This window comes from Pinus tabuliformis, chromosome 8 (assembly GCF_031772625.1).
Source record: "Pinus tabuliformis cultivar Carrire ecotype Pingquan chromosome 8, CPIR1, whole genome shotgun sequence".
Taxonomy (NCBI): Eukaryota; Viridiplantae; Streptophyta; class Pinopsida; order Pinales; family Pinaceae; genus Pinus; species Pinus tabuliformis.
Window position 1 is genome coordinate 1,774,221,243 of NC_142294.1, and position 72,089 is coordinate 1,774,293,331.

General features: G+C 37.9%; 1 pseudogene; it reads right to left on the reverse strand.

The window, feature by feature from the left end:
- Nucleotides 1-13,956: 13,956 nt before the first annotated feature.
- Nucleotides 13,957-21,771, reverse strand: LOC149243271 (CBL-interacting protein kinase 2-like; annotated as a pseudogene).
- Between the last annotated feature and the right edge of the window lie 50,318 nt (nucleotides 21,772-72,089).

The following is a 72,089-nucleotide window of genomic DNA, read 5'->3' on the forward strand; positions in this document are numbered from 1 at the left end:
AAAATTCCCTATATCCTCAATTAGGTTCTTAAATGATGAAGTGAAAATGAAAGGGGAAATAGGACTTCATGATTTAACCATCACAAACATGTGATCAAGTGTGACTAGGAGTGTATATATTCATATGTTTTCCAAAGAGGGTGTGAATACATGAGTTACCATTCATTGGGCCTTATTTTTCTTTCTTTTGATTTTTCTTATATATAGGACTTAGGGAATAAGGTTTTGATAAGTTTTAAACAACTCATAGATATAATATTTACATAAATTTTCACTTTAACCTTAGAGTTTAGACTTAGATAAATCATTATGGTGTATCTTTACTGACTTTGGCTTTCACTTTTTGATTTTCTTTCATCACAAATGACAAAAGGGGAAATATTTTGCCACAAATCTATGAATGCTTAATCATAAAGGCATCATGTGATGAAAACAAATTAATGATGTTATTCACTATGAAAATGATGGGTATTCTTGAGAAACACTTATTCTTGTGGATGTCTCCTCCCTGGTTGAGAGTGAGTGAGCATTGACACCATATTATCCATTTTTCATGTACTATGGCTGAGACTAACAGTCATAGGCCTACTAAAGACACCAGTAACGAGAATGGTGGATTAGATAAACATATGGGACCAATATTCTTTGAGAATTTGTGCTTTAACTAGGACTAACTGCCATAAATCGAGTACATTAATCCAAGATAAGAATAGTCATGAGGATCGGGATTTCCTGGTGTCAAATATTATGACAGTGGATTAGGAAATGATCATGCGAGGACATGCCTAATGAACACCATAGTGCGGTAAGTACCTAAAGAGGTAGTGGTGTCCAAATCTATGCCTCCCAACATTGTGCTATGATCTAATGGAGAGATATAGCTTGTTAGTCAAGGCCTTTCTATTTTGAGAATGTTGGCTATGATGATGTAAATCATCGTTGATGCTTGTCAATCCAGATCCCTTCTTATATGAATATTTCAACTTCAGAGTACTTTTTTGTCTCATTATGAGTATATCCCTAGATTAGTGGGAGTGTCGTCATCTTCATTATCATCATCATCACCACCATCAATCTCATCATTGCATTATCATCATAATCACCATTCATGTCGTCATCATCATCATCATCATCATCATCATGATTATGGACATTGTTGTCAATTGTTCATAATTATAGGTGTCGTAAGAAATATCATCAACCCAAAAAATATTATGAGTGCTCAAAAAGGGTTGTTAGGACACATGATATATGCAAGAGAAATGAAAACTTTATTTTTTAGAGATGATCGATGATCATCATCATCACTACCATTATCATCGTCATTATAATTTTCATCATCTCCATCATCATAATTAATGTAATTTCTATCATCATTGTTTCCAACTTCGTCATGAACATCATAAGCATCATTCATGCCATTATTGTTGTTGATGATGACCGAGATGAAAATAATGATAATGATGATCAAATGATGATGACTCTAAAGATAATGATTATCATTATGACCATGGCAACATTTAAAAATTGGGAAGATTGTCCAAGGTCATTAGCATCACCATCATGATTGTCATCATCATCATTGTCATTATAAACCCCATCATCTTTATCATTATTTTGATTATCATAATAATCACAATTCATGTCATCATCATCATCGTCATAATTATTGACATTGTCATAAGTTGTTCATAATTTTTAATGTCATAAGAAATATCATCGATGAAAAAAAAATATGAGTGTTGGAAAATGGATGCAAAAGTAAAAAAAAAATGGGGGCAACAATAGACGTAAAATTGGATGAAGAGTGGACACAACATAAGTAGATGCAAAACAAGACAAAAAAATTGACACAATAGTGGATGAAAAAGTAGATGCAATAGTTCATTCAAACTTGGACACAAAATAGGATGCAAACATGGATGAAAAAGTGGAAGAAAACATGGGTGTAATAGTAGGCATAAAAATTAGCATGAATTGTTATGAAATAAATGTGGATACAACAATGAACAAAAAAGAAAAGACACAAAATTGGATGCAAAAACGAGGAAAAACTGGATTAAAAAATGGATGTAAACATGGACCAAACATGGGTGCAATAGTGGACACAAAATTAGATTCAAAATTGGACACATCAAAAGTGGATGTAAAAGTAGATGCAAAATGGGATGCAAAAAACATAAAAAATATTTGATGCAAACTTGGAGAAAAAAGAGGATGCAAATGTGGATGCAAAATTGGAAGAAAATGTGGGTTTCAATGATAGGCACAAGATATGGCACAACAAAATTGGATGAGAAAGTGGATGTAATAAAAAACACAAAAAAAGATGCAAACTTGGATGCAATAAGGGATGCAAAAGTGGATGCAAACATGGATGCAATAGCAGAAACAAAATTGGATGAAAAATATGGATGCAATGGAAGTAGATACATAAGAAGATACAAAATGAGATGCAAAACCCAACACAAAAGTGGATGCAAAAATAGATGCAATATTTTGATGCAAAAGTGGATGCAAAATTGGAAGCAAACGTGGGTACAACAGTAAGTACAAAACATGGTACAAATAGTGTCACAACAAAAGTGGATGTAATGATAAATGCAAAAAAAGAAGCAAATGAAGATGAAAAATAAGATGCAAAAAGGGATGCAAAAGCGGACGTAAACATGGGTGCAACAATGGATGAAAAATATGATGCAAAAGTTGATGCAACAAAATTCCATGCAAAAGTAGATGCAATATGAGACACAAAACCTGATGCAAATCTTGACAAAAAGGGGATGCAAAAAATGATGTAAAAATGGATGCAAAAAATGATTTAAAAAATGATGGAAAAGAGGATGCAAGAGATGATGAAAAAGTTGATGAAAGTGTAGACGCAAAAAGTGGATGCAATAAATGATACAAAAGTTGGCGCAACAAAATTAGGTGCCAAATTTGATGCAAAACATGGTGCAAAGGATGGCACAAAACTTGGCATAAAACCTGGCGTAAAACCTGGTGTATAACCTGATGCAAAACCTATTACAATACCTGGTGCTAAACTAGGTGTAAGACTTGGTGAAAAACTCGGTGCAAACTTTGCATCAATTTTTGCACCATATTTGATAAATGGACACAAATAGCACCAAAAATGGGCTGTAGATGCAAAAAACAAAGAAAAAAGGGATGCTAATCACAGGGTTTTGTTGTAGTGTTAAATTTTGGTTATAGGCATGATACATTCTCGTTGTATAGTGTGCTCTTGTTATCAATCTGGCTTATGGATTTTTAAGTTATTGAATGGTATATGAATTCATGGGCTAATACATGTTGTTGCAGCTAGTTTGAGAGGGCACTGGTCCTTTTTTATGGTTCTTTGATGAAATTAAGAAGAAAATGAACAAATATGTATTCATGACTTGTATTTACTATGTTTACCATGTGATTTACAAAATGTTTAGCATGTGTTTGACCATTTCTAAGTAGGAACTAGCCTTATTATTCAATATACTGTCTTATTATGATATTAGATTGAGTTATCGAAAGTCATGGGTAGCTGGCCTGTAGATAGCCCTGAAAATTTGGAAGTGGGTTGCTAGTCGCACCCTCTGAACTAAGAGAATTTGGCTACAACATAGAGGAAGTCCTGTACATGCGTCTGGAGCTTTCCAACCGCATTCACAACTTGGCATGCATGCGATTGGGATGTGGGGTGAAGAAAAAGTTAGTTCTAGCCCAGGGTAAGGTCATCAATAGACATTTTCTAGTATCTTGGTGATGCGGTGCTCCTAGGAGGTTGCAATATGTTTCCAATTTGTAGACTCCACTTCCATAACTTGAACTTGGATGTTGGGTCATTTCATAGTAACTCTCAGCTCATTTTTACCTTGGAGAGATTGTAAAATTAAGTAAATGCGTGGTGGGGTGTTACATCCACATACATCAATATGAATTAATTCAAGTATTTCCTCTGTCTTTTTTCTTTACGTATAAGAAATTCATCTCTATGTTTCTTTCCAAGTACACATGCTTGACATTCAACATGATCATTCTCCATTACAAGAAGAGCTTCAAGCATTGTGTTCTTCTAAAGTAACATTAAATTATTATCATTTAAATTCCCATACCTTTGATTCCATAAATCTACTATTGACATTGTTGTATATGCGAATTCTTGATGACTTATCCTAGTCACATCCAACTTATAAAACCCTCCAACTTTAGTACTTGTGGAAAAACTTTATAGTGATATTGAATGTCTTTAACAACACACTCTAATTTAACAAATTCCACCTTCAAACCTTAGTCATAAATAATAGAAACAAAAATTAATTTCTTTTTAATACTAGGAACATACATCACATTACGGATTTGTCTCTCTTGTACATTAGGAAAATTTCCGCCTATTACTCCATAACCTTGAACTTTAAGTGGTCTATTATCTCCTAGATAAACATATGTTCCATCAATGTTTTCATAATATTAATCAAACAAATACTTTTTACAATCCATATGTAGTGATGCACTAGAATCGATGTACCAAGCATTCACATCATCAGTTTCCATAGACAGTGCAACATCAAAAACAAATAATCTAATATTTTTAAACCCGTCACTGATTGAGGTGTCTTTGTCCATAAAATTTCCATTATGCCTTATGTTTCTTTGTTTAGACTCATTATATTTTCTTTTATAGCAATCTTTAGAGTGATGCCTAGGTTCACCACAATAATAACAATCATCATTTCTATTATCATGAGTTGGAAATTTAGATTGTGCCATACCTTTATGTTTTTCTTGAAACTTGCCTAATTTGTTATTGTCCCATGGCTTTCCTCTATAGGGGTTTTTACCCTTGGCTACCAATGTCAAATCTAAACTATTAGAGCCAAAATTAAAGTCTTTCATCCTCTCTTCCTATTGTAGAAGAATTCATGTCAATTCATCAATTGTAGGGGGCTTCTCTCTAGCCAAAAGAATTGAAACAAAAATTTGATAATATTGCACTAAGCCATTTAATGTGATGGTTACTAAGTTAGTATTAGACACATTTTCACCAATATATCCTAACATATCACTTAAATATTTGACACAGGACATGAAATTACTTATATTTTCATTTGCTTCAATTTTTATAGACAATATCTTAGTCTTCAAAAATAAGATCCATTTTGTATTTGATGTTTCATATAAAACTTTGAGCACATCCCACATTTGTTTCTATGTCTTTCAATATTTGATGTGAGGAATAATGTTATCGTTTATGGACATTCAAAAAAACACATTTGATTTCATCTCCCATATCTTCCAATCTGGAACAGATGCTGCAACAGTGGGTTTGGGCTCATCCCCACTCACAATTGACCAAAAATTATAACCCTCTAGTATTGTCAATAATTTGATTTCCAATTCACCTAATTTTTACCATCTAGTTTAGTGGATTCATTCAAAGAAGAATCAACCAAAAGATTTGACATAATGACAAATATCTCTTTCTCCAAAAAAGAAATTCTAAAAAGAAATTATAACTGTTGAACCAATAAAATCATTAAAACAAATTTACCAATTTAATTCTCTACATTTTGAAACCATTCACAAATATCTCTTTTTTCTTTTAATTTTTTTTAACCATTAAAAGACAAACACCCCACACAATAATGGTCACACCTCAAATACCTTTTAAATATTTTTCACCATTAAAGAAAACACCCCACCTAATAATCATCATACCTCAAATAATATCATCACCACACCTTCTAAAAAAAGTGTTATAATAATCATCATACCTCAAATAATATCATCACCACACCTACCCAAAACAGTGTTATAATAATCATCATACCTCCAATAATATCATTGTACCTTCTAAAAAAACGTGTTTTGACTTCACCTTTCCAATTTGATTTATTTATTTATTTATTTTTATTTTATTTTTATCTTATTTTTATTTTATGTTTTGAGACAGAAGTTAGAATACCTTTTTTCAAATTATTCGCTCACAATGTGAGATAATCTCTGTCACAACGTGACATTTTACCATGGTTGACAATGATTTACCATGGTTTATGATGGTTCATAATGGTTGATTTTTATATTGAGAAAATCTTTGCCATAATGTGACATTGAGCTATGGTTGACCATGCTTGACCATGATTATAAACCCAAGTGATGTATATTAAACCCTAGGATTATTATTGTAAACCTTATGAATAATATTATACCTTAAGAATATGAATCATTGGATTAATAAACCCAAGGGATTAATACTAAGACCCCAAGGGAAAAATATTAAATCCAAGGGATTAATATTATCAACCCAAGGTATTTAAAACCTAATATAAATATTATGAACCCTAAAATAAACATGGTTGGCCATGGTTGATTTTCATATTGACACAATCCTTGCCACAATGTGACGTTGGACAATGATTAACCCTGCTTGACCACGATTGATTTTCATATCGAGACAATCTTTGTCACAATGCGATGTTGGACCATGGTTGACCATGTTTGATTTTCATATTGAGACAATCTTTGTCACAATGCAATGTTGGACCATGGTTGACCATTGTTGACTATGGTTAACCATGATTGACCATGATTGATATTATAAACCTAAGGGATTGATACTAAAAACCCAAGGGGTTATAAAACCAAGGGAATAATATAAACCCAAGGTATATAAACCCTAAGATAAATATTATAAACCCTAAAATAAGCATGGTTGACCATGATTTATTTTCATATTGAGACAATCTTTGTCACAATGCAACGTTCGACCATGCTCAACCATGGTTGACCATGATTGATTTTCATATCAAGATAATCCTTGTCACAATCAGATGTTGGTCCATGGTGGACCATGGTTGATTTTCATATTGAGATAATCTTTATCAAAATACAATGTTGGAGCATGGTTGATCATGATTGTCACAATGTAATGTTGGACCATGGTTGTCCATGATTGATTTTGAAAGTGAGACAAGGTATTAATAGACCCAAAGGATTAATATACCCAAGGGATTAATATTAAAAACCCAAAAGATTAATATTGAGAACCTAAGAGATTAATATTAGAAACCCTTTGGATTAATATTATAAATGTAAGCGATTATTAATATTATAAATCCAAGGGATTAATAAACTCAAGGAATTTATATTATAAACTTAATGAACTATAAACCCAAGGGATTTATGTTAAACCGTGGGATTAATATTATAAACCCTATCAATATTATTATACCATGGGAATATGAACCCTTATATTAATAAACCCAAGGATTGATATTACAAACCCAAGGCGCTAATAAACCCAAGGGATTAATACTAAAAACTCAAGAGAATAATATGAAACCCAAGGAATTAATATTGCAAACCCAAGGTATTAATATTATAAATCCAAGGTATATAAACCCAGAGATAAATATTATAAACCCTAAAATAAACAAGGTTGACCTTGATTGATTTTCATATTGACACAATCTTTGTCACAATGAAACGTTGGAACATGGTTGACCATGATTGGTTTTCATTTGAGACAGTCTTTGTCACAATGTGACGTTGGACGATGGTTGACCAAGGTTGATTTTCATATTGAGAAAATACTATGATAAACCCTCAGAAAAATATTATAAACCAAGATATATAAACCCTATGATAAATATTATAAATGGTAAAATAAACATGGTTGACCATGGTTGATTGAGTCGAGAGGCTCATTCTACTACCCAATATGATGTGTAAGCCTACCCTTCCATCATAAAAATAAAAATTAAAAATAATTTAAAAATAATCTAAAAATAAAAATAAAAAAATAACTATACAAAACATGCAATAATGTCGGCTCATAAAAAAATTTGCATGTGAAGAAATTGGACCCCTCTCAGCTCATGTTAGTTCTGTATTTAAAGTGGATCTATGCTACTTTTCATATTGAGACAATCTTTATCACAATGCAACGTTGGATCATGGTTGAACATGATTTCTTTTCATATTGAGATAATCTTTGTCACAATGTGACGTTGCACTAAGGCTGATCATGGTTGATTTTCATATTGAGATAATCTTTGTCAGAATGCGACATTGGATGTCAGTTGACCATGATTGAGCATAATTGACAATAACTGGGAATGGTTGATTTACATATTGAGACAATCTTTATCACTATGTGACGTTGGACCGTGGTTGACCATGGTTAACCATGATTATAAACCAAAGGAATTTATATTAAACCCTAGGATTAATATTATAAACTCGATGAATTATCTTATACCCTAGGAATATGAACCTTTAGATTAATAAGCCCAAGGGATTGATATTATAAACCCAAGGGATTAATACTAAATCCCTAAGGGATTATGAACCCAATTGAATAATATGAAACCCAAGGGATTAATATTATAAACCAAAGATATATAAACCCTAAGATAAATATTATAAACCCTAAAATAAACATGGTTGACCATGGTTGATTTTCATATTGAGACAATCATTGTCACAATGCAACATTGAACCATGATTAGCCATGCTTGACCATGATTGATTTTCATATCGAAACAATCTTTGTCACAATGCGATGTACGACCATGGTTGACAATGGTTGATGAGGATCGGTTTTATAAGACATGGTTGACCATTGTTGACAATGGTTAATCATGATTGACCATGGTAGACCATGATTGACCATGATTGATATCATAAACCTAAGGGAATAATAATCACAAGAGATTATAAGCCCAAGGGAATAATATTAGACCAAAGGGAATAATATAAACCAAAGGTATATAAAACCTAAGATAAATATTATAAACCCTAAAATAACATGGTTGACCATGGTAAATTTTCATATTGAGACAATCTTTGTGGAAATGCGATGTTGGACCGTGCTCAACGATGGTTGAGCATGATTGATTTTCATATAAAGACAATCGTTGTCACAATCAAACATTGGACAATGGTTAATCATGGTTGATTTTCATATTGGGGCAATATTTGTCAAAAATGCGATGTTGGACCATGGTAGGTTATGATTGTCACAATGTGACACTGGACCATGGTTATTGACCATATTTGACCATGGTTTACTGTGGTTGACCATGAATGATTTTCATGTTGAGACAATCTTCTCATAGTGTGATGTTGGATCATGGTTGACCATGGTTGATTTTCATATTGAGACAATCGTTCTCACAATGTGGCGTTGGTAGATGGTTGGCCATAATTGGTCATGGTCGACCATGTTTGACAAATGTTGACCATGATTGACCATGATTGACAATGGTTGACAATGGTTGAGTATGGTTGATTTTCATATTGACACAATCTTTGTCACAATGTGGTGTTGGGCCATGGTTGACCATGATTATAAACCTAATGGATTTATAATAAACCATAGGATTAATATTATAAACCTTGTGAATAATATTATACTTTATGACTATAAACCCTTAGATTGATAAACCCAAGGGATTGATATTATAAACCCAAGGGAATAATAAACCCAAGGGATTAATACTAAAAGGCCAAGGGATTATAAACCCAGGGGAAAAATATTAAACCCAAAGGATTAATATTATAAACCCAATGTATATAAACCCTAAGATAAATATTATAAACTCTAAAATAAACATGATTGACTGTGGTTGATGATGGTTGATTTTCATATTGAGACTATCCTTATCATAATGTGACATTACACCATGGTTGACCATGGTTGATCATGGTTTATTTTCATATTGAGACTATCCTTATCATAATGCGACATTACACCATGGTTGACCATGATTGACTTTTATATCGATACAATCTTTGTCATAATGTGGTGTTGGACCATGGTTGACTTCATATTGAGACAATATTTGTCACAATGCGGCGCTGGAGCATAATTGACCATGATTGACGGTGATTTATTTTATAAAACATGGTTGACCATGATTGATCTTATAAACCCAAGGGATTAATACTAAAAACCCAAGGGATTATAAATGCATGGGAATAATATTAAACACAAGGGAACAATATAAACCCAAAGTATATAAGCCCTAAGATAAATAGTATAAGCCTTAAAATAAACATGGTTGACCATGTTTGATTTTCAAATTGAGACAATATTTGTCAGAATGCGACGTTGGACCATGCTTGACCATGATTGATTTTCATATCAATACAGTCGTTGTCATAATTAGACGTTGGACCATGGTTAACCATGGTTGATTTCCATATTGAGATAATCTTTGTTGCAATGTGACGTTGGATCATGGTTGACCATGGTTGTCACAATGTGATGTTGGACCATGGTTGACCATGGTTGACCATGGTTAATTTTCATATTGAGACAATCTTTCTCATAATGTGACATTGAACCATCGTTGATCATGGTTGATTTTCATAATGAGACAATCTTTGTCACAATGCAATGTTTGAGAATGGTTGACCATGATTGACCATGGTTGACCATGATTGACCATGGTTGACCATGATCAATATTATAAACCCAAGAGAATAATAAACCGAAGGGCTTAATACTAAAAACCTAAGATATTATAAAAACAAGAGAATAATATTAAACCTAGGGGAATAATATAAACCCTACAACAAATATTATAAACCCTAAAAAAAAATGGTTGACCATTATGGGTTTTCATATTGAGACAATCTTTGTTAGAATGTGACGTTGGACCATGCTTTACCATGGTTGACTGTGATTGATTTTCATATCAAGACAATCATTGTCACAATTATACATTGGACCATTATTGATTTTCATATTGAGACAACCTTTGTCGTGATGCGAGGTTGGACCATGGTTAACCATGATTGTCACAATGTGATGTTGGACCATGGTTGACCATGATTTCCCATGGTTGACCATGATTAATTTTCATATTGAGACAATCTTTATCACAATGCAAAATTGGACCATGGTTAACCATAGTTGATTTTCGTATTGAGACAATCTTTGTCACAATGTGGCGTTGGATCATGGTTGACAATGACTGACCATGGTTGACCAATGTTGATCATGATTGACCATGATTATAAACCCAAGGGATTTATATTGAACCCTAGCATTAATATTATAAGCCCTATGAATAATATTATACCCTAGGAATATGAACCCTTACATTAATAAACCCAAGGGAATGATATTATAAATCCAAGGGATTAATACTAAAATACCAAGGAATTATAAAGCCAAGGGAATAATATTAAAGCCAAGGGATTAATATTAAAGCCAATCTATATACACCCTAAGATAAATATTATAAACCCGAAAACAAACATGGTTGACCTTGGTTTATTTTAATATTGAGAAAATCCTTGTCACAACGTGATGTTGGACCACGGTTGACTATGATTGATTTTCATATTGAGATAATATTTGTCATAATGCGATGTTGGACCATGATTGACCATTGTTGATTTTCAAATTGAGACAATCTTTGTCATAATGTGACGTTGGACCATGATTAACCATTGTTGACCATGATTGATTTTATAAACCATGGTTGGCCATGGTTGACCATGGTTGATTTTATAAACCCTAAAATAGACAAGGTTGGCCATGGTTGACCATGATTGATTCTATAAACCCTAAAATAGACAAGGTTGACCATGGTTGACCATGATTGATTTTAATAGTGAGATGGCCTTTTTCACAATGCGACCTTGGACTATGGTTGATTTTCATATTGAGACAATCTTTGTTACATTGCGACATTGGACCATGTTTGACCATGGATGACCATGGTTGTCACAATATAATGAAAGGAGTATACAATTTGAAATTACATAATAAAACATTTATATAATTATTATTTTTGAGAATATTTTTATGGGCAATATATGCTATATATGTTTAGTGATTTATTATTATATGAATAATATTTATTTGAGGGTTGTACAAGAGTTAATTGATATAATGATTTTAATAAATATATTATAGAAATTTAGTAACTTATACCTATGTTATATTTAACTTAAAATTTAAATTTTAGAATTTTATTTTCTTAAGCCATTATGTATTTTATTTATCCGTCAAAGTCACCCGAGGATCGTACCCAACCTCAGCCACACTAGCCCTAAAACTCACTGGATTTTTAGCATGTCTCCTCCTCCTAGCATGGGCTCAACAACCTCTAAGAGATTTGATCCTAGGTCACCTTGCAAACAAGGTCCATCCTTGACACGAACATAGCAAGGTATTTCAATCAAATTAAAACAGGTTCATTTGTTAGATCTCTCTCCTGAAGTTAGGGATGCTTAATTAGGTCCGACCAATGGCCATTTTTGTCTAGCATATAGTATGCAGTTAGACCCGTTGAAACCATGAATATCCCAATCTGTTAGCTAAAACAAGTTTTGATTGAGATAAGAAGAATGGCCTAATGTTGTATGTTACATTGAATTATGGAAATACTGAATTAAAATACATGTGATCAACACTAAGAGGAACCAGGGATCTAGTATATTGAATTCAACTTTTGAAATATTGAATTAAACCAAACAAGACTGAAATCAAAGGAGGAGTGGGGGCTTAATTAAATAATTACCCACAAGTCTCTGGTTTCCTATCTCCAGTTGTCAATCAATTTTTTCATGACACGGATCATAATTATCATCTTCTACTGGAGGGTGAGCATGAACACATTACATATGCCTATTAAGTATCAAGCATGTTATTAATTAGCATAGATTTTGACATTACTGGTTTAATATTTATCGTGTTACCGTTTGTGGGAGTTTCAAAGGCCCTTAGAAATTTAAGATTTGAATTTATTGGGTTCAAATATCTATATTTTTTCAATTGAAACAACACCAAATCACCCTCCATCCTTTTTTACACTGGGATATATTTTTTCAAAATTTTCAATTGAAACAACATCAAATCATCATCCATCTGTTTTTTCATTTGGATATCCTTACAAAAGGCCTCCCCTTCCAAAACACAATAATCTATTACAAAGTACAAACCCGTTAGATTCATTGTAACAAAAACAAAAAAGTAACTCACAATACTATACTATAACCACACTGCTCAATTTAGTCAATGGAAGGTGGGAAGAAGATGACGTCTTACAAAATGATCATAATACCAACCACTTGGAATTTGATTGAATAAAGTTTTAAGATAATATGGAGGTGATTTTTGGTTTTGCCAAAACATGGTTATAGAATATGGTCAGAGACACATTCTCTAATATGAATTTCCATTATAAAGATGTGGACATCTTAGGATTAGAGTCACATTCTTGAATATGACTTTCTACTATAAGATGTGGACATCTTATAATGATGCATCATTTGGAAATGTGTCTATAGCTATGATCTTTTTGAGATTTAAATAAGATATATATAGCACTCTAATAAATATAAGAAAAAAATAATAATATTATTTTGGTTTTTAATTTTTATTATAATTGGAAAAAATTATTATATTAAAAGATATTAACTACATTAATATGGAAAAGAACTTATAATGTTATATTAAATATATGAAAAATAAAAATAAAATTATATCATACTATATAATATTTTCAAAATTATATTATATTTATGTGCTACCATGATCATGAAATTTTTGAAATCTAACTTTTAATTAACTATCTGTCTTTCCATTAATAATTTTGAATAATCAAGTAATACCATCCTCTTGAAATTTAATTAATTTTTAATTAACTGACTTTTTGTGTTGACATTAATAATTTTCAATAATTAAGTAATGGTATGCAATTCAAACCTTTTCACTTTTTCGGTGAATGGTAGATGTATACAATGCTATTTACATGGCGCAATATGCAAGGACCAGAGAGTATCTCTCTGTGATACCACTACTATGTATAAGGAATCAACGCATGTTAACATTTGCAGAATAAATCCATCCTTAGAGATTCCGAAGTGGCCCGGCGTGATCGATCTGCTGGAACTGCTGTTAATGAATAATCAATTTCAGAAGATATGATTCAGCTCCAGAAAGATGTGGAAGGCAATGTCCTTAAAGGAAACGCTTTTTAAGAGAATCCGCCTTTCAAGAGATGAAAGATTCGAAAATTCAGACAATTTAAGCTTCAACTTTGTTTGTCCCAAGGACCTCCACCACACGGGAATCTCTCTGATGGGAAGATTCGAAAAATTCAAACAATTTAAGGTTCAACTTTGTCTGTGCGAAGGACTTGCCCCACTCGGGGATCTCTCCGAATTAATTAAGTTAATGAACAATGAGTTTTGAACCATGTCATTCGGAAAATTCCCAAGGCAATGTCCAAGGCACCATCCCTGTGTAATAAGAACTGCCACAGATGAACTGCTAGACCATAGCTCAGACGATATACGTTATTCTCTATTGACTATTTCCATCCCAAATCCAGACAATGTCTTTGAGAGCCGGTCTCAGCTCTTGGCTGCAGAAGTTACTGTACTCCAACATATCTCCCTCGGTCTTGTGAAGCTGCACCATAAGGAGTGAGGGCGTGATTTCGAAAATCTCGGCATCGATAGACAACTGACCCTTCAGCCCCAGCTCCGAACCCTGGAGCTCGATCTTACAATCCTCGTTCTTCTTGATGCTGAATCTCAACGCTTTGGTGATTTCCTCAAGTTTTGATGTTATGGTCGATGTTGGTTGAATTGATGTGAACCACAACTCCTGCTTCACGATCTTCTCCTCAAACAACCCTAACAGATTGAACGCCGATGACAAGGAGATTATGTCGAAGGCATTGAAGTGGGCCGGCTTCGGAACAAAGAATGCAAACTCGACATCGTTGAGGCCGACATCGACATTGTGAGCTTGTCGAGGTTTGAAGCCCAACCTGAACCAGGGGACCTCCATGAGCTGAGGAACGGTGATCCTCGTTTGGGGATTGTGGTCTAGCAGTCGGAAGAAGAGCCGCCAGAGGTCGGAGGAGAACAAGGGCAGGCACTTGAAGTCGCCCTTGTAGATTTTCTTATACAGTGCCATCAGATTCACATCCTGGAATGGCAAGTAACCCACCCTGAGCATGAAGAGTATGATCCCACACGACCAGATGTCGGCCTTGGCGCCGTCGTAGCCCTTCATCGTTATGACCTCCGGCGCCACGTACACTGGCATGCCGTAGGCCTATTGGGAATTTTCTAGTAAATTCCAAAACAAAATCACTGAACAGAGAGTAATACTCTATTTTTGCCACAAGATCTTTAACACAAGGAAGCATAAAAAAGATTGCTGGAGAAGCTCAGAGTTTTTCACACACATAAAAACTTTATATTCATTAAGAAACAACTGCTGTTACAAAAATATTCTTCCTCTGCCTCAGGGATTACACCAAGAACATTTCAACAAAAAAAATTACTTTGTCTCCTCCTGAGATTTTACACTGCTGTGTCTAAAAATCTCTTACATTTACTGCTGAAAAAAATCCTCTTGTTTCATTCATGCTGCTGCATTACAAAATAAAAAAAGCTCGTCTCTGCTGGAGAGATCAACACACTGCTGTGTGGAAATTACACATAGATTTTTTTCTCACGCTGCTGCGTGTTCTTTTTTTTTCATATTCAAAACTACACATACGCACTGTTGTGCCTTTTTTTTTCAATACATGGTCAACATGAAAAAAAACAACCAAAAAACATTTTATATATTACGTATGTCATTACATATATTTTTAACAAAAAAATGAATGACCATACTTCCGTGAGCAAATAAAAAACATTAAAATTAAAATTTCACCTACAATTACTATCCGCAGTAAATTCTATTAATTACTTCACTGGTAAACTGGCAGTCAAACAAAAACGTTTACGGCACGTCAAATTCATTTGTTGCAGGCCTGTACGTAGCTTGGTTGCAATCAACGATGGACAGCCTTCCTTTCAATCAAATGGCTATCGCTTGCCCAATCCAAACGAACGTTACGTCCCGATGAAAAGTTGTTTTGCAAAACATACTGAGGACACACATCAACACAGGGTTTTATCGTGTCCGTTTGCAGGAAAACCACCTTCCAACAAAAGTGGTGCGATAAGGTTCAGCGGTTTTCTGTATTAAATGCGCACGACAGTTTGAAATTAATATTTCAACACTCCCCTTTAATTTCAACTGTTGGGTTATCAGTCATACCCAGCCATTTTCTCAAAAACTCAAAACTTTTCTAGTCCAATGGCTTGGTCAGAATGCCTGCAACCTGCTCCTGAGTCCTACAATGTTTTAAAATGATTTCTCCATTGTTCACCAATTCCCTGATATAATGAAACCTTGTGTCAATGTGTTTCGTTCTCTTATTAAACACATAATTCTTGGATAATGCAATAGCTGAGCTATTGTCACAAAAAATCACTGTTTCTTTTGCCTGCTCTTGGCCTAAGCTCCTTAACATTCTTCTCATCCAAACTGCTTGACATGTTGCTGCTGTAGTTGCCACGTATTTTGCCTCTGCTATAGACAATGCTACAATAGGTTGTTTCTTAGAAGCCCATGAAATGGCTCCTGAACCCATGTGAAAGACATAATTAGATGTGGTTTTCCGATCATCTACACTTCCAGCCCAATCACTATCAGTGTATCCAATTAAATCTAAACATTATGAGACAGTATATAAAATGCAAAACCTTTTAGTACCTTTAACATACCTCAGAATTCTTTTTGTTGCCTGCCAATGTGCTTCTTTTGGCCTCTCCATGAATCTGGAAATTAAACTAACAACAAACATTATATCTAGCCTAGTTTCAATCAAATACATGAGGCTGCCAACTATGCTCTTGTACAAACTAGGATCAAAATCCTTGCTACTGTCCTCTTTGCTGAGTTTTAATCCCATCACTGTGGGAGTGATTGCTGCCTTGCTGTCCTGCATAGTGAATCTCTCCAATACTTCCTTAACAGATTTTGCTTGTGAAATAAAAATTCCATTTTCATTTTGATCTACTTCTATTCCTAAGAAGTATCTCAGCAAACCCATGTCAGTCATTTGAAATTCCTCTTTCATGACTGCTTTGAAATTTTCAATGAGATATCCATCATTACCTGTGAAAATAACATCATCAACATATAACACAACAACTAGTATTTTACCATCCTTTTCTTTGATGTAGAGGGTGGGTTCTCCCTCACACTTTGCAAATTCATTTTCCAGTAGATAGGAATCTATCCTACTGTACCATGCTCTTGGTGCTTGCCTAAGCCCATAAAGATCTCTCTTCAATCTGCACACTTTGTGTTCTTGTCATTTTTTTTCATAGCCTAGAGGTTGTTCAATGTAGACCTTTTCCTTTAACACTCTATTTAGGAATGCTGACTTCACGTCCATTTGGTAAACTTTCCACTTGTTTTGTGCTGCTATGGACAACGCTGCTCTCATTGTTTCCATTCTAGCAACTAGTGTGAATGTTTCCTCATAGTCTCTCCCATACTGCTGCTTATATCCTTTGACAACCAGCCTTGCCTTATGTCTTTCTATTTTTCCTTCAGCATTACTCTTGGTCTTGTAGACCCATTTGACTCCAATGAATTCTTTTCCTTTTGGTAGTTCAACCAAATCCCATGACTTGTTTCTTCCTATGGCATTGATCTCCTCATCCATAGCTTCTATCCATTTCCTATCCTTAATTGCATCTTCGAAATGAATAGGGTCATCAACATGACAATATAAAGAAAACAAAGAATTCATACCTTCATCATAAATGTCACTTAAATTTCTGAACTTCTTACCTCTTTCATTTGGTGTACAAGTGCTTGAAGAAGCACTTGAATTTCCTCCTTGTGGTGTGATTGGAGAAGCACTTTCATTTCTCCTCAAGGGTGTCTCTTGCTGTCCTTGTGTTGGCACTGCTGTTTGGGGATGTATTTCAGCCATCTCCTCATCATCTTCATCATGAGACAAATAGTTTTTAACATTCACTGTTTTCTCTATGCTTCCATCCCAAGCTTCCTTCTTAATGAATTGAACATCTCTACTCACAAAAAACTCCTTGGTAGATGGGATATACAATCTGTAAGCTTTGGATTCCTCACTGTATCCAATGAAAATACATTTCTCCCCTTTGATGTCCAACTTCTTCCTTAGCTGATCTGAAATGTGTGCATAAGCCACACAACCAAAAACTTTCAAGTGGGTGACTCCTTGCTTTCTCCCACTCCATGCTTCTTCCGGAACTTTGTTCATGACTCCTTTTGTTGGGAATCTATTCAAAATATATACTACACAGTGTACAGCTTTAGCCCAATAATCATTTGGCAAATGCTTTGCCTTTAACATACTCCTCGCCATATCCATGATTGTCCTGTTCTTTCTTTTGGCAACTCCATTTTGCTGCGGAGTGTACCTAGTGGTAAACTATTTGTGAATTCCATTTTCTCTACAAAAATGTAGAAATTCTTTGGAGATATACTCACCTCCTCTATCAGTCCTTAAAACTTTGATATGCATCCCGCTTTGGTTTTCCACAAGTGCCTTGAAATTTCGAAATTTTTCAGACACTTCACTTTTGTTTTTCAGGTAATAAACCCAAGTCTTTCTGGTGAAATCATCAATGAATATTAGAAAATATTGGCTGCCTGCTAGTGATGGAGTTTGCATCGGTCCACATAAGTCTGAGTGGACAATCTCTAAGGGTGCCTTTTCCCTTATGCTTTTCCCTGATGGAGAACTTTCTCTATGTTGTTTCCTCAAGATGAAACCTTCACAAAGGTTTTCTAGGTTCTCTATCAATGGTAATCCTCTTACCATTCCTTTTCTACTCAACAAATTAAGACCTCCAAAGTTGAGATGTCCAAATCTCAAGTGCCACAACCAATTTTCATCCTTTGGTACGCTTTGGAAAGCCTCTTATGTCACTGATGCTATTACTTCTTTATTTTTCAAATCTTCCCTTATTCTGAGAGGGAACATCTTGTTCCTCTTCATATTCACTTCAGCAATACATCGTTTGCTGGGTGCTCTATCCATGATGGTGCATACATCATTCACAAAGAAAACATTGTAACCCTTTTGAATAAGTTGTCCAATACTTAAGAGGTTACACTTCATTCCAGGAACATAATAGACATCTGCTATGGTTTTATTTTCACCTTTCTTTGTAAATATTTTTACTTCTCCTTTTCCCATAACAAAAATTTTACTATTAGTCCCAAGTGTGACTTGTGATTTCACATTTTGATCTAAAGCAGAAAACAGGGCTATGTTTCCTATCATATGGTTGCTGCAACTGGAGTCTAGAAACCATGTATCATCACTATTTGTTTTAACCATATTACAAGCTAACAACACATTATCTTGGCTGATATTTTCTCTAGTGATATTTGCACTAGATCTATTACTCATATCATGCTGCTTCTTCCTACATTCATTTGCATAATGCCCAATTTTTTTACAATAATAACATTGGACATTGGATTTTTCATACCTTTGTCCTTGAGCATGATGTTGTCCACTTTGTTGATTGCTGCCTTGGCCTTGGTTCTGATTTGGATTGCTGCCTCTTCCTTGAGTGTTTGCTGGACTGTTTCTTCCACCTCTGTTTTGGCTTTTGCCTCTTCCTCTCTTGTTTCCTCTGCCTTGACCTCTTCCTCTTCCAAAGGACATCTGGGTCTTAAAGGCTTGCTCTAGAGATGAGTTTTCATTTCTACTCAACCTCTGCTCATTTGTTATCAGTGATGCATGAAGTTCATCAACTGAAAAATTTGTGAGATCCTTTGTCTCTTCTATGGTGGTGACAATCACATCAAACTTTGAGGGTAGGACCCTCAATAGTTTCTCCACAATCCTCCTTTCTTCAAGAATTTCTCCATGAGTCCTTATCTGTGTGACTGGACCAATCACATGTGTGAAGAATGAGTCAATACTGTCTGACTCCTTCATGCATAGATTCTCAAAATCTCTCCTCAGCAACTGTAGTTTTGTTATCTTCACTTTCTCCATGCCTTGATAGGTTGTATTGAGAGTTTGACATGCTTCTTTGGATGTCTTGGCTGCTGCTATCCTTGGAAACACACTCTCATGCACTGCTTGATAAAAAAATATGAGGGCTTTCCTGTCCTTCTTCTTATAGCTCTTCAACAGATCTTTCTCTACCTGTGTCAAGTTATTAAACTCTTCTTCATCTGCTGGTTCTTCAAATCCATATTCAAATAATTCCCATAAATCATGAGAAGCAAACAGGGCTCTCATGGTTATTGCCCAATAGTCATATTTTTTCCCATTAAACTGTGGGAGCTGAGTATTAAAAATACCCATGCTAGTGCTGGTGCTGGAGCCAGCCATTCCTTGCACTCTCAACTATGCTTCAAATATTTGACTGTGTATTTAAAAAAAACACTGACTGTCTTCAACAGCTACACAAAAAACTTTGAGAAATACCTGGATCCTTTCTTGACTGAGTCTTCACTCTGCTGGAGAAGCTGCTGCAGCAAAAGAACCTTCCTTCAGCTTCTTTGACACCTTCAAAGAGCCTGGACAAGCTCTAATACCACTGTTGGGAATTTTCTGGTAAATTCCAAAACAAAATCACTGAACAGAGAGTAATACTCTATTTTTGCCACAAGATCTTTAACACATGGAAGCATAAAAAAGATTGCTGGAGAAGCTCAGAGTTTTTCACAAACATAAAAACTTTATATTCATTAAGAAACAACTGTTATTACAAAAATATTCTTCCTCTGCCTGAGGGATTACACCAAGAACATTTCAACAAAAAAAATTACTGTCTCCTCCTTAGATTTTACACTGTTGTGTCTAAAAATCTCTTACATTTATTGCTGAAAAAAAATCCTCTTGTTTCAATCACGCTGCTGCATTACAAAATAAAAAAAACTTCTGTCCCTGTTGGAGAGATCAACACACTTCTGTGTGGAAATTAAACATAGATTTTTTTCTCACGCTGTTGCGTGTTCTTTTTTTTGCATATTCAAAACTACACATACGCACTACTGTGCCCTTTTTTTCAATACATGGTCAACATGAAAAAAAAAACAACCAAAAAACATTTTACATATTACGTATGTCATTACATATATTTTTAACAAAAAAAATGAATGACCATACTTCCGTGAGCAAATAAAAAAAATGTTAAAATTAAAATTTCACCTACAATTACTATCCGCAGTAAATTCTATTAGTTACTTCACTGGTAAAGTAGCAGTCAAACAAAAACGTTTACGGCACGTCAAATTCATTTGCTGCAGGCCTGTACGCAGCTTGGTTGCAATCAACGATGGACAACCTTCCTTTCGATCAAATGGCTATCGCTTGCCCAATCCAAATGAATGTTATGTCCCGATGAAAAGTTGTTTTGCAAAACGTACTGAGGACACGCCTCAGCACAGGGTTTTATCGCGTCCATTTGGAGGAAAACCACCTTTCAGCAAAAGTGGTGCGATAAGGTTCAGCGGTTTTCTGAATTAAATGTGCACGGCAGTTTGAAATTAATATTTCAACAAGGCCGTGTGGAGAAGCCCGTCCTGTCTAAATTGCTCCGGCAGTGCGCTGAGCCCAAAGTCGCAGATCTTCATGTCCCCGTTCCTGTCTAATAACAAGTTCTCTGGCTTCAAGCCCGGTGGTACATGCCCCCGCTGTGGCAGAAATTCACCGCGCTGATTAATTGTTGAAAATGCTTCCTCGCCTCCTCTTCTTTCAATTTCCGCTTTTTGGCAACCCTCTTGAAGAGCTTGCCGCCCTTAACGTACTCCATGACGATATAAATCTTGGACTTTCTCGCCATGACTTCGTAAAGCCGAGCGATGTTGGGGTGTCAGACCAATTTCATTACGGAAATTTCCCGTTTAATCTGCCCGCTCATCCCGACCTCGAGGATTTTTCGTTTGTCCATTACCGTAGTGGCAACATTCTTGCTGTTTTTGAGATTTCTGGTGTGGTAGACCTTGGAAAATGTCCCTTGCCCCAACAGGCGCCCTAATTCATACCTCTCCATTAGAATATTAGGTTTCATCTCAAACTCGAAACTAAAATCAAAAATCTGTGTGGATTAAAGTTGCTGCAGAGGCGGCGTCTTCGTTGTATAAGGCCTGTGAAGTCGCTTTCCGGCATCCGTTCCATTGTGCCTGGCGTAGTCCGGATGTGTTCCGGTAGAGCCCGGCATAGCCTGTGTACAGGAGCTTTGATAGCCTGGAAGACAAGAAGCAGTATAAACCTTTGAAATCTAGTTAAAGCGTGAGTGTGGACATATCCAACGTATCCAGGAGTCCCAAGTCACTAGAATAATGTGAGGGAGGGACAACCTATAATGTTGGGCTCTATGCATAAATTTACGCTTTGTGTGTTGTGATTCATGGCACTTGTCTTTCTATATATTTCATCCTCGTGTCATTCCGTCCCACATACACAAAATCTCTCCAAGTAACTTGTTTGCCCGACTTTCCTTTGTTGGGGCGGATCTCGTTGCTTGGGAGGAGTTGGTATCCTTCAGAGACAGGTTGCAGCCTTGGGTTATTCCAATGGATAATGGGCATGAAATGCGAATATACTTTCTGTTGGTTTTTGTTAGGTAACCTGTGATGTCAACATGACACTTGAATTTTGTTTTTAATGCTGATAGGGTTTCATTTTATTTTGTCTTCATTTTAAAAATTAATCTTTTTACTATTTTTTATATATTAATAAAATATTTATTTATTAAAAATATAAATTATATTTTAATTTTATTTTGAAAATTAATCTTTTATAATTTTTATATATTAATAAAATTTAAAAAAATAAATTATATTTTATACCTTATTTTAATTTAAATATAGATTGCACATTTATTATGTTTTTGTTCACATCAAAAGGAAAAGTGTAATCTTTTACCTTAGTTGTATGGATCATGACTTTAGAATTTGAAGCCCCTTAGTGTTGGCTTCTAAGGTGTTAAACACTTCCTAAATGGTTTGCCCCCTTCAATTTTCAAAATTCAAGAGGTTAGAAGTTTAAGACCAACTAGAATTGAGTTACTTAATATTATTTTAGATAATTATATAGAAAATGATGAAATGTAAAGGGGTAAGTATGGGGTTATTTATAATTTTGAGGGATAACGCGAGTTAATTTATTTTAGAGTTTAGTGAAATTTTTATCAATTAAATAAAAACATTTATTTATATTAAGGTTAAAAAAATTATAATAATGAAGATATAGAAACTCGTAGTTTAATTTTTTATTATTATCATTTATGAAATGTAAGTTTTGTTTTCTTCACAAATTTTATGTCTTTATAGATTGATTTTAAGAATATTAGGAATTGTAAAGTGTTTCCAATCCATTGTTTTTTTCCACGTTATTTGATCTTTGTACAAACTCCATGGAAAACATGAGACTGTTATTAAATATAGGTATGGTGATTCAAAATGTTGAGGTCCCCTTCATAGACAATTTCCCATGAAATTAAGCTATCTAAACATTAGAAATTCCTTGTGGTTTAAATCGATACACCAGTGGTGTGATCATGTTTTCCTCAGGTCCCGTATACTCCTCACTAATATATCTAAGTTTAGACAAAGGTGCATAATTAATGACAATCAGATAACAATATCCAACAAGGATGGGATACATTTGGTTTGCTCAGGGTGATGTTCATTTAGTCTAGTTGTTGTTCGACCTATCTTTTCTTGTGGTCTGATTGAGCCATGGGAATTTCAGTATAATATTGATGATGTGGTTTTTGGCTCTGTTTATCCTTGGTATGCTACCTGGTTTTCTTTTCACTCTCTGCATGTTTTTGTAGTAGTGATTTCAAATTATTTCACCGTGGATGAACACTGGCACACCGGACAATGCACTTAATGAAAATCTGTAAACATTCATCAATTTATGAGAAGGCTTTTGCAACATTCAAGATGTGGAAAATCCTATAGATTCACAAGCTCATGTAATGTACTAAAGCACAGGACAAGAATCTACTTCTACTTTCAACTAGCGAACGCCAATAGATTGATGAAAACAATATGAACAAGAAGAGGATAAATCATTGTCGCATAACACAAGATGTATCTAGGGAAAGCCACTACTCAAAACCCCGCTATCTGTATTGCATAATCATAAATAAGAGTGAAGATACAAAGCTTGTTCTCATTAGAAAAAATTTTCACATGTATGCTCAACTCTCTCCACTCACAAGCTAGCTCTTGGCCAACGCTTGGCCAATTCTGCAGCTCTCCAGGCGCCTAATCTCTTGCGTAATTACTAGGTTGAATATCCCATATTTAAAGGGAATTCATACTTCCAAAACTGCGCAATCCAAACATAGGATCAATCTTTGATGCATGCATGGTATTTACACTCCAGTAAATAATGCAACTGATGGTACATTGTCCTTGCACTCTAGTCTCAACTGGGGGTCTTTCTCAGAATCAACATGCACGAATTTCTGATGAGGGAATCTTCAGTTAACTAGAGTGACACTTGTGGATGCACTAGTGCACCAATTGACTGTTAACTCTCTGTTAGTTCCTACAAACAGTTTGGAACTAATTTAACTGAACTTAACTTAGTAAACTAAGTGATCTAGTTTCCAACTCAATTTAAACTCATACTGGACCCCTAAAATTTAGGGAGAACATATACATGACTTCAGAAATACTTCCAACTCAAAATTCCTAAGCTAATTAAGTTAATTAAACTTAATTAACTATTTACATGTTTTTTTTTTAATTGAATCTTGGAGTACCCATAGTAATGATCATACTTGTAAACATTAATTCTCAGTTTAATTCAATTTTAATTCTCAGTTTAATTCAAGGACAAATTAAACTGGAATTTCTTGTTGTCATTTCTCAACACAATGACCTTCAAGTAGAAATCATGCAACTAAAAGAGAGTGTCATCTCAACTAGAAGTTCACCTTGTCAAGAAATGTAAGTTTTATAACTTTATAGCAAGTAATGCACTCAAAGATTTTATATATATAGAAAAGTAAGAAATTGTAGACGCACATAATGATTAGATATTTACCTTGTGTTGACACCTAATAATGAACAACCTGAATGAATAATACGAGTTCTGATTTGAGGAGTTACCTCCTGGTCTAACATGGTATCAGAGTAGGTGCCATTTTTTGGCTTCCTTTTTAATTTGTAACTCCTATTATGTTTTTCCTTTGTTTTTCATCTTTTACAGATTGACATCTCTGTCAAAACCCTGCAAAATCTCATTCATTATTGTTGTGTTGAATGGCGCATTGAAGCCAAAGGTGCTATAGTAACTTGGATTTCCTCCCTTGGGCCGGATCTCAAATTTCATGAACCCGCATATATAAATATCGTCGGGTCCGCTTTTAATCGCATATCGCTAGTCGCTTAGCCTCGATAAATACTGCTGCATGTTTGCAATGCGATCATACCCTTCATTAACCCTTTCGTATTTGAAGCTCCGTAGACATTTTCTTATTCACCGCATATCCTTTTTCATATAAACTACCAATGGTGATGACATAACCTGCTTGGACACAGTTCCCGAGGTTTCACTTTATCGAGCTCATTCTCCACTATATATCTCAAATTCAAAGATCCGACGATCTATAGTGATTTCGGGTGGACAACTTGCACGAGAGTCACCCGCTCGAAATGAGCAGTTTCTCTCTCTCCTTTAGATGCTACGTGTCCATCGTTGAATGGAATCGGGCACTCTCCACTAAATACCACTTACCATTTCTCATCCACCGGAAATCTCGCTTATCACTTTAGAACTGCCCTCCATATTGGTTAATACCCCGACTTGATTTGCTTGCAATAACCATTGATCGCCTACCATCGACGACCCTCCTTCATATTTCTGTTTTGCTCATCTCCGCCGATTCATCTCCGCCGTTCATCTCTACTATACACAACAGCAAAATAACTATAGCTCCGGTCAGACTCTAGTATTCGAGTGAATGTTGAATGTTGTTAAGTAGAACATTGTTGGTATAACAATCATTTTATGAGTAAAATTTTGCAGCAACAATATTTTTCTCCACTATACATAGATTTTACAATGCATTCAATTATATCTATTTTGGGAGTAGTTCTCAATGGAAAGGAGAAGTATACTGAATGGTCGCGGAAAATCTAACACACTCTCATTTTTAATGAGCTATGGAAAGGAGTGTGTGTTGGAGAAGGAGACGAAGCGCAAGTCCAGCCTACCTCAAACAAGGAGCTCGTCAATTGGGAAAATAAGAGCAACAAAGCCTATGCATTGATTGCAGCATCAGTAAGTTAACAGGTGAGTCAACACATTTCGCCATTTTCAAATGCATTTGAAGCCTTAAAAAAGATAAATGAACTGTATGACTCACACTCTACACTTGAAGTTGTTCAACTCATGATTAAACTCTTCACCCTTGAATTGCAAAATAATGATCCTCTTGCTCTTGCATCTGAAGTAAAATCTATAATGCATGATGTCAAAGTCACTAAGGTTAAATTGGATATTCCTTTGATGCTTTTCTCAAGGCACTTTATCCTACTTACTCCAGTTATCTTGATTCATTGCAAGCAAATGGAAATCTCAAAGATATTACCTTTGACTCTCTTGTAAAAAAAATTGCTAAAAGAGAGAAAGCTTTTGGAAATAAGATAGCCTCTGAATCTTCTGAAAGGGTGTGTGCCTTGCTCATAAAGAAAATAATCTTGCCTAATATTCTTCCAGAGGAAGAGGTGGTCGAAGAGGAAGAGGAAGATATTTCAGAGGCAGGGGGGGCAGACACTCTCAAGGAGAAAACTTAGATTTGCACTGCATACGCTGCAAAAGAAATGGATCTCATGATGCCTCCACATGCAAGTTACCTTGGGACAAAATTGAGCAGCAAAGAAACCAACACAAAGGTAAAACTAATGACAATGAAAAAGTTAAAGCACCTGAATCCACTCATTATGTTGTGGCACAATGTAATATTGGAGTAAATGAAGACTTATTTAATGCTTCACTCGCTTCTTCGAAAAATGATTGGTTGCTTGATTCAGGAGAAACTTGCCACATGACTCATAGAAAAGATTTTTTTGAGGAATTTACTAATAATGTTGATGGAGCAGTATACTTTTCAGACCAATCAAAACTCAAGCCAACAGGGCTTGGCACAATCAGGCTTAAATTGCTTGGTCTTCCACACTTTCTTCTGTATCATGTTCTATATCTCCCATAGTCGAGGAGAAACTTGTTGTCGTTGGTCCACATTTGCTAGCAAGGTCACTCCATTCATATGTTTGATGGCAAGCTTGAGGTGAGAAAAGAATCTGACCACTCACTTGTCATGATAGGGATAGAAGAAGAAAGGCTTCTCAAGCTGCAAGATACCTGTACTCATGCACAAAATTTCTCATACAATTCTCATTATGAAGAAGGTACACTTCCATCAAGTTTATTATAGCATGCTAGATTTTGACATTTGAACTATGACAATGTCCGCTTGTTGAAGAAAAATGGTGTTACTAGTTTGCCTACAATTCCTAGAAAACTTAAGCAATGTGATGCTTGCATTCTAGGAAAGGATAGCAAACAGTGTTTTCATGATTCACATTCAAGAGCACATAGAAAACTTGAACTCATTCATTCAGATTTATGTGGTCCAATGCCTGTTCCTTCTGCAAATGGAAATAAATATATGATGACATTTATTGATGAGTACACTAGAATGTGTTGGGTTTATTTATGGAAGAACAAATCTGATGCTTTTCAAACATTCAAGAACTTTCATGCATGGATTGAAAATGATGCATAATCTCATATTGGTTCCATTCACACTGATAATGGAAAAGAATATACTTCAAATGAATTTGAAAACTATCTTTGCCAACATGGGATCAAGCATCAAACAACTATGCCTTATAATCCCCAACAGAATGGTGTAGCTGAAAGAATGAATAGGACAATCTTAAATATGGTACGCTCCATGCTCTTCTTCAAAAATGTAAAAATAATTTTATGGGCTGATGCAGTTCTATGTGTTGTATATATAAAGAATAGATGTCCATATAATGCTATCAAAAACAAGACTCCTTATGAAATGTGGTATGGGCACATTCCTTCGGTAAAGCATCTTAAGGTCTTTGGTTCCACCTGTTATGCCTTGATACCAAAGGTACATAGAAACAAACTTGGTGCAAGAAGTCATAAGTTATCCTCTTAGGGTATTCAGACAACTCCAAAGAATATCATCTCTATGATGAAGTCAACAAAAATTTTGTTGTATCTAGAGATGCAATCTTTCTTGAATCATCCAAAACTAACAATGTTGTTGAAAGGCAACTTGATCACCTGATTAGATTCAAAAATGCAAAATAATTTCAAGAATTTAATAATCAGATTCCACATCTTGAAGTAGGGATTCCTATACTAGATCAACCTCTAGAATCTTCTTCTGAAGCACTCTCTCCCCTACATGAAACTCCAACAACGGATGATACTTTCAGTGATGTGATTGATAAAATTGGGAGACTCAATCTTGATTCAATCCCAACTCAATGAACGGAGCAGCCTGGACCATCTGAGAAGGGTCCTCCAAAGTGGCTGACAAAGACACTTGAAAGTGTTCATCCTGATGAGGTTGGAAAGACAGGAACTAGAAATTCAAACTAGAAAAATGGAGGTAATGTAGATGACTTTGATTCACTTGTTAATATGGATGTTTCTTATGATTGTGAATTCAATTTATCTACAGATTTTGAACCAACCTCCTTCAAAGAAGCTACTTCTCATGATGAATGGAGAGAATCAATGCAAAAGGAGTATGATGCCCTGATAAAGAATGGCACTCGGAAGCTTGTTGATCCTCCATTAGGAACCAAACCAATTGGCTGCAAGTGGGTCTACAAGAATAAGTATAAAGTTGATGGCTCACTTGACAAGCACAAAGCCAGTCTTTTGGCAAAAGGTTTTGCACAGAAGGAAGGGGTCGATTATGAGGAGACTTTTTCCCCCACAACAAAATGGGCTACCATCCAGACACTCTTTTCCCTAGCAGCTCAGAACGGTTGGAAAGTCCATCAAATGGACGTAAAAATTGCTTTCTTGAATGGAGATCTAAGAGAAAATGTTTTTATGTCCCAGATTAAGGATTTGTTGTGAAAACAAAGGAACATAAAGTATGCAAACTTGTGAAATCCTTGTATGGCCTCAAACAAGCACCTCGAGCCTAGTATGAAAAACTAACTGAGCATCTTCTGAAACTCAATTTCAAACATTATGATCTTAATGATGAAACTTTGTTTGTTAAGAAAGTTGGCAAAATAGTTGTATATCTTGTGGTATATGTAGATGATATTTTGATGACAGGAAAAAATGAAAGCTACATTGCATCCATAAATAAGGAAATGAAGAAAGGTTTTGAAATGACTAATTTGGGTTATCTTCATTACTATCTTGGTACTGAAGTAACTCAACATCCGAATTCCATATTCCTTTCTCAAAAGAAGTACATTGGAGATATGTTGAACAGGTTTGGCATGACTGAATGCAATCCTCTGACTACTCCAATGGAACAAAACTTAAAGCTTACATCCATTGAAGGAAAAGAATTTGAGGATGCAACAAAGTATAGATAGCTTGTAGGAAGTCTCAACTACCTGACTACTACCAGACCAGACATTTCGTTTGTTGTTGGAATCCTCTCTAGATTTATGCAAAAGCCTTGTGAGGGACATTGGTCTGCTGCAAAAAGAGTTTTAAAGTACTTGAAGGGAACTCAAGACTTTGGAATAAAGTATACACAGGTGTTATGAAACCAGCTCAAGAAAAGATAGAAAAGATAGATCAACGCCTTAGAATTCAGCCTCTTCAAGGGGGCAACCTCCTTTACATTACATAAATGAACAATTCTTGGATGATACAAATGACAAAACCTCCTTTCTATATATAGGAGTCTAAGGAGTCAAAATATAATCTAGCTGACCTAACAATAATATTATAAAGCCACAAAAATAACAATATAGGGATTCTATGGGGCACAGTAATAACAATATGGGGGCAATAGGGGCACAAAAATATTAATAAGGGGTATAAATACAATAGTAATGGGGTAGTCACTAGTATTAAAGGGACCCAACGTGCCCCTCTCCTTCAAAAAAGTGTTGTCCTCAATGCTTGAGTAGTTCTGGATACTTCTGCATAAAATTCTCATCCTCCCATGTGGAATCTTCAGCGGATAAGTTCTTCCACTTGATAAGATACTCTGAAATTGATCGATTTTGTAGCTGTCGAGTTCTTGTTTCTGTGACTGCTTCCGGTTCCAATATAATTTTTCCTTCCTCGTCAAGTTCTGGCAATATTGTTTGAACTAGGAGCTTGTCGCCTATAACCTTCTTTAAACATGAAACATGGAAAACTAGGTGCAATCGAGAAGCTGCAGGAAGCTCCAATTTGTATGCCATAGTACCAATCTTTTGCAACACCTTGTATGGACCATAATACTTTAGTGATAATTTATTATCCTTCTTAGCTTGCTTGAGGGACATTTTCTTATATGGTTGTAGCCGTGGGAATACCCAATCACCTACATCAAAACTTCTTTCACTGCGATGTCGATCTGCCTGTTGTTTCATTCTATTCTGTGCCAACACGAGGTTATCCTTTAAGAGTTGGAGGACTTGTTGTTGATGTTCGATGTGATGTTCCACTGCCTAAACCTTAGAATTTTCTCTTAAATATGATGTGATGGATGGTGGTTGATACCCATAAAGTGCCATAAATGGGGTCATTTTTGTTGCTGTATGGAAGGAAGTGTTATACCACCATTCAGCCAAAGGCAACCATTTGACCCATTGTGTCTGTTTATCAGATACAAAGCAACGAAGATATCCTTCCAAACATTTGTTTACTATCTCAGTTTGCCCATCAGATTAAGGATGATAAGATGAGCTATGAGCTAACTGAGTACCAAGACAAGAAAATAATTCTGTCCAAAAATTTCCAGTGAAAATGGGATCTTTGTCACTTACAATAATCTTTGGTTTTCCATGTAGTTTTTGAATTGTTTCCATAAATGCAGTAGAAACTGTACTGGCTTTAAATGGATGTGATAATGCACAAAAGTGTGCATACTTGGTAAGTCTGTGAACTACCACCATGATGACACTCTCTCCCTTAGACTTTGGTAAACCTGTGATAAAATCCATTGAAACCTCCTCCCAACGTTGGCTTGGAATGGATAAAGGTTGTAATAGACCTGGTGTCTTAATTGTTTCAACTTTATTTTGTTGGCAAACCAAAGATTCCGCAACAAACTTTTGAATATCTGATTTAAGGCCATCCCAAAAAATTTCCTTCTTAACCCTGTGGTAAGTTTTTAAAATTCCTGAGTGCCCTCCTAAGGGAGAAGTGTGAAATTCCATAAGAATCTTTTGTTTTAGCTGGGAATTCTTACAGAGGTATAAGTGATCTTTGTACCATAACGAATCATTTTTCCAACTAAATGTATCAGACATACTGGAATCTTGTTGTAACTTTCGAATAAGTGCCCACACTTCTTCGTCATTCTTCCATTCCTCCCTTGCTTCGTTTATCCAATCTGGTTGGATAATAGAAATGGTGCACAACAATGCTTCCACATCCTCATCCTTTCTTGAGAGTGCATCTGCCACCACATTTTGCTTCCCTTTTTTGTAGATGATTTCAAAGTCATAACCCAACATCTTTGTGACCCACTTTTGTTGCTCTTCAGAGGATAATCTTTGTTCTAAAAAGTATTTAAGGCTATCATGATCCATTTTTACCTTGAAGTGTCTTCCCATTAGGTAGGGTCGCCATTTCTTAAGTGCATGGAGTATTGCCAACATTTCCTTCTCATAAATAGCTTTGTGTAAAAACTTTCCCTTGATTGGACGACTTTCAAAAGCAATGGGTCTTTCATCTTGCATTAAAACAACACCAATTCCATTTCCTGAAGCATCACATTCCACAATAAAGGTTTTTGTGAAGTTCGGTGTAGCTAAGACCGGTGCTTGGCACATTGCCTCTTTAAGATGTTCGAAGGCCTTTGTTGCTTCTGGAGTCCATGAAAATGCATCTTTCTTCAATAATGTTGTTAGAGGTGCTGCTATTCTCCCATAATTCTTAACAAACTTGCGATAATACCCTGTCAACCCGAGAAATCCTCGCAGATGCTTTATGGATGTGGGAATTTTCCATTCCTTAATGGCTTTAATTTTGCTAGGGTCTACCTTAACTCCTTCATGAGATACAATATGACCCAGATATTCCACCTCTTGTACTCCAAAGAAACATTTGGATCTTTTTGCATATAATTGTTTCTCCTCCAATAGTTGTAACACCCTGTCAACATGTTCAACATGATCCTTCCAAGACTTGCTGTAGATTAGTATATCATCAAAAAATACTAACACAAATTTTCTAAGGAATGGTTTGAAAATTGAATTCATCAAACCTTGAAATGTTGAAGGTGCATTGGTAAGGCCAAAAGGCATGACCAAAAATTCATAATGACCCTCATGAGTTCTAAATGTTGTTTTCAGAATGTCTTCAATCTTCATTCTGATTTGATGATATCCCGAATGAAGATCCAACTTGGTGAAGTAAATTGATCCATGCAATTCATCCAGTAATTCATCAATGATAGGAATGGGAAACTTATCTTTAATAGTGAGCTTGTTGAGCTCCCTATAATCCGGACACATGCGCCATGATCCATCCTTCTTGTGCACCAATACTACTGGAGCAGAGAAAGAACTTTGACTTGGTTGAATTATACCAGCCTCTAGCATTTCTGCAACCATACGTTCAATTTCACTCTTTTGGGTATAGGGATATCTGTACGGCCTGATGTTTGGAGGAACACTTCCTGGAATCAGATGAATAGCATGATCATGATCATGAATAGGTGGGAGACCTTTGGGAGTCTCAAATACCTTGGAATGATTGTCCAAGACTTTTTGGAGATCTGGAGAAATAGATGATTCCACTGTGGACACATCTAGCGAACATAATTGTGAAATTACACCTCTTTGTTCCCTTTTTAGAAGCTTTGTCATACCATTAGAGCTGATTATCTTTCCTGGTTTCCAATACCCCTTAATTCAACTTCCTTTCCTTCCACAGAAAATTTCATGAAAAGCTCTTGAAAATTAAAAGCTATTGTACCCAAGGATTGTAGCCATTGGACTCCTAGTACAACATCTGCAACTCCCATTGGAATGGAAAGCATGGGGCTAGTCAATACATATTCTCCCATGGATAGCTTGATATTATGGCACTTTCCCTAGCAATTTATTGTTCCTCCATTTGCAACCATCACTTGACACTCTGGTGCTGGATATAAGAAGCAATTCAATTCTCTTGCTACCTTACAATGAATAAAATTGTGGGTACTTCCTGAATCAATCAACACTATTACCTTTTTCTTCTTGATTTGTCCTTCTATCTTGATGGTTTGAGGAGTGGTAATTCCCGCCAATGCATTACAAGATATGGTCAGATTCATTTCTTCTTTATCTAGGCTTTGTTCCTGGAGTATATCCTCTTCTTTTGACCTTTCTTGCTCCTTTTCTTCTTCCTCTTCACAATCTATGTAGAATAATTTCTTCTCAACACACTTATGACCTTTAGTGTATTTGCTATCACAACTGTAACAAAGCCCTTTTGCTCTTTTTTCTTCCAATTGTTGTGGTGTCAACCTTATAGGTTGTGGAAGACTAGCGGCAACAACACTTCCGTCTTTATAGTTGTGAGTGGTATGCTTCCTAGTTGCCATAATTTTGCTTTCCATTTTTCTTGCTAACCTGAATGCCTTCTCTAATGAATCAGGTTCCCAAAGGCGAACATCATGTTGGATATTATCCTTTAAAGACCCTATGAACACATCAATCCTATGCTCCTCTGGAATATCTTTTACCCTTATGTTCAATTTTTGGAACTCCTCAATGTGCTCCATTATTGAACCCTTTTGTTTGAGACTTATCAATTGGCTAAAAAAAGTGTTGCTTTTTGTATCCTCATAATGTGCTATCAATTCTTTCGTAAAAATTGTCCAAGTGATAAATTGTTTACGAGAGCAAAGCCATTGATACCATACAAACTGATTTGGTTCCAAATATAAAGTTGCCATACGTACCTTTTGTGTGTTTTGCACATTATTGAGATTGAAGAATTGCTCCATCTGTAATATCCATGTGGCGGGATCCCTGCCATCAAACTTCCTCATATCGATTTTTGGAATATGGTGAGTCTTCGATCCAACATTAGAGTTTATGGAATCATGATTAACATTTCTTTTGTTCTCATCATGAGTTTCCTTTAGTACCCTTTCACCCTTAGTGATCATTTCTTGTAGCAACTTATTCATATTTATCTTCAATTCTTCCATCTTATCATCCATGCCATCAATTTTAGCGTCCATGCCATTCACCTTAGCTTCCATGCCATCCATCTTAGCTTCTACACCTTTCTTTAAACAATCCATCTTAGCTTCTACACCCTTCTTTAAACCATCCATCTTAGCTTCTACATCTTTCCTTAAACCATCCATCTTAGATTTTGTTGCTTTTTGTGCTAGTGACACTTGTTACACTTGTTCTTGTAATTTTGATATATCATATAACATTTCTTCTTCTTCTTCAGGAGTCATGCTAGAGCTTTCAGGTTCCTTACTAGGTGTTTTCATTTTCTTTCCTCAGGGCATTAGTTATCGATAATAATTCTCTAATATGCCCTTTGAATTCCTTCAAAATAAATTTTCAAACCAAGCTTAAGCAAAAATTAAAGAAAATCTACACACCTTTTTTCACTTTGTAGGAGCTCGATATTGCCTCTGATGTATCTCTGTACTTTCTGATTATCTAGTTCTAAATTTGTGACCTGTAGTATCCATCTTTGTCCTCTTTCCAATGCCACAAGTCTGACCCAAATTGGATTCTCCAAGGAAGAGTTATGCGAAATCTCCCACAGTGACTTGATTATAGACTAGTTCAGTAGAGCGAACTTGTACGATGCGCCACGAGCCACTGTTTCAACCTTTGGATCTGAAAAACACCCACAAGAAAATACAGTCCGTCCTCTTTCTGTTCCTTCTTACGAAACTTCAATCCGATCCCCAGAGAGAAATTTATGATGATTTTCCCCAGGTCACCTGTTTTGAATGTAATTCAGGAGTCTGCAAAAAGACCAACTTTCTCAGATCATATCTCTGCAAATATCTCACGAAAAGCTCTGAAATTCGGACCCAAGGTTCAACGTGATGTCTTCTCAAATGGGTTTTTTTTGCGACTTCTGAAACGTCACATAAAAAAAGTTATAGGGAAAATTCCGTGATGACCTGTTTGGAGCAGAAAAACCCTAGAATCCAAAGCTCTGATACGAAATGTTATGAAACCAGCTCAAGAAAAGATAGAAATGATAGATCAACGCCTTAGAATTTAGCCTCTTCGAGGGGGCAACCTCCTTTACATTACATAAATGAACAATTCTTGGATGATACAAATGACAAAGCCTCCTTTCTATATATAGGAGTCTAAGGAGTCACAATATAATCCAGCCGACCTAACAATAATAATATAAAGCCACAAAAATAACAATAGAGGGATTCTATGGGGCACAGTAATAACAATATGGGGGCAATAGGGGCACAACAATATTAATAAGGGGTATAACTACAATAGTAATGGGGTAATCACTAGTATTAAAGGGACCTAACAACAGGTGGGCAACTTTAGCTTGATTGGATACTCTAATTCAGACTTCAATGGAGACAAAGAAATTGGGGTATCTACTTCAGGTTATGCTATGAGTCTTGGATCAGGAGCTGTCTCCTGGAGATCATGCAAACAATCAGTTCCAGTAGATTCCACAACAGAGGCAGAATATGTGGCAACAGCTGAGGCAGCAAAAGAAATTGTGTGGCTCAGAAAATTTCTTGAATATTTGCAGGTAAAACAAGTACAATCAACTCCATTCATGATTGACAATAAAGTTGGCCAAGAACCCAAAGTTCCATGATTGAACAAAGAACATCAATACTATATATCATCTGATTCAACATCATGTTGAGGCCAAAACAATCCATCTCCGCCATTGTTCCACTAATGAGCAAATTGCAGACATCTTCACCAAAGCACTTGGAAGAGAAAAGCTTGAAAAATTCAGAATGATGCTTGGACTCACCAACATCCCTTTAGATTAATGGGGGGAATGTTGACACCTAATGAGAGGGATTGGGTGTACAGCTCTAGTTAATGTAAATAAATAATAGAGAGGATAGAGAGTCATCGGCAGATGAACCGAACAGTCACTCTCTCTTGTATATAATAATGAACAACCTGAATGAATAATACGAGTTCTAATTTGAGGAGTTACCTCCTCGTCTGACACCTTGGAAACCCTTAACTAGAACACCCATAAAATCTTTATAGTTGAGCCTCTAACTCTCTTTGTCATTTACAATCTCTCTCTCTCTCTCTCTCTCTCTCTCTCTCTCTCTATATATATATATATATATATATATATATATATATATATATATATATATATATATATATATATATATCTATAGATATGGTCCATGGAATCCAAAAACCTAGTCTGTTGAAATGGATTAGATTGCTTTGCTATAAATGTATTACAATGGGTTGAAATACCGTTGGCTAAAAAGCACCAAAATCATGCTAAAAGGGAACCAAAACAATGCAAAATAAATTCTCAAGAACTTTTCCCCATAAATCCCCCTTGCTTCCATGTTAACATACAATACATAGGACTAATCATGTAAAGGATATAAAACATACCCAACATTCTTCCACTTGTTGTTTTCTTTGCATATAAGAGGTCACAAGATTGCATGATTAACAAGTTGGATAGTTGCAATGCAACATAGTCCCTGCCTATTTTGGTAGTTATTGAATTTGTTGCTCATATCAACCCAGGACTTGAAATCTACATTAGATCATGTTATTACTATATGGCATAGTCCATTTACTTTATACGTAAACCAAACTTTTAATGCCCAAACTTTAATAAGCCAAAATCACTAATTTATTGATTAGTATGTAAGGAAATATGGGTGAAAATGAGAAAATGGGAAACACATTTTGATATGTGGAGAGAAGTTGCAATATGTTCGGAAAACTCTCAGTCAAGATAAAAAGTAAAAATATTTTCTCGACCGAGCGTTTAGCAGGGTTAATCCTAAGTTTGCAAACTCTTGATTGAGACTTTAACAAGTTTTTGTTCAAGAAGTTTGGAAAAAAAACATTCTTGGGCACAAACTCTTGGCCATAAGTTTAGATTTTAACTATGACTCTTAGCTGAGAGATTAGATTTCACTTAGATATCTCGGCCAAGAGTCTTTAATGTTTATTAGAGACTCTCTCCAATGTTTATGCCTTTAGCTTCTCTTTCATCATTGTAGTATTTTTTTGCAACTTCCATTTTTTTATAATCTACAATTCCTAAGCTTATATTGTTCCACTATACCCTATTTCTATAAGATGCTTAAAAATCCATTGTTGCTAGAGGTTATTCATATTATAATAGTTTCATTATTTAGGCCATAAGACATTCCTCGTCTCAGTTAATTATTAGTATAGTTGCACTAAACTAGATTTTCATCTTTTGGATATATTCTCCTCTATATGACCGTTCTAATGATTATACTCATGCCTCATTCTATTCTCTGAGATGAGGTTTACATCCTTCAAAAGTATAACATTTCTCCTTAATTGTGCCCCTTTTTTATATTCAATTATTGTCAAAGACTAACTTCTACCACTTGTTAAATAAAATATGTCAAGAAATAGAAAAGGATCATATCGGAAAAAGATATTGTTATAGATTGTGAGAACACAATAACTTTCAAATTATAAAATGATGCTCTAGTTAAATCTTGTAGCAATCTAGAATTGCCAATTTTATAGTGGCACTAGATATATCATAAATTAAGCATTTTTGGAGAAACATCTCTACACATTTTTTTTTTGTATTGATGAGTCCCTAAAACGTTGAACTAAGCAAAAATGCTATCGATGATTACTCGATTCCTTCTTTAATAATCATCATAACTCTTTGTTGGTGGATGGTATATTTTCCTTCATCATTGATGTTTCCAAAACTCTCGATTGATGACTTACTTGAAGTATTAATCAATAACAAGAATAGAATTTCATCAACAATCAAACAATTTGTCTCCTCTCATAAGTTTGTACAACTCCTTCCATTAGAGGAAATTTCAACCTAAAAGTGCCCATGAAATTTTCATGTAATTTCCATGTGATAATATGTAAATCAATCAAAATCCTTTAAATTTAAAAAGATGTACATGTAAATATTTTGGAGGGAAAAGAATAATATATATATATATATATATATATAGATATATATATATATATATATATATATATATATATATATATATAGATATAGATATATATATATATATATATATATATATATATATATATATATATATATATATATATATATATATATATATATATATATAGATATATATATATAGATAATTGTATTGTTTGTTTATCTCCTTGTAGGTTTACTCAAATTTGAAGTGTAGACACTCATTGGATGTGGAATTAAATTTCACATCCAACGAGTACCCATTATGCATACTTTTGAAAAGAGCCACATACATTAAAAGTGTGTGTTGAACAATGGTTGTCTACACTTGAAATTTGATTAAAACGATAAGGAGATAAACCAAAAATACAATTAAAAAAAGTAGTTTTATTCTTTTCCCTCCAAAATTCAGAACTCTTATTTTATTATTTCATCTATTATTTTATTATTTTTCCTTAGGAGGCCACTTCTAGGCTAAAATTTACTATAATGAATATCGAGTGACTCTTTCCTAAAGGTACTAACCAAAAGATTTCTTATGAGGATAAATTTCACCTTTCTAATTTCCTATTTAATGTAGATTGACTTTATAGGATTTAGCTAAACGTGAGAATTACACCCTTTCTGAAAATGCCAATAACCTCTAAGAAGTGTCAATGCAATGGCATAGTCTTACCCTTAACATAATCAATACGACCATGTCATCCATACTACCCTACAATGCGACTAGAATACATCATGGATATTTACCATAACATCACTTTTATATCCCAAAAATAATCATGTGAAGCACCAAAAAGGTGAGGCCACTATACATCAACAAAATCTTCGAGATGATGAAGGCATTGGTCATCAAACTTCATTAGTTATTTGTGAGATGCACTATAACAATGAACTCAAACAAATCCACATTTACCTCTACCGATATAGGTCTTTTGCTAAAACCAAGGCTTTGATAACACAGTGTAACATTCACAACTCCAAGCTAGGTCATGTCATGATAAAAACTTTCTTTGATACCAACCCTTTTCTAGCACTGTTATTCTTTTTGATATTAAATAATAAAATATTTAAATCCATTTAAATTTAATTCTTGCAAAATGCTAATCTTCAAGATTAATATTAATAACTAGTCCTCTTGTATATAGGAACAATGGCATTGAACAACCCCTCCGCTGACCCCTTATCAGGAGGAGCCATGTTTGGTTTTAAAAAAAATATTAGATGACATTTTGAGGGGTCTCTTGGGTGTACTATAGGTAAACATTTGATTTCTAGTAAACATGTTCAATGTTATGCTATAAATTCAATGTTTAACACGTGAACAATCTTTATTGACACATGTTTAATGTGGAAAAATATAGTTGTTGATAGGTGCACGAGTTGAGCTTGAAGTTGGAAATAATGATTTGAGTACTCTACCTTCGAGAACCAATAAATTATCTAATAGAGTTGGTTCAAGTAAAATTTGAATATAAATTTAAAGTGGGATGTTTAATACATGAAAATTTATCATGTGTGTATCATACTTTTGATTGACAGTATGATGTAAATTGTATAGACCATGCATATATATCTATAGACAAGGATACAAGAACAAGTAGACGTGATTTTGAGGGGTCTAATTCACATGGTGTAGGCACATGTTCGATTTATATTTAACATGTTTAGATTTAGACAATATATAAATTTAATGTTTAACATTTGAATACTTTCATCTTTCACATACATTTAATGTGAAAAAAATATTGTCATCCATAGGTGAATGGACTGAGCATGGTGTTGACCATGCTAATTCTCAGCGACTCGTCCAAGATCATTTAGGTGAAAGTTGAACACAAATCTTTTTCAAGATATGTTTAATGTTAAAATTTATCCCATCTCTCATACTTATGCATGATTGGTGATTTGATGTTTTTCATAGGGCATAATAGCTCTGAGTTTATTTCTTCAGAAGGGGATAATCATCCTCTGAGTGGTAGCTCAAACAATGAGAGAGTTCATGAACTAGGTAATCTTAAATGTAGACATTTTTTTAGTACGAATTGTCTAAGTGAAATTGATTTATTTTTAAATAGTATGTGAACATTTATCATGTTATACATTTTGATTGTGCGAATGTGGGACGTCATCATAGCGGGAGAGGTTGTAGGGCTCAACAATATGGAAATAATGAATTCTATGAACCTCTTTACCCCCACCCGAGAGATGTTCATGAGGAGATGCCTTGGGAATATATCTCCACTCTTATGATTGATGACATCAAGGTGCATTCTACGAGATTCTAGAATCAACTAGAAAATAACAATATCTCTAGCCCTATTAGAGATTTTCTACAGATACTTTTGCTCAATTTGGGAAATCTCATAGAAACATATCGTGGGGTTGGATTCATGATCGAGGTTTTTTTTCACATGATACATGTTGGAAACAATGTTGATACTAAGAGGGGGGATGAATCAGTATTAAGGCTAATTTTAACTTTTATGCCAATTTATCTTTACTCATTCAAATTTGGCATCCATTATATGTGAGAATCTGTTAACAAACCATAGCAATAGCCATATCAATCAACACAATCATACACATCATGAGCACCAAAACAATGAGACACAAAGATTTTACAGGGAAACCCTTTCAGGAAAAAAACCACCAAAGTTTTTTGTTGTTACTGATGTAAAAATAAGAGCACCTACTCTATTACATCAATATGTTTGTGATCCACCACTCATAGGAAGAACCAATTCCCTTCGATTGTTTGCTAGCACCCACTAGCAGTAAGCACTAACTCCCTCCTTTTGCAGACACCTGATCATCTTACCAAAAAAACCATGTGAAGCACCAAATCCACATATTTTTTGCAAGAACGAACTTGCAGCTCCTTGGATTTATGCAAGCACTAACTAGCAGGAGGCACCAACCCCAAAATTTCTTTTAACACGCACTAGAGATGGAAGTGCCAACTACCTATATGTAGGCTCTAACCTGCACTCAAAATATAACTTACTACCCATTGTAATTCACAGCTTCTCTACCTATTTTCAACTCTGTGTTCTTCTCTTCCCTTGGCCAACACAACACTCTGTAAACGTTGCAGCATCATACTTCTGCTCTCAACTCTCTACTCTCAACAACATACCTTCAATACTCGGCCTTCTTCTTCTGATCTAACACTTTCGACATTTCACACAGTCACATAAGCTCTCTTGACCTCTCACACAACATCACAAGATCTCTTGGAATCTCTTTCCCCTGCACAGGCACCATCAACCTCTTATCTATAAAACAAGCTCACTTGGCCTCACACAATAGTGCACACACACACACAAAGCTCTCCATTCAGCTCTCTAATAACACTGTTTGTTTCCCCAGTTGCTCAACTGCAATCCTGTGTTTTGTTCCTCTCTTACGCTAGGAATGATAATCTATATGTTGACCATTATATTTCCATTCACGATTCCCAAGAGTACTCCTGCATGGATGTCCATGTTGTTGCTGCATCTCTTTCTTGAAATGTGTTATTACATTAAACATGAAAATGTGCACCTGAGTGTTTTTCATCCTACTAAGAAATAAATCTCAGTCACACTATAGACTCAAGGATCTCTTCCATTAACTTCAACTTGTATTGATAGTATGGCTCTTTACCACTTAGGACATACTTCTGAATTATCTTCCAAAGGCTGTCACATACCTCAGGCATGTCTCCTCTGAGTTGTGAACAAACCTTCAGTCCCTGAGGCGCCATTCTTCATTAATCACCTAAAGCGTGCAATAAAGATCAGGGATGACTTGTCTTAGCTCACTAATGGACTCCATTTAAATCATTATGCATAATCATGGTCCTTTCTGCCTTGACCTAACTATATTTGTCTTTGTCTTCTACCTACGACAGTCACCATTGACTCCATCGAATGAGTAGTATTTAATGCAATGGATGAGTAAGAGTTTTTCCTATTCCACACGAGTCATAAGAATCTCATCATCATATGTTCTTCGAATCTCGTTTGTACCATCAAATACGTCTCTTAAATGTCCTTGTTGTCTGATCTATATAAGAGACAACAAATTCCTCTAAAATTATGGGATGTAAAGAACATCATGTAAAAGATAATCTATAATCCATGGAATATTTAATCGAATAAAAATGATCCTTGAAGGTTTAACTTGCAATTTATCAGCAAAATAAAGTACTCCATTAATGTGATCACTATATTTTTCAAACAAGTCTCTCCTAAATGTCATATGACAAGTTGCATGTGTCTAAGATCAAATTGTCATGCCATGAAGAAAATAAGGTACTAAATACATCATCCATATTAAAATTACAATGTGCAACAATATAATGTGCATTCTCAGAAGACTGTCCTTTATCTGGAAGTGGTTGATCTTTCTTTTCATTCATTTGTTCTCTGCTTTCGCTAACTTTCTCCCAATGAATTCTATAATTAATAGCAGTATGTCCAATTTTACCACATCTAAAACATTTGATAGTTCATTTACCAGTGAAATTTCTTTGTTGTTTATCATTTTGTTATTTATCTCCCTAATTATTTTTGTCTCACCTACCACTATAATTCCTCCTACCATGACCTCTACCAATCTTATTACTTATGGTAGATTCTTCTTTACAGTTTTGATTTTTTTGAGAAACGCATAAAGTTTAAACATTAGGATTTGGTAGGGGTTCTTTCTTGCCAAAATCCTTTTCTCTTTTTGCATTTTTTCTACTAATTTATTGAAGTCTAAATCTTTTAACTGTCCACTAGCTTGGATAACTTCCAAGTAGTGTGAATAGCTAGGGTAGAGGGATTTTATAATGGAAGTAAACTATAGATCAACTTTAACACGAGTAGATTCAATTTCATGACTGATGGATTTAATTTCAAAAGCAAGTTTCAAAGGGTCCTTATCTTTCATATATAGATTAAACAACTTCAATAACAACTAAATTATCTCTGAATCTGAATCATAAAGTTGAGGAAGGCTTCCATTGAGAGGCTAGGGTTTACAAGAAAAAATTAAGCGTTGGACACCATGGAAGGTCGTAGGGGGGAGCTCCACCCCCTCCTACAGTCAGGCAGTCTCCATTCATGGTAATAAACCACTGGAGACTATAAAAGGTTTTTCAAAAAGAGGAGAACAGAACAACAGAGACACATAGGAATAGAGTGATAGTCGAGAAGAAGTTAGAAGAGATATAGGAGTTGAGAAAAATAATCAGAATACGAAAACTAAAAAACATAATGGTCTGTGTAAGCCTAAGACTACTACTACACCCAGAGTAGTTTTAAGTGATCCAATGTTGCAAGCACATGGGGATCACATGACGACTTACGCAATCATTTGTAAATTCAAGGGGTTATGGCCAATGGAGAAGGTGCTATAGGCATGGATTAAAAATCACTGGAAACCTAAAGGGGGTATAGACCTACACCTTGGTTCAAAGGGTTTCTTCACTGTAGTTTTCACTAACACTGAGGACAAAGATAGGGTGTTTGAAGGCGGGCCCTACTTCTATGTTGCAGCAGGCCTCTATATGCGGCCTTGTAGGATGAATTTTGTCCCAGAGCACGAGACTTTCACTTCGGTCTTGGTTTGGGTAAGACTCTACTCCCTCGATTACTGGCAACCAAAATCTTTATCAGCTATAGGAAATAAACTAGGGCATTTTGTTAAAATATCTGACGTCACTAGAAGGGGAAAGTACACTTCCTTTGCCCACATATGTGTGGAGATGGATCTCTCAAGAGCCCTACCGGATGAGGTGATCTTGGAAGTCTTTTACGAAGAATGGGTATAAGTGGTGGATTGTGAACATGTTCCTTTCAAATGCCGCAAATGCGATGAACATGGGCATCTATTTAGGGACTTCCCTCTCAACAAATAAGAGAGAAAAACTAAAGGCACAGTAGGGTAAGATACTGATGGCTTTCACAAGGTGCGTAATAGAGGTAAATGAGGGAAAAGGCTACAAAAAAAACAATGAGGAAAAGCAGACAAACCAGAACAGATACAAGGTACTAGAAGAAGAAGAGGAGTTAGAAGAGGCAAATTAGTCTATGGAGGACAGCCCAGGGGAGAAGGAAAAGGAAAAACATATGGAGGATATTCATAATATAAACAAACGATAGGAGACTATTATGAGTAACATCGAACTTGATAAGGACCAAGAGATAACCCTGAGTGAGGTGGAAACGGAGGATCATGAACTGCAGGATATTCTTGACAGAGAACATCTATATCTGGAAAAGTTCTTGAAACAGGGAACCATGGAAGGAATGGATTCATTACCTTAAGAAGAGTTCAACAGAGTGCAACAATTGTTTTTGTGGAGAACTCAGGCTAAAGGATCAGGAGCTAAAAGAAACCTCAAAAGTCAGGGCAATGAAGGGGTGAAAACCATGAAAACCACAGTAGGACTAGCACCCATAAACACAGGTAAGAAAAGGGGTAGAAAGAAGCAAAACGAGCTATTGATAGAATGTGGAAAACTAATGATAGATTTAGGTAAGATGAAAGATCTAACCAGCTATTCTCTTACAAATCTTACCAAATGAAGCTCACATCTTGGAATATTAGAGGTCTAGGAAGTAAAAGGAAACAAAGGAATCTTAGCAATAAAATGACAGAAGAGAAACCTAATATGATTTTCATCCAAGAGACTAAGTGTTCATTAAAAAAAAATAAGAGAAATACATGGCAAATGGCTTAATAAATATGAATTTCTAGAAGTAAAAGAAGACAAAACAGCAAGAGGTATTCTCACATTTTGGAATCCTCAAAGAATAAGTATAGTGGATGTTGAAGCATCTAGAAACCACTTATTAGTGGCTATCCAGCCTGTGGGAGATAGGGAAGTTTATTTAATCACAAACGTTTATGGTCCACAGAAGCCTGATGACAAACTTAGACTACTGAACTCACTAGATGATCTGAGAGACAGATATTTAGAAATACCATGGATTTTAGGAGGGGACTTCAACATGATCAGGTCCCTGTTGGAAAAGAAGGGTGGGACCAGAACACTAGGAAAATATTCTATAGCTTTTCAAAATTTTATTAACAATATGACGCTAGTCGACACTGATACGAGTAATAGCCTCTTAACCTAGAATAATAAAAGAGGTGGACAGTCTCAAGTAGCTTCAAAGCTTGATAGATTCATAGTCTCAGAGGACCTTATGCTCACAGGCCTTGATATGACGGCGAGGATTCTCCCCATTGGTGGCTCGGACCATTGGCCTATTCAACTTGAGGCGTCTTGTATAGGTACCCCAAGAAACAAACCTTTCCGGTTTGAAAACATTTGGCTTACCCATCCAGACTTCATTAGCAAAATTGAAAAATGGTGGAAAGAAGAAATGTAGATTCAGGGCACCGAAATGTTGATTTTGCAAAAACGATTGAGACATATCAAAATCAGGCTCAAGGATTGGAATAAGAATGAGTTTGGCAACATTTTTGAAGCAAAAGAAGTTGTTGAAAAGAAAATTAGGGATATCAATCAGACCCTAATCACTGAAGGCTTTGATGGGGAAAGAAATGAACAAGCTAACAAGCATCAACAAGAATGGGAGGACTTATGCAAAAAAGAGGAAAAATTTTGGAGACAAAATTCAAGAGTACAATGGCTAAAATAAGGAGATAGAAACACAAGGTTTTTCCACAGATCTACCTTGGAGCACAGATCTCACAACAAGATCTCAACTATCAAGGATTCTAGAGGTAACCAGTTCAATACCCACAAGGACATAGAAGCTGTGTTGGTTCAATATTTTTAAGGCATAGCGAAGAAACCTCTCGTAGACAGATCACAATTCATCAATGACTTCACAAAGCACATCCCTAAGCTTGTAACAAGAGAATACAATCATAATCTTAATAGGTCGGTGAATGAAGAGGAGGTTAGTGAAGTCATAAAAGAAATGTAGAATGGAAAAGTGCCAAGCCCGGATGGTTTCAATGTGGATTTCTTTAAAGCTTGTTGGAGCATTGTCAAGCAAGATATACTGAATGTTGTGGAGGACTCTAGGAAGAACATAACTATTTTGAAAGCACTCAACACAGCCTTCATCTCCTTGATTCCAAAGCAGGAAAATGCTATGACACCTGACAGATTCAAACCTATAGCTTTATGAAAGGTGGTGTATAAAATAATTTCAAAAGTAATTGCCAATAGGCTTAAACCCCTTTTACCAACTCTGGTTTCCAGGGAGAAAATGAGGTATATGGAGGGTAGACAAATTCTCAACAACATCATTCAAGCTCATGAGGTGGTTCACTCTCTGACAAGTAAAAGGTAGGTAGGAATGATTATGCAATTGGACCTAGAAAAGGCTTATGATAAGTTAAATTTGGCCTATATTAGGAAAGTACTTCTAGCCTATGGATTTAACCACAACTGGGTGAGATGGGTAATGGCCTTGGTTACTACCTCTAGTTTTTCAATTCCGGTAAATGGTTCTCCATCTAAGATCTTTACTGCTTCAAGAGGCCTCAGGCAAGGAGACCATCTCTCCCCCTTTCTCTTTATTCTTATGATGGAAGGACTAGGACGAGCTATCAAGTCTGCTAAAGAAGAAGGTAAAATTCAGGGTCTTAAACTATCTAGGAACGGACATGCTTTAACCCATCAACAATTTGTAGATGACACCATGCTAGAGGGCATTCCTACAATCAAGGAAGCGCAAGCTTATAAACAAATCCTGTGAGTCTTTGCGCTACCTTCGCTTATGTAGATCCTCCCACTTTACGTAGCCCCAAACATCAATTTATTTTCATAACCCGCTTTTCACACAGTAGCATCTTAATCCAAGTGTTCAAAGATTTAACATACTTACCTCACGGTCCTTTGAGGAAGCGTCATTCCACCTCACTGTAGCTGACTGAAGCATCTACCGCAAACTCAACGATAAACCCTCCTATAATTCGATCTAAACAATGGTCCATAACACGCATCATCTTATCTTCTAATGCTTTCAGACTACGCACCAACTCTGGAGTCCACAAAATAGGTTTGTCGAGCCTACACCTTCCCTAACTGTCTGCTAACTTCACGATCCACTCGTACACTTCAGAGGGGAAGAATGCAAAGAAAATTTCATGGATTTTGATATATAAGTAGCATTCTAACCACTCTTCTTTCAATACTCGCGGATTCCTATTTTCTTGCGCTCTGAACTTGTGAATCTTTCTGTCTAGCCACTCTCCAATTTCTTTCTTTGTCGGATTCTATTGATACAACATTAGACATCTCTTATGCAGATCCTGGTCTCGGCAACGGAACCATTTGTTGGCTTGTTGGGGTCTGACCTAGGTTCAGAGTTGATTTAGCCAAACAAATCCCGGTACTACTGGCCCTTTTAGCAACAGTCCACGGAGCGCGGATTGAGGTCTCACCTGAAGTAGTATGGGAGGGTGCTAGAACTAGGTTTCTACACCCTAGAGATGTTTGATGAGTTCAAGTGTTTCGCGGTTCAACAACCCTACTTGGGGGTCGAACACTGTTATTACCCAAGTCCTTACTAGTATTCCAATGTTAGTTGATTATTTTAGCCTACTTGCGTGCTTTAAGTTATACTTAACAACAAACATCATTCATATAGGTGCGCACAGTAAATAAACAATACATTTGCAATTTATATCAAACATGCCTTAATCCAAGAACAAATACACAAATTGATATCAAACTTCTCTTTATTAATCCATTCTTCAGTTACAAACTTGACTCCACCCTACGCACTCAGCTTTAGTGGTCCATGCACTTAGCTGTAGAGCCTTCTCCTATCTACAACCCAAAGACACACTTAGTCACTTAGACTCTTTCTTCTCTCTACTACTTCACTATCCTCTTTTACACTTAGAGCCTCGCTCTATTTATACAATCCCATGGTCTGCGAACCATGGGTAGGCTGACATTACATTACAAGACTAATGGCCATCTATCCACTCAGGACGAGACCTTGGAGATTGCAATGAGACTGCATGAGACCCTGATACAAGATCCTAACCTGGGAGTCCAACAGATCCACGTACAATTGAAAAACTTATGTCTTAAGATGTAGAGTTTGAAACAAGATAGTACAACTCGCCCAGAAGTGCATGAGGAGGTATGGTGCACCAAGTGCAAAGGCTAGAGACATGACAAGGACCATTATCCAGTCTTCACGAACTACCTAGCGGGAGGAGGGCCAATGCCATTGAGACCAGAGGCACAAGCAGGACTGAGTGCAACACCTGCATTATGGTGCGTGATTTGTCAGATAGGAGGGAAGCATGATACAGATAACTGCCACCTGTTACAGAAGTATACACAAACATCCTAGCAGTTGTTTTGTAATTTCTGCAGGTCAGTAGGTCATGATGAGCGTACCTGTAGAAGTTATGAACAGATGATGGATCAGAATCCTACCTACAAAGTTCAGACCGAAACACGAGCCCTCGATCAAAATGTAGGGATGGCGTGCACTGGATTTCAGGGGTGCGGACAAGGTTGAGGTGGAATGGGACAAGGAAGGGGTCGCGGCCAACTAATGTCTTACAATTGCGGAGGACCAGTGCATTATTCCCGCGATTGTACAAATCCAATGAGAGCATCATGTTTATATTGTACCAAGTTTGATCATGAGACAGGGGACTGCCCCACACTAATAGCAAGGTTACGTGATAAAGGAACACTCCAACCTCCCCTGACTCAGAACCTGCAAATGATGAGGTTTGAGTCGCGCAAGGAGGACCCAAATGTAAACATCATGCTCTGAACTGGTATCACGATAGGAGATGACAAGGGCAAGCATCCCGAAGAGAGTGCCTCGGTTCGCAAGGCTCCAATAAAGGAACCAAAAATTGATTTGGAGCATGCTAAGGAGACATTCATGGAAGCTAAGAAGAGCTTCACGGAGGCCTCCACTTGAGGTAGTAAAGACAAACTAGAAGTGGAGATGGACCCATCAATGCTCACTACCTTTCTGGAGACATGCATGAAACTATTGCATGACAGCAAGCGGTGAAGGGGCTGCAAGAACTCATCACTAGAATGTGTTGGACCAGGAGAACCGTGCGTAGTTCAGAAGCTTGGGAAGCACATAACGCGCACGGGGAGGGAGGTGAGATTGACTGCACAAATCGGGGAATATGAGATGCATCAAGTGATTTTGGATCTAGGATTAGACCTAAACATCCTGCCAAAGCAGACATGGGAGTTCATGGGCAGGCCCGTGTTGCAATGGTCTCCTATTCAATAATGAATGGCGAATGAGCAAAATATCCTACCAATGGGAAGATTATAGGGAATAATGGTAGATATTGAAGGTGTGAGTGTGCTTGCAGATTTCTAAGTGATAGAGATTGCTGATGACAACAATCCCTATCCCATGCTACTGGGAATAAATTGGGCCACTGACATGAATGGAGTGATAAATCTAAAGAAGTGCAAGATGATTTTTGAGAAAAAGTCACGATGCGTAGTGGTACCTTTAGACCCTGTGGAAGGATCGTGCTATAGAGCTGGTGCATGACTGCGACAGCGACGATGATCTAGACTATATCTACAAGATAACCGCTCGGGAGTGGGATTGAGTGAATCCTAAAGTAGATGGCAGGATTTTGTGGGAGCGCGAAAGCTCCTGCACCTCAGATTCGGACGAGGAAATAGAATGATGGTAGAACAGGTTACAAGAGGAAACCACGCTCAATTGCAAGATGATGATAAGGTCACTGCGCTGCGTGACAATAGAGGTAAGAGATCTGCCTATGTATGATGGGTTGAGCGAGGTGGATGATTTCCTGAAAAAGTTTGAAAGAGAAGTACAGGAACAACAACGTTTTGACGCTCTGAAATGGGCACTACACACTACGCCAACAATATGGTGGGGTACACATCAAAGAAGTTTTCAGGACTAGCGCGAATGTAGAAGGATGATGCTCATGTGGTTTGGAAAGTCTCAAATGTGGATGAAAGCCGGGTATGATGGATGAAACAGCCTGCACACCCACCTCTCCAGATGGGTACAGGCATATGGTACGCAACCTGCACGAACGCACACCATCCTCATGATAGGTAACAGGACCAACAAGCAGGAATGGGCAAGACGATGGCATGAATGATGAAGTATGATAAGACCAAGTGCACCGAAGATTATCCATGTGGAAGCCTTTGACAAAGTATGTGAAGTACTAAACATGGTCCACCATGTGAGATGCACTAACTGGGACGTGCGCGTACTAGTGGTTCTATGGGCTTATAGGACCATGTGAAAAACCCTAACCGTGCGGGCACTTCTGACGCTCAAGTATGAAGCAGATGTTGTAATCTCTATGGAGCATGCAAAGCCTATTCTGCGCATGGTAACACCCATAGATACAACAGTTCGTGAAGCCCAGAAAGAAGGAATCACATAGCCACAAGAGACAAAACACATGAGACTTGAGGAAGAAATCCAATAGGGAAACCTTAGACTCCGTGAACTTGAAAAAGAAAGGGTACGGTTAAGAAAGAAAAGTGCTTTGATGGACGTGGAGGTCAAGAAGCTGGAGGACGAGATAAAGGAAGAGTTTCTCGCCAAAAACACTAGAATGGTAAGGAAAGGTGCATACGATCATATTGACAAGTTTGAGAACTATCACCATGAATTGGTTAGTCTGATGCCTTGGCTTGGACTACATGTCACCAAGTGTAATGACCAGGGTAGTGCATTGCAAATGGTGAAGTGCACGATGTTGACCGTAACAATAAAACAGGAAATTCTCTAAGAACCATGAAAGAGGACAGGGTGGAACTCCACACAAGTGGTGCAACCACTTGACTAGCTAAGGGAAGGACAGTCTTAGTGCTCCAGGCAGTTGGAAGGGAGTGTGAGACTATAAACTATTATGCTTAGGAGCTACATGATATTGGAGATGTGCGCAGAAGCAGAGAATCACAAGGTCCGTGACCGCACACGAGGGGCTGCACTGCCACGCGAGTTGGCCAGAAAGAGACTGTTGACGTCACTATTCATAATGGGATGCTCGACTTTAGGTCAATTGGAGTGGGTGGCAAGTATTTAAGACATGATTTATGGACAAGATTTGGGAAAATCTGCTGCCATGAAAGTATTAATGAACTGGAATTGGGGGGAACGGTCGAATTAAAATTTAAAAAGCGCTTTCAAACACAAAGGGATACCTAGCAAAAAACACTTGGTCTTTTGAGAATTGAGCGATTGAGTAGAGCCCTAAGCATTGTGAGCCGAGCGTTGATTGAGCCCTTAAATTCGTGAGTGACAGATTATAGCCCAGATACAATGACAGTAACTAAGGATGGTCTAGAAATAGAAGAGGTGATTGCCGGCAAGGCCGCGCATGCCCTAACTATGGAGGAATTCCCAGAAGGTGTTACGGTTGTGGAAGATATCCCAAATCACCGCGTACGCCAAGACCCAAGAAGGATAAGCAAGCAATTGCTCCTGTACGCGTGTCCCCGAGGAACTCGCTGCGCAGTGAACTATCAATGGAAGAGAAGGGGAAAGTTGTCATGATAGAAATAGATGAGGAAGAAGAATATTTGCAAGTCCTTATCATTGCAGAGGAAGAAGATGAAGGCATGGAGGTGGATATTCAACCTACACACTCTGCGACAAAACTGCCCGCATATGTCCCCCTATGAAAAGGGAAGGCCAAAGTGCCCAAGGACCTAGACAAAACCAAGAGTTCACTCCAGACCCTGCTCCTCCTAGACGGTATTATGTTTGAAGGCACGCACCTGAGCCACATGCCAACCATGACATTTGAAGATTGGGACCTTGCTGACCGCGAACCTCATGAAGCAGAACACCGCGGGGGTGGTGACAACGTTAGAGTCACGGAAGTGGCTACACGGGCTGGAAAAGGCCGGGCTACTGAACCTACTATGGGTGCCACATTTCCACCACGCCCCAATAGCCATTTTCTTCATAAGGCAGCTGCTCTGTCTGGTGCATGATGGGTATCTATGGTTGGAGGAGCCCATCCCCATCAGGAAAAACCTAATTCATCGCATTTCCTGGCTACCATGCAAAGGAAATGACCCTGTGACCAAATCGGAAGGGAAGGGTAGTGATTTTTCCCTCGTGGAGGCCATGAAGACGAAGTACAATCTCGAAAATAAGAAGAGGGGCTATGCCATCTCCAGCATCAAGGATAAAGCGGTACACATAGAAACCCAAATCTTGGCAGAAAAGTTATGCGAAAGTGCCGCGCATACGAGGTACCTGCACTAGTGATCGCACTAGCTGAGTAGTGTGCAGAGGGGGTCCAATTTAACTGGGTTGAATTCCCCTGCATGTAATTCTTGAAGAATTGTCGCGAAGCCCAGGAGCAGGGTAAAACCTTCCACTATGCATGGTTGTTGCTGTCCAGAGTGCTCGTAGCAAGGGAATTGTCAGAGGATAATCAATTCCCCATAATTCATCGCGATTTACTGGAGGCCGCAAAGTATGCTTCGCTCTGGGCCACGAAGGATGCAAAAAGTATAAGTGACAACAAGATATTCTGGGTGCTCATGGAGATGAACATCCGAATGTGGATCAACTGGAAGTCACACTTGTCGCCCATGGTGTACAATAGTCTGCAGAGTTTTGCAGAATTCAAAGCAGACATGCATAATATATACATCAGGGCACGAAAGGATCCAATGAAGCAGTGGACAAAGCTACCCTTTGTAGCCACTGATGACACCATTTTCATTGTCTTGTAGGCATGGCCTCCATAATGGCACGCCCATTATCTTGCAGAGTTCAAGAGGGCGATAGCACAGAAGAAGAAGGACGATGCCAAGCTACGCGTTGCACAGTTGGCCGAGAAAAGGCAAAACGAAATAGCAGCAACTGAGGTACGGACAGTGTGGGAAGTAGAACAAAAAGTTGTTGAGTAGAAAAAGGCCACAGAAGCAGCAGCAGTAGCATAGGAAGCAACCGCGAAGGTAGGCGAGGGCCAAGCAACGCCCTCGCAGGGGCAGGAGGCAGAGGAAGCAGAAACAACAGAAGGAAGCATGGACCCAGGGACCGCGTCCACACAGTTGAAGCACCCACACACGACAGAGTGAGAAAGACTGAGGAAGAAGGTCAAGGCCTCAAAATTGGCCATTGATCCGATCACCCTAACCGAGGGTGATCTGCATGACATTGGTGAGACAGTGCGCGATGTCACAAATGAGGCCCTTCAGGATTTTATGCAGGAGCACCAGACTATGTTGGGGGCCCTTAGAGTGTAGTTGTAGGAGTTACAGGTGCGTCCCCCTCAGGTTGGTACCCTTTCAACCCACATGGCAGTAGGATCCTCGGTAGCAGAGCAGATGTTGTTGTAGAGCTGTAACTAGGGTCTCTCACACCGCTAATTATTCCACATTAATAAGTCAATCCGGGAACGTTTTGTTATTGCAAGAAGTAGCTCAATCCGAGGCTATTTGTCTGAGTAATGCTTAGTAGTACAGTGTTCGGAAGATTCAAAGGAAAACAGATGCTAAGCTGTAACTAAACTAACCCAAAAGATAGAATCACACAAAATGGTTGATCAGTCAAGGGTACGGAATCAATAACCCATCCCTCTAGAAACCGATTAAAGAAGAGAAATTAGAGCATGGACTTATAGGTCTGGGAGCTAGGCAGCGTCTTGCTGAGGCTCACTACAGCCTTAGGCCTTCTCTCACACCAAAACAACGAAGGCAGGTAAACAAATCATCGGAAAGTAAAATGGAACAGAAAAACAAAAATGGAACAGCAATCCGTAATGATTTATGGAACAACAACCATCACCTGTATGTACATGTTCTATACTAATATAGCAATCTGAGAATATTGGATGATACAACTATGTTTCTAAACAGAATGACGCTACTCTTCAAATCCCACATATATTGTTTCACATAAATCCAATGACAGTAACATTCATACCAGTACTCTGTTACAGAAATGGCTGAATAAAGATACAATTCTACCCTGTGTAAATCCAATTATACAGTGCAGAGTCTTTACATAGAGAAATCATTCATTCATTAAACATAACAGAGCATAGCGTATCATATAAAGAATTCATCAGACTGCTAAGTAATAAAGATAAACAAACCACACACAAATCACCGTATAATGATACAAAAGCAAGTGTCCTTCAGAGCCAGGCCCTTAGCTACCAATGGTACACTGCCTTAGATTACTCCAGACGCAGAGACGGAATAAACACCAAGTCTTTTATATTAATCGCATTCACAAAAGTATAAAAAAATCAGGTCTCAGTGAGACTCAATGATTAAAGTTTGTTCTGGAACTGTAAAATTACAAAAATAATCGTCCTTTGCTTAATGATGTTGTGCCATTATATAAAAGAAATGACGGAGATATCTAGATAATCAGAGATAAGTAAAGCAGCGATCCCTCAGGATCGAAGATCCTGAGGGATTCGCTAATCGTTCAATCTTTCTTGCGTTCGCCGAGCCGGTATCCCGCATTCTTTTCCTGGACTATTCAATTCCGATTTTGCTTGATCGTGTCCGCATCCGGTTCCCTACTGGAGGAATAGTAGTTATTTTTCCTCTGCTTTTCACTTTTGGACGGGAACTCCTTGCTCGTATGTCTTCCTGCATAGAAAACGTCAATTATTAGCACTTGAGCTTCCTTTGTCTATTTTTGCACATTTTATCAAAATCCTTTATCTTCTTTGAATTCCTAATGCAGAAAAGGTTACAATTATTATTGAAAAACCACTAGATTGCTTGTCAAAAGCATACCTTCCAGGTGCTCCACACACCCCCCTGCTTACCCTGTTTCATGGCCTCATGAAAACATTGTAGTTGACATGCAAGGCGGTGAGAGAATAGGCCGGAGAAGGGATCTCATGAGGAGGCCGACAACCGTGATGAGCAACTAGATTATCAAAGAACTGATCTATTTGATCTGCAGGCATCTCATACAAGGCCTGATATCCGGGTGCAGGGTGCCAAATAATTGGACTGTGAAATCGATACCCCAACCAGGATGGCCCTGCTTGCAGAATCCGTTCCCCATAAAGGCTCAACTGGCTTGCAGCCAGCTCAAAATTCTCATATTTGAATGGTTCCCTGAGCTGGATGCTTGGACTAGAGGTCCGGTATCGAAATTTTGCAGCATCGAGGGCAAGATCTTTAATAGTCAGGAAATATTCCAGACCATGTCGGATCAAGTCTTCGTGCATGGGTCCTAATATCTCGATGACACCTGGGATCCTCGTAAGACTCCTATGCTCTCTCCATAGCGTCACTGGGTCTCTAGGTTCAGCTCGTATCCACAAGTCTAGGTCATTTTCTTGTCTCTGAAAGGTGTTATAAGCTCTGAGCCATTTCAGCTGATTAACCCCAAATGAGATGAAGGCTTGGAATTGTATATCGCTAACAAAAGGGCCAGGATTTAAATCAGTTTCCTGGTCTAGCACAAGGTTGTGCAAGTAAAACTCACACAATAACCTTTGAACCTTAACCCCATAATGCTTGCAACAGTCTATAAAATCATTAACAGTGTTGATGTGGATAGGTGCTCCTGCCCTAACGGCTTTTATTTTCAATCTCAAATATCTTTCAAGCAAAAATAAAGCATAATTTTTAGCAGGGGCCCTACAAGTCAAAACGTCATTATATAAGGAACACACAGTGTCCATCTGCTTAACAACACTATCTAATCGACGAGTTACCTTAGCAACCTTTTCTTGTTCCTTCTGCCATCCCTCAAAGGCTTGGCTTTCGGATTGACTAATACTCCGAAGTTGCTGTTGTAATTCTTCATATTTCTCCCGGGGGATTGCTTGCTCTCTTAGTTGTTCAGCTTCTTGTTGGGCTTGCTTCATCATCCTGTGCAAGTTTCTCGTTTTTGGATCCTTTTTCCATTGAGCCGTAGAGGCTGGGAATTTTGCCTGAAACTTTTTATTGCGCTGTTTAGAGTTCAGAACCCGAATAACCCTGAGGGTGGCGCCTCTATTTGGATCTCCTTATTCTCTTTCTCCCTCTTGACACGAATGAAAGGCTGCTGAGGTCCCCCTACCATGGGAACATCTTTCTGCTCTTCTCCCTTAATTGGAATGTCAGTTTGGTCTCCAGGGTCAGATGGAACAGCAGTCTGTTCCTCTATGTTATTTGGAACAGCACCCTGTTCCTCATTAACATTTGGAACAGGCAGTAGGTCTCCTGATGGGGTTTCGTCCAACAAAACGGGTTCTTGTCCTTGGGGTTTTTGCTGTAGCGGCCCTCTTCCTTTTCCTTGTGGTCCTTTGTATTCTCAAATTGGCTTTCAAAATTCGAATTTGCTGCCGGAGCCTGGCTATACTGCCCAACAATCTCTGTTGTTTCTTTCTTAATTTCTTAATTTCCTTTGCCTCGACAGAGGGTTTGGCCCTTAAGCCCACTCCTTCTTCATCTGGGATATCCTCCGACGTCCTGGGGACAGACTGTCCCTAATTGTTGTCTTCATTATCACAACCAGGCGGGTTTTCTTCTCCTGCCTTTTCTGCATGTACTTCCTCGGGTAGTTCTTCCTCTGCGGGACTGTCAGGGACGCCTGCTGTGCTGGAGGGCTGGCCATATTCCCCCATATTGGCCAGAACTGCTGCTAATTCCTCCTCGCCTACAGGGTCCTGCAACGGGCTACCTCCTGGCTGTGCTATTTCTTCTTCTTGATTGCCCTGTTCGGTAACCCTTTCTTCCTCAGAGTGCTCACCTTCTTGGTTGTTCTGTTCGATAACCATTTCTTCCCCTTCCGACTGGCCAGTCCCGGGCCCTGATTGCTCCATATTTCCTTCGGAAGGTCCTCCTTCTGGTTCTGGAGATTCGTCTGCAATTTCAATTGGCTGGGCCGTTGTTTCCTGAATTATTTCCAACCTTCCTCGTATCCGGGCCAGCCGAGCTAACTTCCTTGGTCTCTCAGGTAGGTCGGGTGTGCCAGCATGTTCTCTGGGTTCCTCTGGTCGTTCTGGCGTATCGGAAGGTTGTTTCTGTTTTGAAGCGGCATGTCTTTCTGCTGCTGACTTCTTGCGTTTCTCTAATCGTTCCGGTGTACTAGAGGACTGTTCAGGTTTTGGGGGTGGTGCAGCCGATCCTCCTTCAACTATTGCGATCAGTTCCTCCCAAGTGCTTTGCTGTTGAGTGAGACTGTGGCTCACTATCAGCCGAATCAGCCCATGGTGGCTAACGACTGCATCTATGTGCTGGGCCTTCCTCAGGCTTTGGGCCGCGTCATGTAGTAGCGAATTTAAAAGTGCAGGGAGATTTACAGAACATTTTCCTTTTAAAACAGCTAAAAGTTTCAGGTGACGAGGTCTTACCACGTCTTTTCTTCCTTCGCAGGTGATATAACTTTGTACTGTCTTCGCTAGCTCGGTCCAGGGTTCCCCTAGTGTTGCCGGCAGAACTCCTTTCCCTTTGACTGTCAAGCTTTGGCCTTCGTCCTGGAAAATTTCCATAGCTTTTTGTAATCTTTCCTTCTTCGGCGTCCATATGGGTCCAGCAGCTGGTAATCCTGAAACTTCTGCGATGATATCCTCTGTAACCGCTATCCGCTTTCCTCCTACTATGGAGTAATTTTCCTGCAAATTCTGCAGGAATTCCAATGCCACGGCTTCATTTGATTCTTGCAGGCGGCTGAAGTAATTCAACCATCCTACGTTTTCCAGGATTTCGCGAGCAGCAGCGGAAACTGTCAGCTTGTGAGGTTCGCTTCGGACCGTCTTTCCGCCCATGATTCTACTCAGAAATGGAACAGCAACTGCTTGCGGTGTTTGCGACGCAGAGAGGATGATCACCGAGCATGCAACTAAATAAAAAAAGATCGTGGATGGCAATTTCCGTAGAATGGAAGCATCATACCATTAAACCATGTCATTCCTTCGTACATTGTCTCGCCTGAATGGTGTGCAGCCACGTAATCATGGAGTAATGAGATTACCTTCCCCCCCGCGATCTGATAGGCTGTCCCCAGCCGTCAAAGAGAGGAGCAACAGCCAGTTCGGAGGTCCAATCATAAAGTACAACATATGAAATTATGCCATGTTTTAGAAAAACAACGAAATGCCGAAACCGAGGCAAAAAGGTAGATCGCGTTTTGCATAAGAGCCTGCGTGATATAATGAGGAGCTAGGGGATGGGACGTCTGTCAAGCGTACGAAGTCTCCAGTGGTCACTGTCAGTTCCGTTGCCATGATTGGTGGTAATAAATATTCATGTGATATATACATCGGGTGTGACATATGATCTTTGCAAAGGATAAGAGACAGAAAATTTTAATATCATACCTGTTGGTGTAATTATTACGACTTCTATGCCATTAACAGAGCTCTGCTACCAACAGGTGTTCATAACCTTGGCAGAGTTGTTTATTTCACCCTCCAGAACCATGATCCTCTGTGTATATTCTAAAGAGTGCTTTGTCAAAATGCAGGCCATTATGCTGGCTTGGTAACCAGATCGCCATAATGCCATTCACAAGGTACGGGCGAAATGAGGTCAGGCCGGCTCGCGATGAGACCCCCTGTTCCAAGGTTTGCTTGTTAATTTACCTTCGGACCATATCCCTGGTGTGGTAGACATTATGGGAATGCCACTTCGCTTCCATCCTTATGATCATGGTAGGCCGGCTCTTAATGAGACCCCCTATCCTGCTTTTGACAATTTTCATATTTTGTTTTTGTTTTCTTTTGCAGAGCACCTCTCTTGTTTATTTTCACATAAGGGTGGTTCCGCACTCCTTAAGAGCGGGGAATGGTGGAAGAAGTCTTATGATCCCAACAGATAGATATAAATCGTTCGTTCTTACTCCTAAGTAATGATCAAGAAAGATTTTTAGGGGAATCGTCATGATAAAGATCACCAATGACAATGGTACCGGTAAATGACAATGACAGCGAAGATGAAAAGTTCACGTCCCTCCTCTTGTCCTTTTATACATACTGGCTCCATGGTGATAGCGATTTATGATGTGTTGATTTCGGTATATCATGGCTTATGTTCACCGCATAAGTTCATTGTTGTATCTAAAATATTGAGGAGAACATGGGGGCAAAGCATCCTCCATAAGGGCAAAAACATGTCGATGGCATTTCTGAGAGAAGAATTCATTCGTAGGATACCATTTCTTTGAGAGGAACAACGGGAAATCGCAAATGTTGTTCCTTTTAAGAAAGGAACAGCAAAGATACTCAAATGTTGTTCCTTTTGAAAAGGAACAGCAGACACACTCAGGTGTTGTTCCTTTTCGCAAAGGAACAACAAAAACACGCGAATCACACAGGTGCTGTTCCTTTTCGCAAAGGAACAGCAAAAACACACAAGTGCTGTTCCTTTTCGCAAAGGAACAGCAAAAACACACAAGTGCTGTTCCTTTTCGCAAAGGAACAACAAAAACACACAAGTGATGTTCCTTTTCGCAAAGGAACAGCAAAAACACATAAGTGCTGTTCCTTTTCGCAAAGGAACAGCAAAAACCACAAGTGCTATTCCTTTTCGCAAAGGAACAGCAAAAACACATAAGTGTTGTTCCTTTTCGCAAAGGAACAACAAAAACACACAAGTGCTGTTCCTTTTCGCAAAGGAACAACAAAACACACAAGTTCTGTTCCTTTTCGCGAAGGAACAGCAAAAACACGCAAAGGCTGTTCCTTTTGAAAAGGAACAACAAAATCACACAAGTGCTGTTCCTTTTCGCAAAGGAACAGCAGAAACACACAAGTGTTGTTCCTTTTCGCAAAGGAACAGCAAAAACACGCAAAGGCTGTTCCTTTTGAAAAGGAACAACAAAATCACACAAGTGCTGTTCCTTTTTGCAAAGGAACAACAAAATCACACAAGTGCTATTCCTTTTCGCAAAGGAACAGCAAAAAGCACAAGTGTTGTTCCTTTTCGCAAAGGAACAACAAAAACTCTTGGGATACAAGCAAAAAGATCAAGAAAACATATATACAAGATGTTATGTACAAGTTATAAAAATGAATTTCTTAAATTATAGGTGAGGAAGATTTCGCTTCCTCTCCTAAGATTTCCATATCAGTATCTTGTCGTAGCTACTGACAGAAGGATTCCCGAGTGAGTGGCTTTCGATAAAGGCGAACTCGGTGGCCATTTACTTTGAATGCATATCCAGAACCGTCAATTGTGATCAGGGTAAGGGTCCCATTGTCATGTACCTTCTGGATTTCATATGGTCCTAACCATCGAGTCTGGAGTTTCCCCGGGAAGTCCTGAAACCGAGAGTCATATAACAGAGCCCAGTCTCCTTCATGAAAGACTTTGTTCTTGATCAGTGCATCATGCCATTTAGCTCGCTGTTGTTGAATCAATGCTGTATTTTGTAATGCAGAGAGCCTGATTTCGTCCAATTCATTAATCTGCTGTAATCGATTGATTTGTGCCTCACTCAGATCTAGGCCGACTTCCTGTGCAGTTCGTAGCGTTCGGATTTCGAATTCTATGGGGAAAATTGGCTGCTTTCCAAACACTAATTGATAAGGTGAATAGCCTGTAGTACTTCTCCATGTGGTTCTGTAGGCCCACAGTGCCTCAGGTAGTCGAGTGGCCCAATCACGCCTATGTGATGCAATGGTCTTTGTTAAAATTGATTCTATTACCTTATTACTACTTTCTACTTGCCCATTTGCCTGCGGATGGTATGGGGTAGTGATCTTATGTTGGACATGATAATTGTTAAGTGTTGGAGCTAATTTATTTCCAACAAATTGTGGTCCACCATCGGTGATTAGTTCTCTTGGAAGTCCATAACGTACAAACAAATGGAACAAGAATTGTATCAGAGAGTCTTCTGTAGCCTTAGGTAATGATTCAGCCTCGACCCATTTAGTAACATAGTCTGTCGCCACCAGAATGTATGTCCTCTGATTTGATGATGGATTAATGGGCCCAACGAAGTCCAGAGCCCATCGTTCAAATGGCTCAATGACCAATTGTGGTCTCAGAGGCATTTCATCGGCTTGGCCAGGTCTTCCTGCCCGGTGGCAGCTGTCACAGGCTTGTGCAAATTTTTTCGCATCCTTGAAAATTGTAGGCCAATAGTATCCCGTCTGCAATACTTTATGTGCTGTTCGTTTTTCAGCGAAATGTCCCCCGCATGGCCCGTCATGGCAAACTTTTAGAATGTCGAAGATTTCGTCTTCTCGAATACACCTTCTGATTTGCATGTCTGCCCCTGTATGGAACAAATGGCCTCCAATCCACGAAAACCGAGTGCTCTTCTGAACAATCTGCTTGCGTTCCTGAGGGGTTAAGTGTTTTGGTAGCTTACCGACTGCAAGGTAATTGGCGACATCAGCACACCAGGGAGTTCGAACAGCAACAACAAACAGGTGCTCGTCAGGAAATTGATCTTCCACTGCTGCTATTTCAATTGCTTTTGGTATTCGTGAGAGGAAATCAGCTACAGGGTTCTCCTTGCCAGGTCGATCCTTGATTGTGATGTCGAACTCCTGCAATAAGATCAACCATCTGGTTATTCTAGCTTTCGTAACAGGTTTATTTTCCAAATATTTGATAGCAGAATGATCTGTATATAACACAATGGGATAGCCTGTGATATAATGTCTAAATTTGTTAACAACATGTATTACAGCCAGGAATTCCTTTTCAGTAACAGTATAATTGAGTTCGGCAGAGGATAAATTTTTGCTGATATAGTAGATAGCGTATGGTCTCTTATCCTCTTCTTGCCCTAGGACTGCACCAATCGCTGTATCCGAGGCATCAGATGAGATTTGGAATGGAAAATTCCAGTTAGGTCCTCGAAGGACTGGGGCTGTTGATAGAAGCTTCTTCAATTCCTCAAAAGCCTGGTCGCATTTTTCTGTCCACAAGAAATCAACATTGCCTGTTAAAGTATATAGAGGTGCAGCAATACGTGAGTAATGTTCTATAAATCGTCTGTAATACCCAGAAAAGCCAAGAAAACTACGTACCTCCGTTTGAGTAGTGGGGGTAGGAATAAGTAAAAGAATCTGGATTTTAGCCAGGTCTACCTAGATTCCAGCTGCTGAGATATAGTGCCCTAAAATGAGCCCTTCTGTCATCATCATGTAACATTTTTCGTGGCTCAGACAAAGTCTGGTAGCCATACAACGTTGTAGGACTTTTTCCAGGGTATCTAGAGCTAGGTCGAAATCATCTCCATATGGTGTAAAGTCGTCCATATACACTTCAAGTCCGTCATTTATTAGATCTGCGAAGATACTAAGGACAGCCCTTTGGAATGTAGCAGGGGCATTACATAGGCCGAAGGGCAAAACTCGATAGGCAAACGTTCCCCAAGGGCAAGTAAAGGTAGTTTTATCCTGGTCTTCAGGGGCGATTTGGATTTGGTTATATCCGCTGAAGCCGTCCAGGAAAGAAAAGAATTTATTTCCTGCCAAAGTGTCCAATACTTGATCTATAAACAGGAGAGGGAAGTGATCCTTCTACGTGGCCTTATTTAACTCCCTGTAATCTACGCAAATCCTCCATTTTCCATTTTTCTTGGGTACCACCACCAGGGGAGAGACCCATTTACTGTCAGAGATGGGATAGATAAAATTAACATCTAAAAGTTTCTAAAGTTCAGCTTTTACTACCTCTTTTAGATGGGGGTTAAGTCTTCTTTGCGACTGACGAACAGGTCTTGCATCTTTTTCTATATAGATGTGGTGGGTGCATAATTGGGGATCGATCCCTTTCATGTCAGGGTAATCCCACGCAAATGCTCCTTGATATTTTCGTAACAGATTTACAAGTTTCGTTTCTTGATCTGGTGTAAGGTTGGCATTGATATTTAGGGTCTTACCAGGTTCAATTTCCACTACTTTACTATTGGCAACAACAGTCACTGGTATTGTTTGGTCATGTGCGTCTTTCAAAGGGTCTTCCTCTAGCTCACTATCAAATGCTGCCTCTATCATGAAACACTGTGTGTGAGATCTAGATTCAGTTTGACTAATGAAGTTATTGATGACATCATCTTCTATTTGATCTTTAAAATCTAAAGCCTTCTGTACAGTCAATGGGGATCTGATATTGTTAGTAAGGTATGACACAGGATACTGATTGGTTTTGATCATTGGCAGGCTTGGCTGTGCTGGAGGATATAGAACTAGATTTTTAACATCTGGTCCTTTAGTTATGGTCATGTTTCCCTGCCGGCAACCAATGTAGGCATCGGCAGTCGCAAGCCAAGGTCTTCCTAATATTAGCGGATGTCCATCTAGTCGGGTTTTTGGATTAATTATCAGGAAATCAGTTGGATATTCCCAGGAGTCTACAGAAACCATGACATCGTATAGAGTGCCTTCTGGTCGAACTACAGATCGATCTGCCAATTCTAGCAAAGTAGAAGTAGGTTCTACTGATGTGATGCCAAGTTTTTGGCAGGTAGAGATTGTCAAAATATTGATTGCAGCTCCTAGATCAACTAAAGCGTTAGTGAGGGTTTGGCCATAGATTTGGACAGTCACAATTGGATTTCCGGGATCTTCATATTTGATAGGTGTCTCTTTTCCTGATAATAAGTCAGATAAGGTGCTGACTACTTGGACTCTTGGGTTAGTGGTTGTATTCCTCCTTGATTTTTTTATGCACAGTTCTTTTATAGTTTTTGCGTATATGGGAATATCTTGAATGGCTTGGAGGAATGGAATTTTTATGTACAGGTTTTGTAACTCTCCCAGAATGTCAAATTCTGGATGTTGTGCTGGTCGTGGTATGACTAATCGTTCCGGGAAAGGAGGAGAGGATGTATTTGTTTGTTGATGGGTCTGTTCTTTATTTACACCCTCTTGTTGTGGTGGTTGTACTATTGGTAACTGATCTTCAATGTGAATTGTTTTGTCTCCCTCTGTTTCTATGATACGTCCAGATCGTAACTGAAGGTCATTGCACTCCCTTAGGTCAAGTCCAGTTTCTGATGTTTCTATGATTTGGAGGGATTGGACTGGTCTATTATTAGGATTGGGATTGGGTTGGGCTGGGAGTTGTGGCCTTAAGTTAGACTGGGGGTTTTGTTGTAAGGCTGGCAGAGTCGGTTGAGGGAGTGGAATAGTTCCTGTTGACTGATATGTCGATCTTGGCCAATTTGTCTGCCAGGGTGAACCTTGTGAAGTAGGGGGAATCCATTGCGGAGGGTATGAGTTATTCTGCCAATATGGTTGGGTGTAAGGAAAATTTGGCCATCCGAATTCGCTTGTCTGATTCATCCATGGATTTGGAGAAGGAAACGGCTGTGATGACCAATTCGGGACTGGGGGTGTAGATTGGTTTTTCCACATACCATATTGCTGAGCATTATACTGCGGAGGCTGGAAAGAAGAAGTTGGGTCCGAAAACATACCAGATTGCCTAGGTTTCCATTGGCGACGTTGGTTAACAAAGTATGCTGGTTCTGATTCTTCTTCTGCTTCCTTGTATACAGCCTTCAATCCAGGAAGTGAGGGGCAGCTCTCAGTAAGGTGGTCTTTCGTACAGATAGCACATGTTTGAACTGTATCTAGCGGACATTCCTTGTGGCTGTGTTTTCTTCTGCATCGGGGGCAGAAAATTGCCAGATTTTGTTCTGCCTCCATTTGCTTTTGTTTAGCCTGCACAATATCAAGCTGAGTAGTTAATGTCCCCAGAATATCAATTTTAAATTTTTCTAATAAATTCCCTAGTTCCACGCGTGTTACTCCTTCTGCTGATATTTTGTTATCTTTAACAAACCTATCATATTCTGTTGATTTTATCCTTGTGCTGCCTCTTGAACTCCTGATGCATAAATTAATGATATCAGCAAAATTCTCTTGGTAAATATCCCCTTTTCCCATGATATTCAATGTTTCAATCCACTGTTCTTTCATTCCTCTAATCAATGCAGTTTTCAACACATTATCAGGCAGAGGTAGTGGTGCATAGGGGGATCTCTGTAAATTATACTGGAAACGTTCTACGTATTCTTCTAAAGTTTCATTTGTTCTGGCCGTCATTTGGAAAATTTCATCTTTTAGCTCTCTTGACCTACAATAATCCTGATAATTTTTAAGAAAGGATTCCTTCATTTGCTCCCAGTTGTTTATGACTCCACCACCTAAACCCATGAACAATCTCAGAGCTGCTCCTTTTAATGTGGAGGGGAACAGCTTTAATTTCTGGGGGTCAGTGGTGTAATCGTACCTCCTACATAGCACATCGAATTCAAATAGAAATGCATCGGGGTCTTCTGATGTAAGTCCATGAAACGTCGGGATGTGTTGAAGAGGTATCGCTTTCATGGGTGCATTTGCAGCAGAATCTACTATAGGATATTGCAATGTAGAAGTTTGATCATTTGGCTGATTCTGCGCCATTGGATCAAATATGTGCCAATATCCTTCCGAAATTTCTAGGAGGGTATTCCTAGGCTGAGAAGGGACGGCCTTGGCAGGAACTGTTTTAATGACACTTCCCTTATCTGGGATTTCTGTCTGAGGGAATGGGGTGCCTTCAATGTTAACTTTGGCCGCGCTCCCCCTATCTGGGCTGTTTAACAATTGAATTATCCTAGAAGGAGACCTTGGTTCCTCTATTTCCCCTGTTTCCCCTTCTCCTTCATAAATATTGCTTAAATTCCCTTCTTGCTGCCGTTCTGACACAGAATTTTCAATTTCTTGGAAGTCCTGTTCATCAGTCCGACTATGCACCTCAGCGTAGGCTCCAGATGGTGATGCTGTAGCCTGAAGGGAGCTAGTAGGCTGCTTAGAATGAGTCTTTCTGAGGCCTACTGACGGCTGAGATTCAGTTTTCTTATAGATTTCGTCTATGAAGGTTGTTCGGCCAAGGGTCACTGATCCTTTGGCTTTTTCAGGTTTGACTGGAGGTTCGATATTCTTTTCTAGCTTTTTCTGCTTAGTCATGCACTCTAAGAACTACTAAATCCTATTCAACCAGCAATTCTGCTAAGAGAGCGGACGGTGGAGCAGAGCTTTTACATGCTCTGTACGCAGGTTCTTACCTTCCGTTTTTAAAATCCAACTCCCCCCTAGCAGCTTTGCGCACTACTCTGTAAAGGGAAAATGGCTATACTCCTTCCCCGGCAACGGCGCCAAAATGTAGAGCTGTAACTAGGGTCTCTCACACCGCTAATTATTCCACATTAATAAGTCAATCCGGGAACGTTTTGTTATTGCAAGAAGTAGCTCAATCCGAGGCTATTTGTCCGAGTAATGCTTAGTAGTACAGTGTTCGGAAGATTCAAAGGAAAACAGATGCTAAGCTATAACTAAACTAACCCAAAAGATAGAATCACACAAAACGGTTGATCAGTCAAGGGTACGGAATCAATAACCCATCCCTCTAGAAACCGATTAAAGAAGAGAAATTAGAGCATGGACTTATAGGTCTGGGAGCTAGGCAACGTCTTGCTGAGGCTCACTACAGCCTTAGGCCTTCTCCCACACCAAAACAGCGAAGGCAGGTAAACAAATCATCGGAAAGTAAAATGGAACAGCAAAACAGAAATGGAACAGCAGTAAAATGGAACAACAATAATCAAATGGAACAGCAATCCGTAATGATTTATGGAACAACAACCATCACCTGTATGTACATGTTCTATACTAATATAGCAATCTGAGAATATTGGATGATACAACTATGTTTCTAAATAGAATGACGCTACTCTTCAAATCCCACATATATTGTTTCACATAAATCCAATGATAGTAACATTCATACCAGTACTCTGTTACAGAAATGGCTGAATAAAGATACAATTCGACCCTGTGTAAATCCAATTATACAGTGCAGAGTCTTTACATAGAGAAATCATTCATTCATTAAACATAACAGAGCATAGCGTATCATATAAAGAATTCATCAGACTGCTAAGTAATAAAGATAAACAAACCACACACAAATCACCGTATAATGATACAAAAGCAGGTGTCCTTCGGAGCCGGGCCCTTAGCTGCCAATGGTACACTGCCTTAGATTACTCCAGACGCAGAGACGGAATAAACACCAAGTCTTTTATATTAATCGCATTCACAAAAGTATAACAAAATCAGGTCTCAGTGAGACTCAATGATTAAAGTTTGTTCTGGAACTGTAAAATTACAAAAACAATCGTCCTTTGCTTAATGATGCTGTGCCATTATATAAAAGAAATGACGGAGATATCTAGATAATCAGAGATAAGTAAAGCAGCGATCCCTCAGGATCGAAGATCCTGAGGGATTCGCTAATCGTTCAATCTTTCTTGCGTTCGCCGAGCCGGTATCCCGCATTCTTTTCCTGGACTATTCAATTCCGATTTTGCTTGATCGTGTCCGCATCCGGTTCCCTACTGGAGGAACAGCAGTTATTTTTCCTCTGCTTTTCGCTTTTGGATGGGAACTCCTTGCTCATATGTCTTCCTGTGTAGAAAACGTCAATTATTAGCACTTGAGCTTCCTTTGTCTATTTTTGCACATTTTATCAAAATCCTTTATCTTCTTTGAATTCCTAATGCAGAAAAGGTTACAATTATTATTGAAAAACCACTAGATTGCTTGTCAAAAGCATACCTTGCAGGTGCTCCACAGTTGTGCGCATAGATGGCAAACACAATAGTGTTACCGGAAGGGACTCTAGTGACAGCAAATGAGGTTGATAGGTTTTTGGTTAGCATGATGAAAGGCGTTGGCCTTAATCTAGCTGCCCTTCAATGTGAGACGCTATATCTATTATAGGATGGGATAATGGCATAACTGCGCTAGGGAGAGCCACGCAATCCAAGTCTTCAGTGAGCAAAAGATAAACATGGAGCAACTTAGCTTGTAGCTCGACTAATTGGTGTCGCAAAATCAACAGTTGGTGCTGGTGATAGACGACACTTGCCACAGCATCCTGGAGCTGGCCATCCCAACAGATATACCAGTGGGGGTGCGGATCCATAGGTTAGCAATAGGAGTCCGTGAGGCCCGAGAAGAAATGACCGAGGTTCAGCTGGAGCTGAATCTTCAGATCGTCAATTTGTTGTTAAAGGCGCAACCATCCACTCCCCCAGATGTCAAAGAACAGCATGCTAACGCTATCACAATAGGATTAGAGGAAATCAGAGGTGCAATACAAGACTGTTCCAGCATGTTGGAACAAGCACTTGAGGTCCTCATAACTCTGCAGGAGGACCCCAACATCCAGCGCTTGGAAACAGAAGTGCAAGAACTCCAATAGCAATACGACAGTGTTCAACAAACTTCACAGATAGTAGTCCTCACCAGGAGGCTTGCGAGGATGCAACAAGCTAAAGCACTGAAGGAGTAGGTGGACGTGGCACGACACAAGGAGGCAGTTCTCAAAGCATGCATTTAGCCTTGGATCAACGAGGCCTTCACTATCACAGAAAACATGGAAAGGAAAGCTCGCGCACATACAGGGGATGCACACATTAATGTAGAGAAGCACCCCAGACATAGAGGTCTCGAAACAGTGGATGCAGCAGATCCAACAAGCAACAGCTCAGTGCGCTGTTGACCTCAGCACAGTTCGAGAACAGTTGGAGGGACTCCATTCAAATATCATTGCACTGACAGAGTGACTCGAGGGCGAGTCATGATGTTTGTGTTGAGGGCCTGTTGGGCATGGAATCCCCCCAAGGCATGTTTTGGGGCTTAAAGCCCAATTTTTGACCTGATATTGTTACAAAGAATGTGAATTACGGGCGCAGAGTGCAAAATGTATGATAGAGTCACAGGGTTGTCTACCATAGTCTAGTAATGTAATGTTGGCCTACCCATGGTCCACAGACCATGGGATTGTATAAATAGAGCGAGGCTCCTAGTGCAAATGATAATAGCGAAGTAGTAGAGAGAGGAAAGAGTCTAAGTGACTAAGTGCGTCTTTGGTTCGTAGAGTAGGAGAAGGCTCTACAGCTGAGTGTGTAGAGGCCTAATAGTCCGCAGCTGAGTGTGCAAGGCGGAGTCAATTTTGTAACCGAAGAAGGGATTAATAAAGAGAAGTTTGATATCAATTTATGTATTTGTTCTTGAATTAATGCATGTTTTATATAAATTGCAAAAGTACTGTTTATTTACTATGTGCACCTGTATGAATGATTTATGTTTTTAAGTATAACTTAAAGCATGCAAGTAGGCTAAAATAATCAACTAACATTGGAATACTAGTAAGGACTTGGGTAATAATAACGTTCGACCCTCGAGTAGGGCTGCGCGAAGGCAACATCTCAGGCTGCAAGGTACGGGAAAGTGCACGTAGTGACGTGTGCAGGGTTGAACCATGAAACACTTGAACGAATTAGACATCTCCTGGGTGTGAAAACCTGGTTCTAGCACCCTTCCATACTACTTCGAGTAAGACCTCAGTCTGTGCTCCGCAGACTGTTGCTGAAAGGACCAGTAGTACTTGGATTTGTTTGGCTAAATCAAATTTGAACTTGGGTTAGGCCCCAACAAGCCCGACGTATACCATTCTAATAAATATAGGGAAAGAACATATTATTATTTAGGTTTTGTTGGAAAAAATACTCCTGAAATATCTATGCATTTCCACCACTTCACACACCACCTCACTGCCATAGCTTGTTTAGTTTCCAAAGGTCACCATCACTATTCACTGCACTGCCATTACCTCAACCAGCATCGAAGTGGTGTCACCACCATGTCCTCAAACTAAAGAGGCAATTAACCGACTTAGTTTTCTATATAAATGTAGATGAGGCATTGTAGAGATAGGACCATCTTAATTGTATGCGGTTATAGCTATTTAATGTTCTGTAAATTCATGTGTGGTTTTATGTTTAATATAATAGTTGTTTTGCGTGTTTTTCTCTACATTTTTTAGTTGTGTGCATTTTCATTTTGTGCGTTTTTGTTGTGTGGTCTATGACTTTCAATCTGGTATTAGAGATGAATTCATTAATTGGGAAGAGGTCCTACATAAATTTCAGTTATAAAGAATACATCAATTTTCTTTAGTGCCGAATCTTGCTAGTAGCTATTTATTTAATGTATATACTACATACGAAAGTAATGACATATGTTAAATGACTAGAACTTGCATGCTGGAAAACATATTTGCTGCTTTGTTTCTAGCATATGAATTCATTTTCCTTTCGTTGATTGCTGAAGAGGCTGAAGATGATGTTGAATCTTTGGAATAATCATTTTGAATCTGTTACGAAGTAATACTTGTATAGTTAGATGAAGTATGGATTTTCTGAATTTTGTGAAGTATGAAGTAATTGTGTGAATATGTCTTCGAAGTGTAGTAGCAGCTTCCTGTAGTCAATTTTTGAAGATGGATCTAACCGCTCCTCGAAAAGAATTTGTGGCACTACTATTTTATTTTGTGAGTTTTTTTTGTGTGGGCACTATAAATGCCAATTGCGATATATGGAAATTCGTTATATTTGTGGGTATGAGTTGTAGTATGTGTGGAAATCCGTAAGGTATTATGTTGTGAAGCGGTTGTGCATAAATAACTCAGCTGTGTGGAATTGAAAGATGATATTCCCCATTTCTTTTTTGCGATGCTTTATTGGAAGCTATAACTACATGTTGCACTATGTCTTTCAATATTGACCAGAAAGTTATTTACATAGTACTTCTATAGCATATGGTTGGTGATAAATATATTACCATTTGTCAAAGGACTAGTGAGAAGGGATCCATGAATGGTTTTCTCTGTATATTTTGATAAAGTTCCTTTCTTCCCATCTCAGTGGACTGCAATGTGCTAGAAATTGCAATACATATTTTATCTCACTTAAAAGACTTTGATCGATGTTCATCGCCTCCCTTTTTGATAAAAAAATGTTGAGATAATCTTTTTTGAAAGACTTTTCCTCATCCAACACTTTTTTTCCTGCAAATTATATGTTCAATGCTCGAAGTAATGACACCATGCCTCTCAACTATTCATTTTCTCGTTTCCAACACTATAATTAGAACTGCATAAGAAGCGTCCATCCTCATCTTTGAAATTCTCGAAGACACCAGAGGATATGTTATTATATCGATGTAGTGGAAGCATGAAAAATCCCAATGTTGGAGTGTTTAGTAATAACATGATTTCAAACCGCTGCAACGTAACACTGAGTATATTGGATTTCGACCCAAAGGTATAATTGGTGTTTCAGTCATTGAAGTTGTCGATTGATTGGAAAAATCATCATGGAAGATGTAGCTGTCTATTTTTTATTCTTTTCTTCTTTTCAATATTTTATCAAATGTTATACTAGATGTTTCTTGCTCCCGTACTATACTATTTTTGTAGCAACCCGACTTTCCATTTAAGGGCAAGAATCGATGTCAATAGACTCTTTTGCAATATACATACTTATATTTCACTGAGATATGATACCTCAAGGACTGCATGGCGAATAACAGAAGTACTTTCATTGTTCATGTCTCACTCCCTTTCTGTGTTATGTGTCTGAACTGACTATACACAACTCATAACTTATTTTTTTATTAAAGAGCATTGAACCTATAGTGTTCAACACATTTTTGAAGCAGCCAACATCAATTTTTTTCCTGATAGAGAGTAGATGTGTATGTACGATTGAGTGGATCAGATTCCCTAATAAGCAGTAAGTAAGGAGAAAATGGTTTGCAATTTGTTGTAGGATTATTTTTGCAGCTTTCATTTAAAATTATAAGTAGTGCGTTTATTTAAATTAACAAGGAGATTTTTTGGAGGGTTATATAAATAAAAGTTTTTTTAATTAGTGGATTGAAAAATCATTTCTAAAATATAATTTGCAAGTGATTTTATTTGAAGAGAGTTTAGGAATTTGAAAAGGTCCCTTGGCCTACAATTTTTTCTAGTGTTTTATCAAGCATGATAGCGTTTTTGGTGAAGATTGTGCCTTACGGGGGTGCATATTGATGATCTAGGTGGATATTGGTGGCCACTTGCCA